Below are 72,089 nucleotides of genomic sequence, written 5' to 3' on the forward strand. Positions count from 1 at the left end.
CACCATTCCTTTGAAACCAAACCAAAAGCCCTTCAAACAAAAAATGAGGAGAATCAATCCTATGCTTCTCCCTTTGATTGAAAAGGAAGTGAAAAGAATGTTTGAAGCAGGTATCGTAGCACCCATCAGATTCTCTGAATGGGTGTCCAATCTTGTTCCCACAAGAAAAAGGACAGGTGAGATTAGGCTATGTGTAGACCTAAGAAATTTAAATCAAGTCTCCCTAAAAGACCACTACCCCTTGCCAAAAATGGACCACATTCTACAAAGAGTAGTGGGGTCATCTATAATATCTTTGCTAGATGGCTTTTCAGGTTTCAATCAAATACTGGTTCACCCGGATGATCAAGACAAGACAGCCTTTACCACTCCGTGGGGAACATTTAAGTATGTAAAGATGCCTTTCGGACTTAAAAACGCTGGTTCTACCTTTCAAAGGGCAATGGATATTGCATTTTCCAAGGAAATACATGATTTCCTAGTTGTCTTCCTTGATGACTTAACCCCTTTCTCCAAATCTGATCAAGAGCACCTCAAACACCTAAGGAAAATATTCATGACATGTGGGAAATATGGCATTTCCTTGAACCCCAAGAAATCCCTCTTTGGCCTTGAAGAAGGCAAACTCCTTGGCCATATCATCTCAAAAGATGGTACCAGAATAGATCCGGAAAGGATCCAAGCCATCCTCCAAATCCCATATCCAAGAAACATAAAAGAGTTGCAAACATTCCTTGGAAAAATCAAATCCTTAAGAAGATTTATTCCAAATCTAACCGAGCTAATAAGACTGTTAAGCAACATGTTGAAAAAGGATGCTAAGGTAAAATGGTCTCTTGAGACCAAGCAAGCCTTTGAGAGTATCAAAACTGCCTTAACCCAAGCCCCTATCATCACCAGTCCACAATTTGACAAAGATTTCATCATATTTTCATTTGCATCTGAGCACACCATAGCTGTTGTCCTTTTGCAAAAGGATGATCAGGGAGCTGAAAATCCAATTGCATTTTTCAGCCGAGCCTTAAGAGATGCCCCTTTGAAATACCAAATCATGGAGAAGTAGGCCTATGTCCTTGTTAAAGCAATCAAAGATTTCCGAGTTTACATTTTATATTCACATGTGATTGCCTATGTCCCAAATGCTGTTGTAAAAGACATATTAACCCAAGAGGGGTTAGAGGGCAAAAGAGACAAGTGGATTGCTAACATCCTTGAGTATGACATAGAAATTAAACTAACCAAGCTCATAAAGGGATAAGTTTTAGCCAAACTGATGTCCGAAACAAACTTTCAAGCCTTAGACATCAACCAACTGGACAATGAACAGGAGTTGGAGACTCCACATATCAGTGAAACCTTTTTGCAATCCCCATGGTATCCTGATATATGCTTTTTATTGTTAAACCTATTTGCTCCCCCAGGATTGTCCAAAACCGAGAAAATATTTTTAAAAATGAAGGCTTCAAAGTTTTGTGTCATAGATGGTGCATTATTTTGGAAAAATCATGTAGGTATATTGCTTAATTGTTTAACCATGAATGAAACTAATAATTTCATGAAAGAATTCGATGCAGGGGACTGTGGAGGACATCTATATTGGAAATCCACTGCTGATAAAATTTTAAGGGCTTGTTTCTATTGGCCCTCTTTATTTGCAAATATAAAGAAGATTGCTATCTCATGTCATAAATTCCAAATCTTTGAGGGCAAAAGAAAATTCTTACCCTTGCCCCTTAAGCCCATCTCAACCGAGAAACCTTTTCAACAATGGGGTCTTGACTTCATTGGAGAAATCCACCCCTCTTCCTCAGGCCAACACAAGTGGATTTTAACATCCACCGATTATTTCACTAAATGGATTGAAGCCATCCCATGTAGATAGGCCAATGACTCCATTGTTATCCAATTCCTTGAGTGCAATATCCTTTCTAGATTTGGCTACCCTGAGAAGATCATCACTGACAACACCGCTGCTTTCAAATCCAAAAAGATGATCAATTTTTGCCATAAATTTCACATTACCTTGGGCCACTCCATAGCCTATTACCCCCAAGGTAATGGCTTGGCCGAGTCATCTAACAAGAGCTTGATTAATATTATCAAGAAGGTCTTGGAAGAAAACAAGAAGAACTAGCATAAAAAGCTCACAAATGCCCTATGGGCAGACAAACTTTCAACAAAGAAATCCATTGGGATGAGCCCTTATGAGCTGGTGTATGACATGGAGGCCAGATTTCCTTCATCCTTGGGCATCCCTACTATCAAACTGTTACAGGAGATTCAGGCTGAACCAAATGACATTCAACGAAGAATCAATTAGACCATTCATCTTCAGCAAACAAAAGAGCAAGTCTATGACAGAGCTCAAATTTTGCAAAGAGAAGCTCAAAAATATGTTTGATAAGAGAGCTAAGGCAAAATATTTCTGGGTTGGCAACAAAGTTCTAAGGTGGGATTCACGAAGAGAAGACAAGGGCAAACATGAAAAATTTGATTTTTTTATGGAAAGGGCCATTTGTTATTTCTGTTGTTCAGGGAAATAACACATATTTCCTCAAATATGTAGAGGGCAGCACTGCTGAAGAAGGCCCTGTTAATGACCGAATGTTAAAACATTACCATGATCCCTTTTAAGGGATACAATGCAGCTCTATATATATCTCTTTGAACATTGATATTTATAGATATTAGCACTTTGTTTTTTATTTTTTTATAAGCAGTCTGAGTGTTAGAGGAGCAGCAGCAAAGTTTTTGAACACACAACCAATGCAAGTACTCCATTTTTAAGGCTCTGTCTCTACATTAGTCTCAGCAAAACAGCAGGAGTAGCACTGTCATATCACAACAATTCATGATAAAAAGAAACCGGTTGCAGTTTGCAGTATCCAGTCAAACAGTATCAATAAGAGGGGATCATTGTTTAGTCTCACATCAGCAACTGTTTCTAGACCAAAAGCTAAGGGAAATACATCAGTTTTGATCCATATTTTGGATCTCATTCAAAGGCAACGCTCAAGCAATATGGTATATAATATCAAGCACGCATAAGAAATCAGGAAGTATTATGTATTTCACAATATTTCAATGAAGGAGATGGCTGCTCCTATTTCAGAGTTTCACATTTTTAGCAGCCAGCACAAGGAAATTTTCCAATCCACAGCAACAATAGAAGATCAAGTCAGTCTGACCTGCTGTTCTTGGCTTTTCGCAAGGACAAGCCATCCCCAAGTGGAGCCACTATTAGCCTCCTATTGCAATAGGTGTTCATCTTTCATGATTGACATTTTCACATGCCAAATATGTCATACTTTGCATACTGCAATGCTCCATATTTCCAGAAAGAGGCCAAAGAAGAGGTCATGAAAGTCTGCCAGTCTAAATGCCACTACTGTATCCCAATTTTGATGAGTTAACCATTTTTGAAGAAGTTTCTATTAAGGGAAGTCCAAAGAGCCTAATCTTGGTTTCCCTAGGTTTCAATTTCTTGTTTAGAATATAGAGAATCATTATCTATCCAAACAGTTTAATCTTCGCAGATTTGTAGATAGGTAGAGAAACAAAGGAGCCCAACTGCTTAATTTGGGCCCTTGGAAGAAATAAGTGTAGATTAGATAGGAGGACAGAAAAAAGAAAAAGGATAATCAGGGTCTGCAAGTCGAAGTGCACCCATGCAAAAAAGAAGAAAAAATTCTAGGTAAGTAGGCTGGGTAGGTAGTTTTGTGGTTGCAGAATCAAGATGGGTGATCCATTTCATCTTTTCAAAGTGTTATATCTATCTAGATCGCAAGGTAAGGCAATTCCCATTTGGAGGAGCTCAAGCGAGGCATGTCTAACTCCCCCTTCTTCTCATTCCCCAAATCACTCACTAACATTCCCTTGAGGACCTTGGGATCTACCCAACTAGTCCTGTTATAACTTTATCTTTGTAATAGCACCAAGTCAAGCCTTGACTTTCTTCTATGAAAATAAACCACATTTCTTGTGTAAAATCATGTCTCCACAGTCCATTCACCTTCAATGTCCAAGTTTTAGCTCACAAGCTTAGCCTCCCCCCTACACTTCACTTCATTTTCATATTAACCCCTAACTCTATTATCTAGCTCCCTATATCATTTCCCATCCCCTATTATACAAAAAAGCTATAAAACTCCTCAAAAATATTGAATAACCCCTCCCTTTGGCACTATAGCCATATTTCCTAAGTCCGGGGAATGTTGAGTTCATCTAGGGCTTGGCGTTAGCCCTTCTGCGTCCAAACCTAGGATTAATTTAACCCCTGTTAAATTAATAGCCAACCCCTGTTTAGCGTTTATTTAAACACTACCTGCGCATACCCATAAACCCACATTTCTAATGTTTAACATCCCCCCACCTTATGAAAAAACAAATAGAAACAGAGCGGGCCTCGCCCCTAACCTTCCACCGTGTTATCAGTGCCGCCGACCGTCAGATATGGCACGCCCAAGATCTACGGTGGGCGAGCCTTTTTCTACCCCGACATGCCGAGGGTTAGCACCCGAGAGATGGGCGGTTTTCCCGTCATACTCCCACGACGCGTCACCCTCTCGGCTATGGCGGAGCCCCCTCCTCTGAAACCGCCTGCGCCCAAAAGCGGTGCGCCTGAAACTGCCTTCCCCCCTCCTACATCAGCAATACGTCACACTGATGTCATCATCCTGCGTCGGCCTCCTGCCACCATGTCCTTGCCACGTAGCCACGTCATCTCCTCCAACGTACCACCACGTCACCTGACCGTACTGCTGACATCACTCTGCTGATATCACTCTGCTAACATCACCCTGCCACGTCACCGTCGTACTGGGACCCACTACTGACGTCATGCTAACATCATGCTGAAGTCATCGTCAAAAAGTGCGAAGGGTGCAAATCGCAGCCTAGAGAGCCCAGAATCAAAATCTGAGGCAGTTTTTGATGCGCGATTAGCACTTAGCGCTAATCACACATCGGTAAGGGAAATCGGCCAAAATCGGAAGCCCTTTCATGGCTTGGCCTCTACCAGGCCCGAAAGGTGCAAAACAACAAGAATTTCTTCGCGCAGCATTCAGAAAGGGGCAAAGACAGTTTGTAAAGTAGTAGAGGGCCGAACAACAACCATGAAAGGTCGATGCAGGAGTTTAAAGAGTATCAGAAGTGAGAATGGTGCATGTTCAGTGCCAAAGCATATCAAGGAAGCGACAAAGAGTATCATTCAAAGTCATTAATGGAAATTTTTATTTCCCAATGCAGGAGAACATTGAATGCCCTCCAACAAAGTCAAGAAAATGGTGGAGCTTTAATCAAGGCTCTCCCATCACAGTTAATGCACCTCAGAACTACTCAGGAGCATGGATCAAAACCCAAAGCACAGTTATGGCTAAGTGATCAGCACAGGGCCATAAAGATAACACATTAATTCCTTTTGATACAGCTGCCCCTAGCGTAGCTCGAAGATATTTTTCCGCATTTATTTCAGACATATGTTAGGCTAAAGACACTTATTACAACAGATCTATCTGAGATCTGATTTTTGTAGATATTTTATCTATAAAACCACCCTAATTCACTTATTAAAGGGTTGGTTGGTTGTATAGCTCCAAGGGAGACTCACTCTGCATACCTATTGTTTTACTTAATCAAAGACTGCTGAAAAGCTTGGAGGAATGATTGTGTGCTGTGTATTAATGTTTTGAAGAATTGAATGTGGAATTCTTGTGCTGTAACATGACTTAATAAGTGCTTCTTATCTCTGTTTCAATTTCATTTATGTCTTTATCATACCTGTATCACCATCTAAATAGCAGAAAGAAAGGTTAGCTTAGAACTTTTTTAACTGCACTCTATGCTCAATTTCTGTTGTTTCTTTATGTTTTCATCTGAATTAGTAATGAATATGAATTCCCCGTGGCTCATATTTCCCATAATTCACTCATGTTTGACAATTATCTAGGGATTCTTCACTTCTCCTAGATAGAGTTCATTCACCTTCCCTCTGCTAGGCGGAACGAGAGATTCTTAACTGCCTCTCATTCCTAGCCCTCATTCCACCCTTTTAGCTTGAACCATTGTTTCATGTGCAACTATCTTGCTCCATATTCCCTCTTGTGACCAAGAAAACGCACCAGCAGTCTTACTCCTTGACTCCACCCCCAATGGTTCTAAAACTTTCATATTATCCCTGCCTCTCCACTTGAAAGCACCATCCTTCCCACCAAAACTCAAACAAAACCCCTTGGACTCAATAACTAGCCTAAAATCATCATCAACAAAGCTAAATTCTAAAGAGAGAGCCCTCTCTGACTGCTGGTGGGCTAGCACCTGTAGTCCAAAGATTGGTTTGTGGATACCTCGGCCATATCCCTTAAGGAGCCAAGGACAACCTGGGTGATAACACAGGGGAAGAATAAGAAGAGGAACCCATTCCTATTGAACCAATGGTTGAAAACTAAAATGATAGAGGGAATAAAGAGAGTGTTGAGGGTACCTTCCCCATCAAGTAAACCAATGGGGACACTAAGATGAAAAGTATAAGCCTCTTTGCCCTACCTCATTTCCATGGCCTCACCATAGAGGACCCTGACAGTTTCCTGTTGGAGTTTGATGTTATATGCTGAACCTATGACTATACAAATGATGAGAAAAAGTTAAAACTATTTCCCTCTACCCTCAAGGATTCAACATTGCATTGGTTCATGGGTTTACTTGGAGATAGCATCACAACTTGGGCTCAGATGCAGCAAGCCTTTAACAACAAATATCAAGATTATTTTTTGTCAAAGGATACTAAAGAAGAAATTTTCAGGATGACCATAGGCAATGGTGAATCCTTAGAGAATTACGAAGAAAGATTCCATCTCAGTTACAAAAGTTTTAGGTGCACACTTGACCATAAGTCACTAAAGCTGGTCTTTCTTAGGGGAGTAAGAGAAGATCTTCTGGATACATTACATTTGTTAGCAGGAGGAGATATCTACCGATTACCCTATGAGGATATCAAGACTATCTTTAGAAACCATTATAGGGTAGCCAGGAAAAAGGGTAGGGCTAGTCAACCTATGGCTAGTACATCATCTTCCAACTCATCCATCAAGGGTGAAATTGAAAACATGCTAGAAGATTTCAAAAGTGAGATGTTGCAAACCCTTGCCTTGCAAATAGACACCATGAACATTAAGAGGAAGTAGAGAAAGCCTTGGCCATTTTTTGTCCTCGATGCACCAGAAAGCATCCTAGGAATGAATGTCCATTGAACTCTATTGAAATTTGCTCGACCTATGAAGAAAGCCACTCCACAGACAAGTGCCCTTCTTTACCCAGACTCTAATTTGTATATCAAGGAGTTGAAGGGGTCACTGAGCAGCTTTGCTACATTAATCAAGGCAAACCTCATGGGGCTAAATCATACTAGCAAGGAATCCAAGGGTCATCCCATGCATATTACAACCCCAAACAAACCATAACCATACCTTCTTGTGGACCCACTCCTCATCATTCCTGGTCTAAATGCCCTCCTTGGTCCTATGCATCTCAGTCTCACTCCCAGCTATCCAGCCAGTAATTTTAACCTTATGCTCTACCACAACCTCAATGGAATACACTACTCCAGGGGTGGAGGCCCTAATACGAAAATGCTCCAGCTCTATTGCCTCCACCACTGCCCAACCACAGCTCCTACACTCTGCCCCACCCAAGAAACCCCAGATACCTGCCCAGCCAAATCTAAACTTGAACAACAGGTAGGCTCAACAAGTATATAGTGGAGAGACATCATATATAGATTATGTTGTGGAAATCAAAGAGATTAACGTGAGATTTGGGAGAGTTCTCCTAGATAACCAACCTTCACGTCCAACTAGGGAGGTTGAGGTAGAAAGAGAGGAAAGAAACCTTAAAGGAAATCCACCCTTTCCGAAGAGATTAGCTCAACCACTCTAGCCTACCCCAAAAGAGACTAAACTTCTAGGAGAATTGAAAAATCTATGTGTAAAGATCCCAATTATGCAGGAAATAAAAGATGTTCCCATTTACAATAAGTTGATTGAGGAGAAGTGCTGCAAGCCTCTAGGGAGTCAAAAAGGCGATGCCCCTATCATTAATGTCATTGGGCAACTGTTCGACTTAATGTTGGGAAGATAATTAGTCCAAACTATTTAGACCCTAGAAGCCCTTTAGTATATGTGCACATCAATGGCACCATTGTCCCACACACTCTGATCAACCTTGGGGAAACCATTAATGTGATGACCAAGGACACAGTGCTCAAGCTCAACCTACAAGGTTCATTGAGGAAGACCACAACAGTTCTGCAACCTGCAGACAATTCCACAGTAACCCCTGAGGGAATTGTGGAGGATGTGATGGTGTCCATTGACTCTTGGGAGTAACCTATAGATTTTCTAGTTCTCTAGCCTAAGGATAAGCTTACAGGTTACCCTCTCATCCTTGGGAGGCCATGGTTGGCCACTATCGATGCTTACATTATCTACCGAGCTAGGAATATGACCATCAAGAATGAGCATATGTTCAAGCAGTTAGTCCTATACCTCCTGCTCAACCTTCTCTAGAGCATGACTTACGTTTATGGTTGGAGGAGGAGAAAGAAGATGAAGTTTATTCTACCCGACTTTATGCTTTAGAAGCAACCATGGGAGGATGACAACAAGATGAGAATGACTTAATTGAACACCTACTTCAAAGTCCAACTCCCAGTTCATTACCCTTAGAAGAAGCAGTAAAGGGAACCTAGAAAAATCATCCAATTGACTTATGCTTGGTCGATTCCAACCCACTTCGTGTCAAAACAATAGAATTCAGCCCAGATAGGACCTTGAAACTCAATCCATCTCTTTTTGCTCTCGATGAGGAGAAGCTATGCAACATGTTAAAGGAAAATCTAGAAGCCTTCGCTTGGAGTTGTAAGGAAATGAAGGGAGTACACCCTTTAGTGTGTAATCACCATTTAGTGTGTAATCACCACATATACATCAAAGAAGGTTGTAAGCCAGTCTGGAAACCACAAAGGAGGATGAATCCAGCTCTTAAAGATACAGTCAAATAAGAACTGCAAAAATTGCTAGATTTAAGATTCATTTACCCTATCTTCGATAATGAGTGGGTCTCTCCTTTGGTGTTAGTTCCCAAGAAAAATGGTAAGTGGGGAATTTGTGTCGATTACAGGGAGTTGAACAAAGCCACAAAGAAGGATCATTTTCCTCTACTCTTCATTGACCAAGTGATAGATGGCCTCGTAGGGAAAAGGTTTTTCTCTTTCCTAGACAGATTCAGTGGGTACAACAAAATCCAGTTCTTCCCAGAAGACCATGATAAGACCACATGCACTTGTCCTTGGGGTACTTTTGCCTATAGGGTCCTTCCTTTTGGCCTATGCAATTCTCTTGCCACTTTCCAGAGAGCAGTCTTGAGTATTTTCGCTGAATTAGTCCATGTCATGGTGGAGATTTATATGGATGACTTTACACCTTATGGCTGTGATTTTGAAGAAGCCCTGTCTAACCTAGGAAAAGTACTGCAAAAATGCATTGAAATGAACCTATCTCTCAGTCCTAAGAAATGTGAATTCTTAATGACTACAAGGACCATGCTAGGTCATTCAATATCTCAGCAAGGAGTGCATGTGGAATGAAACAAAATAGCTATGATCCAAAGGATCCCACCTCGTCAAAAGCAGAGAGATGTCAGAAGTTTACTAGGGTTAGCTGGATACTACCGAAGGTTCATAAAGGACTTCAGCAAGTTGGCCCCTCCTTTATTTGGTTTGTTGGCCAAAGACTCTGAGTTTATATGGTCAAAAAGATTTCAAGAGGCCTTAGACATCCTAAAGGACAACTTAACCACTGCATTGATTCTCCAAGGCCCAAATTGGGCCCTCCACTTTCATAATCACGTTGATGCCTCACAAAAAGACATTGGAGCAGCCCTAGGTTAAATATATGAAAAATTGATTTTATCAGTAAGAATTTATCAAGGTCTGAACTAAATTATACTGTGACCGAAAATGAACTCCTGGCTATTGTGCATTCATTAAACAAATTCAGGCATTCTATTATAGGCTATCAAACATTTGTGCATATTGATCATGCTGCAATCAAGTATTTAATGAACAAAGCATATGCGAATGCTCGAATTATAAGATGGTTACTTTTATTACAATAGTTTGATCTAACCATTGTTGATAAGCCTGGTAAGGAAAATGTTGTTGCAGACTTTTTGTCTGGAGTAAATCAACCTATAGGTGAAGAAGGGACGGTGGATGACGAGTTACTGAATGAGCACTTATTTGCTATTTCAGTTCTCTCTCTGTGGTTTGTTGATATGGCAAACTATTTTGGTATCAGCTCAGTTCCCACCAAACTTGTCCTCCAAAGAAGAGAGCAATATAGTCAAGAAAAGCGCCCCCTTCATTTTTATTGGGGGCAATATTTTCAAACTTGGCCCAGATCAAATCTTGAGAAGGTGTGTCAGGGAGGAGGAAGACTTTGACATCCTTCTAACCTGTCATGATGGGCCTTGTGGAGGACATTTTGTAGCAAAGAGGGCAACATTCAAAGTTTTATAAGTAGGCTATTATTGGCCCACTCTTCAGCAAGATGTGAAAAAATACGCTATTCAGTGTGATCAGTGCCAGAGGATGGGAATGCCTACTCCAAGAGATGAAATGCCTTTGTAGCCTCAAGTGACTTTCAAGCCATTTGACAAGTGGGGCATGGATTTCATTGGACCTATTGACCCTCCTTCAAAGCAAAAACAATACATTATTGTGCGTATTGATTATTTGACTAAGTGGGCTGAAACCAAGGCAATTAAGACAACAAGAGAAGAGAAGGTGGCTGAGTTCCTAAGGGAGAATGTATTCTACAAATTTGGGTACCCTAGAGAGTTGGTGACAAAGCAAGGCGGCCATTTTACCTCCAACATGATTGAATACTTGCTCAACCATCACAAGATCATGTTGAAAATAGCAACACGAAATGCTAAATATAGAAGTGCTAAATTTAGTACTGCTATAAATAGCATTTCGGGATACCTTCCTATTTTAGTTAGTTCTTGAACTAAAGTGGAGAAGTAAAAAATTTGAATTTGATCTTAGCAGTTGTTTGTAAAATAATTAATTAATTAACCATGAGTTAACTAGTTGTAGAAAATAAAACATGAAGTATATGTGGGGACATGCAATAGTTTCTCCATTGAGATTGGAATTTATCCATGAGTTAAAGAGATAAGGATGAGTTGTATATTGTGTTGTAATTAGTTGACTTAGTTAACTAAGTCAAGTCCAGTTAGATTAATTCAAACAGTTTGTTGAATTAATTTTGAGTTCGGTTATTTAATGCATGCATGCATGTAACTGTTGCAGTTCGAATAATTCAATATTCTTTGATAAATAAATCATTCATGTCAGTTCAGACAAAGACCGAGTTAAGATCATATGGAGGGACAATGTACTATCAGTTGTAGGAATATTCCATTGTGAATATCTCTTGCATGCAGAAGGAATTCATTCCTTGGAGATTGTTCAATTACTTTTTCACTTTAGTGAGTGTGATGAGGCCAATTCACACATGTGACATCATTGGACACCGAGAAAAATTGTGAAAGGAAATAGGAGGCTTGGAGGGCTTGAGGAGGACATCTGTTGTGTCTATTCAATCTGTGAGCTGTACTGTTTGATTGCAAAGAGAGTGGGCTAGCTTGACAGCTAATTCCTTTTGTAACTTGAATAGATTTCCACTTGTATGGTAATACAGAGATTGGGGTTTTAGGCTGAGGCTTTCCCTAAGTTATTTCTTCTGTGTTATGTGTGATTGATTTCTCATTCTCAGTTATATGTGTTCTCATTGATCTTGCTCATATTTGATTAAGCTTCCGCAAAGTTTGTTGTAGAAGTAGATAATATATTTTTTTTTAGTATATTGCATAATCTGTTGATCTATATTGATAATTTCTACATGGTATTAGAGAAAAGGTGATCAAAGGAGAATAACGTTATACAAGAAGGGATAAGTTCAAAGTTTGAGGTTCCTAAATATAGAAATAAAGTTCTTATGACATCTCAATTTCACGAATGGCATTCAATGGTTTAAGACTCAAATATGCTCTTGATGGCAGTTCAAATTCTATAGCCTCAAAGGATCGCATGGAAGTAGTATTAGAGGATAACGATCTAAAGGACTTCATTAATTAAGAAGTACCCAAGCCAACTGATGCTACTGAATTAGCGGAATGGAAGAAATGTGTGGCTAGAGCAAGGAGAATCCTTCTAGAGGGAGACCACATAGTCTCGAGTCTCCATGGGAAGGAGACACATTTTTCAATGCGGAAAACATTGAAATATTTATATAAGAATAGTAGTGATCAGAGGAAGATGGCGCTGAAAGACAAGCTTTGGAAAATCAAGTGTGAAAAGGGTGACACGATCTCTACATAATTGAACAAGCTCACCACCTGCAGGGATGAGCTTGGAAGTGTAGGGATCACGACCACTGATGATGACATGGTGAGTCTTGTAGTACTCGATCTTCCTAAGAGCTGGCATAGATACCAAGACTCGGTTAATGGAAGAGAAAACCTATTAGATTGGGAACGACTTTGGTCGGATCTGATGTAGGACAAAACAAGAAGAAGCACCAGAGATGGATCCTCATCTAAGCAAGATGATGAGGAAAATCTAGCCTTAGCGAGTAAGGTGAGGAAAGGGAAAGGGAAGATGTACCATCCCAAATCCGGTTCTTCCCATGGTGGGAAGAAGTTAGACAAATCGAAAGTGTGATGCTTTCATTGCCATGGTGGGACATTATGCTACGATTTGTCCACAAAAGAAATCCTAGAAGGGATCCTCGAAGGGATCTGATGGTGAGGCACTAGCCTCACAGTTTGAGTTGGATTTCTCTCTTATTGCATGCATGGTTTCATCGATGGTGGGATGTGTGTGGTACCTGGATAGTGGAGATTCATTCCACATGTTAGGTGACAAGAATCTTTTCAGTACCTTGGAGGAGAAGGATCTCCAGATGCGGATCGAGATGGGTGATGATGGAAAGTACTGTGTTTCAAGTGAAGGTACGGTTGTGTTTTAGAAGGAGCATGGAGATCCCCTTACCTTGACTAATGTAAAGTATGTACCAGGTTTGAAGAAGAATCTTGTGTCTGTCGCTATGCTAGAAGATAAAGGCTTTGATGTAGTCTTTAGTAAAGGAAAGGCATTCTTGAGGCATGTTGGTACTGGACAGACAAAGCAAATTGGGATTCGAGTAAATAATCTCTACAAGCTAGAGGTAGACGATTGTGTTGCATTGAGTTCCAAAGTTGAGATGGTGCAGAGCCAAGATGTTGGTGAGCTATGGCATATAAGATTGGGCCACTTGCACCATATAGCCCTGAAGATCATGCAGCAGATTTCTACCAGGCTACCCGAGGGAAAACTAGAGTAAAGGAATACATGCAAAGGTTGTACCTTGGGTAAGTATGTGAAATATTCCTTTCCAAATCGAGACAATAGAGCTAGAGCAATCCTAGAGCGAGTTCACTCAGATTTTTGTGGACCTTTCTCTATAGCCTTCACCACTAAACAAAGGTATCATGTTATTTTATTGGTGATTTTTCTCGTAGATGATAGATCTACTTTATGCAAAAGAAAGATCAAACCTTCTTGAGGTTTTGTGAGTTTAAAGCCTTGGCAGAGAAAGAATCTGGAAAGAAAATAAAAGCCTTGTGTAGTGACAATGGTGGATAGTATGTCTCCCAACATTTTAAAGACTTCTCCGTTGTAGAAGGAATTAAATGAGAATTGATGGCACCCCATAACCCATAGCAAAATGTGGTGGCCGAAAGGAAGAATAGATCGATTGTGGGAGCATCTCAAGCGAGGTTACATGACCAAATCCTACCACTACATTTGTTGGCTGAGGCATGCAATACAACAATATACATGCAGAACAGAAGCCTGCACTGTATACTGGGGATGAAGAAACCTATGAAGGTCTTTTCCAGGAAGCGACCATATGTGAGTCACTTCTAAACATTTGGATCATCAGTTTACTGTCATGTGACCAAAGATGCTTGGAAGAAGCTAGATCCAATAGCTGAGTTGGGAATAGTTGTGGGGTACACAGATACACCACACAACTATCAGGTGTACTTGCCTACCAGTCAGATTACAGTGGTATGCATGGATCTGAAGTTGGACAAGTAGAAAGCCATGCGATTATCACATGAGAGGGAGCTCAAGTTGCATGCAGAGGAGGAATTTTCAATTCCTAAGGAGGAGGAGCCTCAGATTGATGTGGAGCATCCGCATGTAGAGGATAGAGTAGTGGATACATCCACTCATGCTGAGACTTATAGAGATGGGTGTAAATTCTCAAGGAAAGCTGATAGGTTGATGCTGGATGCGTGAGAGAATGTGGGACAGCCATCTTCTCAGCGCAGACAGAGGAGGTCACCCGAGTGGTACACTGGGTACATGGCCCTAGTTGGGGAGTGTGTAGATATCGAACCTTCTTCATTTGAGGAGGTAGTGCAACAACCAGTCTGGTTTGATCCAAAGGTAGAGGAGTACGACTCTATCATTCGAAATACTGTGTGGCATGTTGTCTGAAGAGTCAGGACCTCAGGGCAAGTTAGTAGTGAATTCCAAATGGCTTTACAAGGTAAAGTAGGTAGTTGATGGTAGTGTTGAGAAACATAAGGCAAGGTTTTTTGCCCAAGGTTTCTCAGAGGTCAAGCGGATCGACTACGATGAGACCTTTGCTCCTGTAGCAAGGTACTCATCTATCAGATTGATGTTGGCACTATCAGCTCAGATGGGTTACAAGATCCATCAGATGGATGTGCAAACAAAATTCCTCAATGGGAAGATTCAGGAGGAGGTGGACATTGAGTAGCCAGAGGGTTTCAAGACCTTTGACCATGAGTAGCATGTGTGCTAACTCAAGAGGGCTTTTCATGGGCTGAAGCAAGCACCCCATGCTTGGTACACCAGGATCGACATCTATTTCACTCAGTTGGGCTTCAGCAAGAGAGACGCTAATGTGAACCTTTACCACATCATGGTAGAAGGTAAACCATTGATCATTATTCTTTATGTCGATGATCTGATTTTGATAGGTGATGATCAGCTGATACAGTCTTACAAGTTGGACCTTTCAAGAGAGTTCGAAATGAAAGACATGGGTCTTATGTACTACTTTCTAGGCATGGAGGTGTGGCAGAAAGATGGTGAAGTATTTGTGTCTCAAGGCAAGTATGCCAATGAGATACTTAGGTGCTTTCACATGGAGAAGTGCAAACCCATGCTGACTCCTCTAGTTGGGAATTGGAGGAAGGAGGATGCTACTTCAGGTGAGGTAGTAGATGCTACTGTTTATCGGCAGCTGGTGGGTTCACTTATGTATTTGGTGAACACACGACCTGACTTATGCTTTGTGATGAACCAGATGAGTCAAGCTATAGTTCAACCTACCAAGCTATTTTGGAAGGCAGCGAAGAATGTGCTGAGATGCCTCAGAGGCACATCTCAATTCGGATTGTGGTACAGATGGACAGAGGGAGTGAAGCTTCAGGGCTTCATAGATGCGGATTGGGCAGGGAGTCCATTAGACTAGAAGAGAATTCTGGGGGAATCTTCAACCTTGTTTCAACTGCAGTTTCCTAGTACAACCAAAAACATAGATCAGTTGCACTTAGCTCAGCAGAGGCTAAATACATGGTTGCTAGTCAGGCTGCATGTGAGGCCATTTGGATGCAGATTATTCTAGTGGGACTGTTTGGTTAGAGGATGGATCCAACCGTGATCTATTGCGATAATCAGAATTGTATCAAACTCTATGAGAATCCAATTTTTCATGACAGGTCCAAGCATATTGATATCTGTTATCACCATCTTCGAGACTGCGTGGTCAAGAGGATCATGTTGTTGCTGTATGTTTCGACCGAGGAAGAAGATGCGGATATTTTGACGAAGGTATTGTCAAAATGCAAGTTCAAGTTCCACAGAGACAGGATTGGGGTTAATAATAATCCCTTTCTTGTTGAGAGGGATTGTTGAAAATAACAACAAGAAATGCTAAATTTAGTACTACTATAAAAAGCATTTCAGGATACCTTCCTATTTTAAATAGTCCCTGAACTAAAATAGAGAAGTAAATATTCGAATTTGATCTTAGCAGTTGTTTGTAAAATAATTAATTAATTCACAATGAGTTAATTAGTTGTAGAAAATCAAACATGAAGTCTATGTGGTGACATGTAATAGTTTCTCCATTCATTGAGGAATTTATCCATCAATTAAAGAGATAAGGATGAGTTGCAATATTCAGTTGTAATTAGTTGGCTCAGTTAACTGAGTCAAGTCTAGTTATATTAATTCAAACAATTTGTTGAATTAATTGTGAGTTCAATTAGTTAATACATACATGCATGTAATTGCTGCACTTCAGATAACTGAATATTCTCTCATAAATAACTCATGTGTGTTACTTCAGATAGAGACCCAGTTGAGATCAGATGGAGGGACAATGTACTATCAGTTGCAGGAATATTCCATTGTGAATATCTCTTGCATGTAGAAGGAATTCATTCCTTGGAGATTGCACAGTTACTTCTTCAGTTTAGTGAGTGTGATGAGGCCAATTCACACATGTGACATCATTGGACCCCAAGAAAAAAATGCACAAGGAAATAGGAGTCTTGGAGAGCTTGAGGAGGACATATGTTGTGTCTATTCAGTCTGTGAGCTATATTGTTTAATTGCAGAGAGAGAAGGATAGCTTGAGAGTTGATTCTTTTTGTAACTTGAACAAATTTCGACTTGTATGATAATACAGACATTGGGGTTTTAGGATGAGGCTTTCCCCGAGTTATTTCCTATGTGTTATGTGTGAATGATTTCTCATTCTCAGTTATATGTGTTCTCATTTATCTTGCTCATATTCGATTAAGCTTCCACAAAGTTTTTTGTAGAAGTAGATCTTGTATTTTCTTTACTATATTGCATAATCTTTTGATATACAGTGATAACTTCTACAGATCAAGCATAGGACCTCCACTCCCTATCATCCACAAGCTAATGGGCAAGTGGAGGTGACCAACAGAGCACTAGAGGGCATCTTGACCAAAGTGGTGAGCAACAACAGGAAGGATTGGGTAGAAAGACTAGTTGAGGCCACTTGGACCTATAATATCACATGGAATACCACCACTCGATTCACACCCTGTGAGCTAGTATATGGGAGAAAGGCCTTGTTTTCCATTGAATTTGAATATAACACATTAAGGATGGCAGCCCAACTAGGTATGGATCTTAGCAGTGCACAAAAAGAGAGATTTTTTTAGTTGAATGGTTTGGATGAATTAAGAATGCAGGCCCTCCTACATATATAGGTAGCTCAACTTCAGAGCAATATTTAGAATGAAAAAATATCAAGGAGAAGCAATTTCAAGAAGGCAATTGGGCGTTGTTATATGATTCTAGGTATAAAGACTTCAAGGGAAAGTGAAGGACAAGATGGCTCAGACCTTATTTTGTGGAAAGGTCCCATGATAACGGTCCAATGAAAATTAGAACCATAGATGAAGAAGCCATTCATTTGCTTATTAATGGACACCGATTGAAAATTTACAAGATACCTTTATCAAGACAAGAGTTCATTGAGGACATCAATAAAACAATTATGATTTTGGAGCAAGTTCCGACTCCTCCCTCATCAAATCACTAAGAAAAAGAAAAAAGAATAAGGAGTTAGGAGAAAACCTCCATGAGGGGTCTGAGTCCCGTCATCGGTTGAAAACCTCTTGAGGCAGCTGAGTGGTGTCAAAAGAAAAATAAGAAGAAGAAGAAAAAGAGAATAAGAAAGATCCTTAGGTGAAAACCTTTCTTGAGGTGCCCAGGACAAACAGCTAGGGTGAAAACCTCTTAGACGCAGCCTAGTTGTTTTCATATATATATATATATATATATATATATATATATATATATATATATATATATATATATATATATATATCTATAGATATATATATATATATATATATATATATATATATATATATATATATATATATATATATATATATATATATATATATATATATATATATTGAAAAGCAACTAGGCTATGTCTGAGAAACAAGGGCAGTCAAGGAGAAAAAGAGGATCCCAAGGACACCCTTGCTACTCACATATTAATTTTTTCATTCATTTCCATACATACCTCCATCATTTCTTTCATTTTTTCACTCCATTGCTTCAGTTTATAAAAAGACTGTGTCTTCTGCAGGATCCCCTAAAAACCTAGAGAATGATCCTGTAGGAATTACAGTACCAAGAAATCCAATAGGAAGTAATCCGAAGGTAAATTATGGAATTTTTAGGCCCCTAAAATTCACCCTCTTCATGATCTATCAACACACCTTGTCCACCATCATCATCCCTACACTCACCATTCAAAAAAAAAATAGTTTGAAGAGTCTTTTTCCAGTATTCAAAGAAAGGAAATAGAGAGGAATAAAGAGCATCACCTGAATAGTCTTTGCTCTCCACACTCCAACTCCTTTCCATCCATGTCACCATCCTCATAGCCCCAACAAGAAAAATTATTAAAGAGTTTTAAGGGAGAAGAAGCTACAGGACATTTTGTAGGAAATCCTATAGCAACCTATCCCATAGAATACCAATCACACCAGCAACAAGTCTTCGCCATGATGATATAGGAGCTTCAAAGTAGCAACATAATATATTCAACCACAGGTACCTGCAAAAACAAAGAAGCCATTAGCATAAAGAAAGAGGAGGAAGAAGAATGGAATGCAACTAATATACAAAGTAGCCCCTCTGGTCTTCGACAATTGCAACAAAACATTGGAACCACATGTAAGTATCTCACTCGCTCTCTCATATGCATCATGTAGTCAAAAAAATCTAAGGGTTATGAGATAGTTGGTTTATAATTGAAAAGGTGGCCAGTTAACTTGGCCACCTTCATTTAGTCACACATGCACAACCAGGTGTCCTCTGACACGTGGTTGAAGTCGACTCAAAGATAGAGAGGGAGTAGGAAAAGAAGTGGTTAAACTATGAATCCATAAGGTTGGAGCTGATTATGAGGAGTGGGAAATTATGAGGTGGTAGTGGGGAAAAATGGTCCAAAAATAGAAATGTACCTTTGCTTCCAGCACACCACCTCACCCCAAATCACCATAAGAGGAAATAAAACATCATTCCCATGCATTCATGCCTTTCATCTCCTCGAAACTCCCTCACTCAAATCGCTCTCATACTCTGGAAACCCACTGGAAGAAATACTCCATTGTTTCACTACAAAGGAATTCCTACAGGACTGCACAGGAATTCCTATAGGATACACAAAGACTGTCTATAGGATTGGCAGAGAAGAGCTTATAAGGGATATCACAGCAGATTGTCCATTGCAAGTAATCTAAAGAGGTAGGCTATGTAATTACATCCTTCTTTGCAAGTAAATGAACCAAGAGTCCTCTAAGTTTGAGTGAATTTAGCAACCATGTGAAGGAAATTACATACATAGTCACCTCTATTTTGGTTCTACATTTGAAAAATTGTTTCAACCCTCTCATTTTCTCCTCAAGCTTCACCAGCAATATGATAGGAGGGTTTAATAGGACAGAGCCCACCAACACTGTGAGAATCCAACAACACCACCAAGTGCTTGAAATATTCACGAGAGATAATTGGATGGGGTTTTTTGAAAAAATTAGAGGGTATGATGATGAGGTGGCTCAAGAATTTTCTCTCTCCCTCACTCCACTCACCAGAATCCATGGCACTATTGTAATAAGGGGCCTCACTATAGATCTCACCCCTAAGCTCATTAGAAGAGTGACCACACTCCCCCTAGGAAACACATGGAGAAAAGAAGACAAAGGAGATAGCGAGGTTTCCAAAAGAAAATTCTTTTTAGAAGGTGAGGAACCCATTGAGGACAAAAATGGAGTAAGGAGGGAAAGTCTTCCATATCCATGGAATGAGGTAGGCTACCAACTGATCAAATACATCTCATGTGAGGGTAAGTATAATGGGGTCTATGGCTATCATTTTAGGATGTTTGAAGACTTAATATTTGGAGTAGAAACACCCCCTCACCAAAGGCTATACCATACTTCCTGCTTCAATCACTCATAGACTCAAGCATCAAAGTGAAGAGGGAAATTCCCAACAGTTAGCTCACCATGGGTTGATTAGGATCCTCATAGAAGATGCCCTCCAAAGCCTAAGAACTCCTATAACATGGTCAATTTTGAGAGACATGCCAGTAGAGGATGACATAAAAGCACTCACTTATGATGCTAGTCCTTCTGTTAGTGAAGAGAAAATAAAATAGGAAGAGGAAGATACAGAAGGATATAAGGATGAGATGGATGGAGAAGGATTTGACACAGAGGAATATGATGAAGATGAAGAAGAAGAGGGAGAAGAGGGAGAAGAGAAGGAGGTTGATGAATAAATAGAGGAAATTAAGGAGGAAACTGATAGAGATGATGAGGATCTACAAGAAGAGGAAGACAAGAAGGACATAGAGGAAGAAGGAAATGGAATAGAGGCAACAAAAAACAAGGATTAGTCACCTAGGGTGTCTCCAGAAGCCACTGAGAGAGAGATAGCAGTTTCCTTCACTTCTCTTAGCATCCCAATCAAGCAAAAAGGAAAATGGCCAAGGCAGAACCCATTATATTTCAGGACAACAAAGAGCACAAGAATAAGATAGGGGAAGCCACAAACATCAACCAAGATTCCTACTATGATTGAATACTCCCCTACACAAAAATACAAAATGCCTTCCCCTAAGTCCCCTATCACCCATGTGAGGAGGTCTACTAGTAGACCAACTTCCTCCAAGGGAAAGGTAATCCTACATGACACATAAAAAAATCTACAAGAAGCACAAACAGTCCTACATGATACTCTACTAAATCTACAGGAGCCATAGAGATTTGAAAGGAAGGTAGGGGAGCAACAAGAAACTAAACAGGAGGAGCCAGATACAAAATAACCCAGCTCCCAACCTAACTTGCACTCCTATTACCAATTTGTTGAATGAGGCAGGGTCATACCTCAAAAAATTTCCATCCCACTCTTCTTTAAGCTTGAAAAGGAGAGGGCCCAAACTCACCAATGGATGCAGATCACCAAATCAAAGGGGGTGGAAGACATTGGGCACATGGAAGAGAATGTCAAGGAGATGGGCAGAGAACTAAGTGGCTTGAGGGACAGAGAAGCTATAATGAGAAATCAAGTAGAGACAAAAAATTCATGGTTGAGGGGACATCTACAAGAAATGGAGAATCAATTGGCATGTATGGCGAGTCTCTCCTTGGAAGCAATCCAGTGTAGGATGCCAGCTAAATCCTATGCTCTATACCTCAAAGAAAAATGGTTGCAATTTTAGATTAAGACTCTAACACAGAGAGGAGCCATGCCATTTTAGGATTACAGGTAGTTTATTGATCTTTGTGATCAAAGTACACTAGAGGATACGACCAAAATTGTTGAGTTTTATTTACACAACATGGCCCTCATAGAGATGGATGTATGGGACCCTGATGCCAAGCTATAATATCTAATGGCTTTGGCATCATGGATGAACCATGAGGAGTCAATATCTATAGAGATGAAAAGGATATTGGCAAGAGAGAAAACTGAACCTCTCCTGATCAGAGCTGAAAAATCGAATCCCATGGCCCTCATCAGTACCCATCATTTGATTGTGCATGATCCTCAGTTGGCACCTAGATATCTTGCCACCCAAGAGCAAGAAATTTCACATTTTGAGGACATGTTCAGGTTGTTGGAGATGATAGCATACATGCTTACCTGAGGAGATGGAACACCCTGCCATATAGCTTAAAGATAAGAGAATATCACTCTCATCAAAGGTTGAGAGAGGCACTCAATAGGCAACCTATGTATAAGAAATCTATGCAAATGTTGAAGGTCAATTGGATAGGCCTAAAACTCAATCCACCACTACTCTTAGGGATGATAAAAGGGAGAAAAGAAGAAGAATAAAAGAGGCAGTGGGAAGACGTAGAAAAGAAAGTAGGCTTCTATGAACAAGAAGAGGAGACCACAGCGAAGACATGGGATGCCAGAGAGGCCACCAAAGCCATAAAGGATATGGATATTAACTAAGTTGCTCAGTGGAGGAGTAACACTTTCAGTAGGGGGTGATGATGAGCCTCATAATTGAGTAATTATATGGGCCTTAATTCACTACCTAGCTTAGTCAAACCAAATATTCTCATAACTTATTGCATGCTTTTGATTATATTTTGTTTATGAGGTGAGTTAGAGTTGGATACTATGCTTTGTGGTCTAATATGCATTGAATGCAGGATTAAAGGAAAAAATCAAGGAATTTTGGCAAAACCAAGGTCAAAACTCGAATGGGATAAGGGAGAGGGATTATAGGAAATAAATCCTTCTCATTTATTACCCCTCCATTCGAATATTCCTCCATAAGCTCGAAGTGCAAACAACAAGATCATGAGGACTACAAGGAAACCGAGCAAGTGAGAGGAAAAGCACCAGTTTATCTCGAGTTTGGGAGCCGAACCTCCCTAATTTTAAGGAACTTTTTGGGTACTTTAGATGTATAAGGAGAGAGGCCTAGGACCTCAATAGAATTCAGATTTTAAATTATAAAACTCTACTCTACTTTCGAGCTGCAAGACTTCTGACAGTTCTTTTGATGTAAGTTGTTGCTTTGGTAATAAGAATGAGTTTTGTTTTGAGCCAACACTGAGTTAACTCAGAGGGATGAAACTCTTGGGTTAGGGACCAACCCTAGCAGCCAAGGCTCCTCTTGATTGTACATGTATGTTTAGTGTAGTTTCATAGCTTAATTGTTCATTTTCTTATTAGATGCATTTCCATTATAGGTAGTGTAGATTAGATTGGTTGCGTGATAGTTTAATTTCATTTGTACGTTATTTAAAGTAGTAGGTTTCAAGGAGAAAAAGGATCACCACAAGGTTGTTAGTAGGTGTCTCAGCCTCACTTCCTCCCTCTAGGACCATGACTTGAGGAAGGGACCCTTAAGTAGCCTCAAAAATTCAAATTTCTATTTCTTTTATGAGCTTTGGAGTTTGTTGTCTTTAATTTAGTATTTGGTTAATGTTGCAAGGTAGATTTAATTGTCATCTTTTCCATGTCCCATTTCTACAGTATATCTCACTCATGCTTTCATTCCCTTGAACAACCTTTTTCATCCATAATATAGGTAGTTGATTCATTAGTTCTGCTTTTCTATGTTATGAAAATGTATCTTGTTGCATAGCTTTTTGGAAGACACACATGTTTTATGCAGAGCAGGTGCTTCAAGAGGAGACTAAGACTTCATAGTCAGCAACTACCCTCCACTTCATCCACCTTAGCCATCTCTTATTTTCACTATCACCCTCACTAGTTTTTCATCATTTTGTATTCAAATTCTCCCAAACACATTGAGCGAATCTAGCCATCTATCATTTTGGATATTGACTCCTGAGTGATCCTAAACCTTATAACATTCCATTCCACCCATAACACAACTTTCCTAAGCCTCCCTTCACTTCCAACACCTCACATTTAGCTCTCAATGGCATCTTGTAGGTTTCCTGTAATTCCTATAGGATCATCGTGTAGGTTTCTAGTACATCCTGTACGTTTTCCTGAAACAAACTATTTTATGGCCAAATTTATGGCCAAATTGATGGAAAACCTCTAGGAAGTCACAAGAATCCTCCTAGGGACCCTCCACACCATCCAACCACTTCATAAAGCTTCTATCCATCCTCAAAAACCCTTAATCCACCTGTCACATCCATAAGAATAATTCGTTTGCATACTTGATTTTGCATAAAAATACCATAAAAGTGAAAAAAGATTTAGTTTAGTTTCTTTACTTTCACATTAGTATTGTTTGATGCCTTTTACTTCTGCAACTTAGATAGTAGCATTTGTTTTATGTTTATTTAGCATTTCTGCTTAGCATAGCTTCTTAAATGGTTAATTAGGGTATGGTGTGGTTTAGCATTGCATGTTGACCTTCTTCATTATTGCAGTAGAGTAATTATCTTAGAGTAGATTTACATTTCTTCCATCAAAGAATCAAGCTTCTTTTGACTCCATAGAAGTTTGTCTTGGAACCCCATTGGTCTCTCACAAGCTGAATAGTGACAACAGGCAGAACTGCCACTTTTACTTGTGCATCCAACATTGTCACCTTGAAGTTTGTACGAACCTCGGGTTGGTAGGTAAAGATGGTAGCCCAGGATTTGTAGGATCATTGCTGCAATACTTGCGCTCATCACAAACCCAAAATTTTTTCCATGCTTAAGTCACCTACTCGACGAAGGACCCCGAAAATGAGGGATTGTGATTAGCGACAGTGAACAGTTTTGAACATCCAAAACCTGTAGTGAAAAATGCCTCAGTCGTAATTATCTAGTTGAGGAAGATGAAAATGGAGAAGCTAGATTAGTTGGGAATAGTGTTTCTATAGCCAACTAACTTCATAGAGAACAAAATAACAAAGTTTTGTGTAACGAGTGTTAAAGGAAATCTATATATGAGGGTTGAATAGTGTTTTCCTAACAAACTTCATAAAAAACACCAAAGTTTCCCAAAGTTTTTAGAGAGAACACCAAAGTTCTGTGTAGCAAGGGTTAAAGGAAATCTATATGAGTTCGAGAAGTTCGTGAAGCAAGTGTTAAAGCAAATATGCATGTGAGTTTGGGGAAACAAATGTTAAGGGAAATCTATATAAGCGTTGGGCAATAAGAGGTGCCATTAATGTTGACAATATGGCTAACAATTTTTTTTGTTAGAAACTTTAATGAAAAACAAAGCATCAAATCATGTATTTACTGTATCGGAAGATTAAACAAAAGTAATTAATCTTTTATTCACACTGCCATAAAAATAAAAATAAAATATAATCTCAATAGATATTTTCATACAACCAGATAGCACTCTGAGGAAGGTCTTCACGAGAGTTCATAGGAAGAAGGTCGATACACTAAGGGTGGATAACAGTGTCTAAATCGATATAATTTCCATGACCTTCTTAAGTATGCCTAGCATGATTTAAAGCACAATGAAGAATTTGTATTTGGTTCTAGGGCCGCAGCCCTGTTGCTTCGGTTCGTCGTCGCTGTGACTGGTGTTTTGGTTGTCGCTGTCGGTGTCGCTTTCTCTGTTGTGAAGGGAGTTGAGGGGACTTGGGTGTGGTAGCTCCATTGTCTTGTTTCCAGTTTTTTGGCCCTCTTTTCTCCTATAGGGTTGGAGTAAGGTGGATTCGTAGTTGTCTTGTTCCTGATTTCGTGCATCTTTTTTCTGCTGCAGCAGAGTTGCGGTTGCAAATCTAATCTTCTGCCTTATTTCTCTTCGGCTGGGTCTCGGCTCCCATGCCATGTTTCGGCACTCTCTGCTGTCTCACGTTGTGGGGTTATCAAAGGCAACAACCAACTTCATAGATGAACCACCTATTCAATCTTCTGTGGCTAGATCTAGATCTAATCTTCTGCCTTATTTCTCTAGCGCTGGGTTCTAATCTTCTATGGCTAGATCTAGATCTAATCCTCTACCTTATTTTTCTACTGCAGGGGTCTAGATCTAATCTTCTACAGCTAGATCTAGATCTAATCTTCTGCCTTATTTCTCTGTGGCTAGGTTCTACGAGAAAGTAAAATATGGTTCCCAGCTTTGCGAAAATAGTTGCTAACTCAGTTCCGTCCACTTCTGGAGGGCAAGCTCCTGCCCATATCATTAGTGAAGGCCATGCTCCCACTATCCAGGTGGTCTGAGCCTACTCGATGAGGCTTTAAAGTTTTCTGAAAGTTCCTTAATCTGCCGGTTTAATGGTTTTTGGCCACGGTTGATAGCTCTCCACAATTGGATCTCGAAGGTATGGAAGTCTGTCATTCCTGACGAAATTAATATCTACCCCTGTGCTAGTTGCTTCTTTATAGTAGATTTTTAAAATCCTCAAAGCAGACAATGTATTCTAGATTCTGAGCCTTGGTTTTGGGAAAACTCAAGCCTATTCATAAAGCCATGGAGCCCATCATTCGATCCCTCAACAACCATCATAACCTCAGCACCCGTTTGGGTGAGATTTCTAAGCCTACCCTTGCATCTCTGGAATCTCTTCTCACTAAAAGCCATTGGAAATGCAATTTGTAAATTTTACTGCAGGTGCCCAGAAATAGAGGAATATGCCAGAACCACCTATGCAAGAATTTGTGTGGAAATAGACTTCAACGTCGGATTCCCAGTGGAAATAAACCTAACAAGTAAAGACTATGTGTGGAACCAGAAACTCGATTATAAAAGTGTCATCTTCCAATGTCAATCCTGCTTTTAGATAGGCCATCTAGTAAAAAATTGCCCAAAAGTCTCCCAGAAAAATTCTGCTAGAAAAAACCACCATAGGTCTACATGTTGGGAAGGAGCACAAAAAGAACACTACACTGTCATCAAAGAAGACTACTATAGAGAAAACTCTGAATCACAAGAAATAGGGAAAGAAAGAAACAACTCTGAAGACAAGCAGGTAGAAAGCCCTACCCAACAACTAAAAAGTGAACTCGACAACCCCTCAAGCATCAACAGTTATGAGGATTTGAATACCGCACAAAATAAATCTTCATTTAATAGTAAAGTAGATCTCCTAGACCAAACTTCTTCTCTAACTATGTTCAAAAGGACAAACACAATAGATCGCAAAGCTAAGACACCAATGTCCCAAGAACCAGAAGAGATGAAGGAGATGCAAGATAAAGGGGGTTGGAAGACCATAGAGAAAAAAAAGAAAGCTACACCACCAATCTTGCCAAGAAAGACAAGGAGCTAGACAATTAAACAATAAGAAAATTATAGGTCCAATGGACCAATTTGGTCTCAGTGGATGGTAACCACCACCACCACCACCACCACCACCACCATCATCATCATCATCATCATCATATATACACGCGAAAAATGAACCTTTGCAAATAACTTGAAAGCAGTATATATATTAAAAATAAATAAATAAATAAACAAATTATTGACTAGATATGTTACATAATATCTAACTAGTAGAAATATTTACAACATCAAATGAAGTATTTTTAGATTTAGATCTCTTGTGTGTTATTTTTGTTAAAAGATATTTCCTTTTGATATGAGAAATTGGCAAGAGTATATATTCTTTCAAAATAATTTATTTTTAAATAAAATAGTTAAAGTCTAACTGGTACAAATATTTAAGGCATCAAATGAATTTATTTTTAGCTTCAAATATTTTGTCAATTATTTTTGTTAAGTGAAAGATCTTTTCACACTATGATAATTTGGAAAGAGTATATATTCCTTATACTTATATTTATATTTATATTTATATATTTATATATATATATATATTTTATGAGTATATATTAAAATTAAAAATGTAATTTTATAATGAAGTTTTACAAATTACCAAAGGGGCGCCTCTTCAAAACCTTGCAAAGCGTCTAATCATACTTAAAAAAAAAACTGAAAAGTCTAAATCAATTAGAAAATCCAACATCTCAACAAATATTCTTATGGTTGCTTTCACATGCTATCATAGTACTATTTAAGGCAGCAAATGAACGCACACCTTTCTACACTATGAGAAATGAATTATCTCTTCTGTGCTATTTTTATTAAAATAATAAGTTTTTCTCATGCACACTTTTCTTCACCTTTATACATTATGAGAAATTGAACATAGTATATATACCTTAAAAAAAAACTCAAATGAAATATTTTTTTGACAATATAAGTTATCATTTCAATAATTATAAAGATAATTTATATTTTAAAATCGTATGAATAAGATACTCTTCGAACTTTGTCTATTTATAAGGTTGTCAAAGTTCAGAATGTTTCAAATTAGATTAATTGTGAAGCTATTAACCTAGTCATATATTTAAAAAAAAATGATAAAGTGACCCAAAAAAAATATTGTTTTCCCTATTTTAAGTTTAATATTTTGAAAAGGCAGTGCAACATATATCTCAATAGAAAAAATCTTTATGGAATGATGAGAGTAGGAGTACATCTTGTAGTTGACATACCTTAGATACTAAGATTATGACATACCTTAGATAGGAAGATTATTGACCTAAAGTTTAAAGCCACTTCTCAAGATTAATAATTTGATAGCTTGCGATAATTTTATAGTTGGAAGTGAATATTTAAAAAAAAAATATTTATATTTTTAAATAATTAGAAGTGGACCTCTTAAAAAAAAAATCATTTAAACTTAAGGTTTTTAAATAGGCTAGATCACAGAAAAAAAATACCATTGGAAAAACCATGAGCTATCAAAACATGGTCCCTCAAAATTGCTAATGCTAAATTTGACTATTTTACCTTAATTTTATTTTATTTATTAGCATATCATTTTTATTTTTTAATCTAATTTCATTTTCATTTTTATTTTTATTTTTATTTTTAGGAACTAGTCAAATTGTTAAGATAACATAACATAATAGGACAAGGAATTACAACATATCTTCCATATTACCGCTCGATAATTGTTAGGTAGACAGGAAGGATTTAACCTCCATGGAATGTTTTAAAATATTCTTAGTAGGAGACACATAGAGTCACATATCAAATATTGATCTTTATTTGAGAAGTAGTTATTCCCTTTGTGTCCTTTTAATTAAATAAATTAACTAATGCAACCATATAAATTAAATGGTGAGAGACTTCCATCTATGATAAACATTAAAATGTTTATTCCATGATGCATCTTACATTTCCTATATATGTGTGTGTGTGTTAGCATGTTTGTTGAACACACAAATATTTTTATATATTAAAAACATGTAACAATATTCTTAACCATGGATATTCAACTCACTTTACCATGGGAATTCTAAACTTGTAAATAGTTTCTTTTATAATACTATATACCAAATGCCCAATCTAATACATGTTGATATCATATTTTCTTTAATTAATTGATTTGTAATAAATTAATTAAAAGAGTTTAGACATAAATTTTAAACCTTGATCAATGGATACTACTGAGAATATTTTTGCATATGGTATTGAGATTATATCTCTACCATCCACCAAATAATTATCAAGTTATATCTCTATCGTTCAAAAAATAATTAGTAATAATAAAATTAAAATTCTTGAAGAAAATAGACATGTAATTAAGAAAAATTGTAATAAGAACATGATTTATGGTTTTGCGGGCATGTGGTATTAGTAAGTCATGGTATTGGTCCATGGTATTGTAGAAAAATCTGTTTACACATTAATAATCTCGGGAAGACGAGGTGAATATCCTCGATTAAAAATCCATTATATGTTTTTTTAAACATATGTATGTTTGACTCATAGATTAATTCTTCTTATACTTAATACTAATAAAATTATAATTTAGTTAATTAAAAAAGTCATAGTAAGATATGTATCACCAAGTAAGTATTTTGATGTTGATCAACAAGTATCACTCATATAATTTATATGGCCATGCTAGTGGCTATGCTAGTTATATTGAAAAGTGAAAACCCTCTATATTCACAGTTACAAAATTAATTATGAATACTTCAATTAAAATTATAAAAACTCTATGTGGGAAGGGGAAGTATTTTAATATTAACAAAATCACATAAATTAAATGGTTGGTAAACGTTGATAGACATCAATCCAAACTAACCATCAAAACACTTAATTTATGATACACGTCACAATACTAAATTTAAAAATCATCAAAATTAACTAAATTCTAACTTTATTTTAAAATAGTGTTCGTATTATTTATAAACCAGCCTACATCCATCTTAACCCCGGATCTATAAGAATAGAGAGGGATCCAATCTCCAATCTCTCAAAGTGCAAGCCTATTTTTTGAGTGTGAAACTTGAGGAAAAGATTTCACCTCAAGAGATTTGATCCCTCTCGATGCTTCATAGATTTGGGGTTAAGATGGATCTAGGTTGATTATATAATAATATATAATATTTATATTTCTATCTATATGTCTTTTTCTTATTCCCTCTGCCTTTCTCACTGCCAAATATACACATTCTCTCGCTATATCTATCTATCTCTTCCTCTCTCTCTCTTCCCTCCTGCTCTCCTCTCTCACTCCCTCTCCATTGCTCCCTTTCACTCCCTCTCTCTCTCCACCTTTGTCCTTCTATGTATTTCTTATTCTCTCCCTCTCTCTCCCCATCCAACTCAAACTCTCTTTCTTGAGTCCTCTCTGTCCCTTTCTCCCCCTCCTACCTCTATCTCTCCTCCCATCTCTCTCTCTCTCTCTGCCCTTCAACTTTATCACTATCTTCCCCCCTCTCCCCCACTCTCTCTCCCATCTATTTTTGTGTGTCTCTCTCTCTTCCCTCAAACTTTGTAACTATCCCCCTCCCTATCCTCTCCATATTTGTGTCTCCATCTCTTTATTCCCCTTCTCTCCCTATCTCTCTCCTCTCATCATCTTTGTCTTCTCCCCTCTCCTCTCTACCTCACTCTCTCTCCATCTCTCCCTTTTCATTCTCCTTCTCTCTCCACCTCTATCTCTCTATGTACTCTCCTCTCTACCTCACTCTCTCTCCATCTCTCCCTTTTCATTCTCCTTCTCTCTCCACCTCTATCTCTCTATGTACTCTCCTCTCTACCTCACTCTCTCTCCATCTCTCCCTTTTCATTCTCCTTCTCTCTCCACCTCTATCTCTCTATGTACTCGTTCTTTCCTCCCTCCCTCTCTCACCCCCCTTCCTCTCTTAGATTTGATCGCATTGTATTGTGTTTAGGAAAGTATCTAAATTAAAAAAAGAAAAGTTAATTGGATGTAAAATATTGAACCCATATTTTGGATCAATCATGTCAACTAAAATATAATAATGAAATACTTAAAAAAATCATGCACTCTCTTTCCTGGATTATCGTTAGTCACTTTGCTTTGTCTCATCACTTAGATCCTTGGTCAGGATGGATCTATATTGATTTTTAATAATATTATTTATATTATATAAATTTCATGTCTTTATATATAAAATTATTCTCATTTTTAACGGTATTAAAACCTTAATTTATTTTCTATGGGAATATTTTTAGTAGTCGTGAGTATACAAGCTTTAGATATATCTGAAAATTAATTATAACTTTTACGTTTTTAGATCAATTAAAAAAATGTTATACAATTAAATTAAAATAAAATATTTTTATTGTGAAATAAGTTATTGTTTTTGGGCATGTGGTATGGATAAGCCTAGTATTGGCGCATGGTATTGCAACAAATATTGTTATGAAATATTTTGATTGTGAAATAAGTTATGAGTTTTGGGCATGTGTTATTCATAACTCATGGTATTGGCCGATGGTATTGCAAGAAGACCTATTTACAATTTAAGAATATTCATGGTAAAATAAGGGTGAATATCCATGGTTAAGAATATTTTCATAATGTTATAGAATATTTTAATTATGAAATAAGTTATATTATTTGGGCATGTGGTATTGATAAATCATGGTATTAGCCCATGGTATTGTAACAAAGTATATTTTGTAGTTAATAATATCCATGGTAAAGTGGAAGTGAATATCCATTTTTAAGAATATTTTCATACTAATATAAAATATGACAATTGTGAAATAGCTTATGTGTTGTGGTCATGTGGTATTGATAAGCGATGGTATTGGCCCATGGTATTGTAACAAAGCCTATTTGTTACAAGTTAATAATATCCACGGTAAAGTGGGGATGAATAGCCATGGGTAAAAAAATAGTTTGGTTGTGAAATAGGTTATGGTTTTTGGGCACGTGGTATTGATAAGACATGGTATTGACCCATGATATTGTAATAAATCCTATTCAAAAGTTAATAACAAAAATAAGATAAAACGAATTGAATTTATTATTTTTAATTCTTTAATTTTTCTATTATTAATTGAGCACATTTACACTCATCCTTGATACTAGGTTTATATTACTTTTAAATTTTTATTTATTATTTTTAGCTTCTTGTTTATTACTTTATAGCCAACATTTAAATGTTCACAATTATCCTCGATATCGCTTTTAACTTTTATTTTATTTTATTTTAATTGCCCTGAAATTTAAACTTTTTTACATACTTACATTACGTATACACATCTAACTAACCTATACTCAGTAAAAAAATATTATATGAGTTCAAGACATATATATTAAGAAAATTATGTAACAAGATTCTAAACTATGCAGATTCTTCCCCACTTTATCAAGAACAAATTTTGTCACAATACTATGACTTATTAATACCACATTCCCAAAAAGCCATAACTCATTTGTAATGCATCTCACAGTCATACGTTCTTTTTTGTAACATGTAACATGCCACATCAAAGCAAAACAATTATATTCATAAGTTATCATTCCCTTTTAACCTTACACATAAACTACTTATCCTCTCTATTATTTCTTGTTACCTCAGATGACCTCATATGTCTGTTAGCTCATATGAGCTCATAGGTCTATTGTGATCTTAATAAACATTTTGAAATGACCTCATAGGTTTGTTGTGATCTTAAGAAATATTTTTAAAAAGATTGATGGGGTAATGGAAACGTATCAAAATTGTAGCATGCATATATAAATTCATAATGATTATTTTTTGATGATCCTTACAAGTATTGAATTGTACTCTATTTATTAACAACATTGATGTGGACCACTCAATCAAGGCAACATCAGCTTAAGTAATATATTTATTTTCGTATGTTTAGCTCTTGTTATGCTACCCTCAATGCCATTCAACTTTAGAGATTTTGGAATTATATTAATAGTGGGTCCCAGTGTGATAAGTGGACAATCTCTAGGCACAAGCACATCTCATCCACATGAATAAATGGAGAGGAAGGATTCAAATTTATTTTTATGGTCTCTCCGCGGTGGCTAGGGTAACCACCCCAAACCGTCCTTTGACGTAGACATCATTTGCACTCGAATTTTTGGTGTCGAAGCTCTTTTATACGTATTAGTGATGGATATTTTATTTTCCTGGTTTCCCTAATGCTTTAATCACCAAGTTCTTTGGAAAACCTTGTTAGGTTTAGATGATCACTCATTCTTTGGTTATCATGGCATTTTAGAAATTGTTTACCAATCAACATATAAGTTTTGTGACAATTATGGAGGCTTGCATAGGTTTTTACTTTTCCTTGTAAGTTCTTAATTTGTGGCACGAAGCTTCCTTCTTTAGAGTGTGCTAACATTCTTTTAAATTTTTGGCTTTTTCATAGATATAGGGTTTTTCAAAAGGGGTTCAACGTTCTTCCTCAAAGCTGAAGAAATTCGTATTTTCTTTGTGAGGGATTGAAAAACCCTAGTCTACAAATGTTTTCCTCAATTTCTTCAGCTAGAGTGTTGAAGGTTTGGGTTCATAGCTATAGACGTTTTTGGAAGATGTGAGGTTCTAGACATGTATTTCTTCTTCGACCTTCTCAGTTTTCCTTAACGCTAAGTGAACCAATTTAAAATTCAATTATCATTGTTTGTAACTAACAAGTTTACCCTTACTCTATTCTTCTAGGGTTGGGGTTTCAATAGTTTATTTGTTGTTCTCCACCCTAATTGATGTGCCATACAAATGATAATCTTATATTCTTGGGTTTTCTTACAGAGTATTCCATCTTTTATATTTTCTTTTCTTTTCAAGGTTATCTGAACCGACAAATATGGCGTTGTGTCATAGGGTCAAGGCTTCTAGCCATTGTAAATTTTTTCTCATGTCAATTTTTTTGAGCACCCTTTATTCGTGTTTCTACATAAATCCACTAAATCACTTTCCTTTCTATAATTATTCATAGTTTAATATTTTCGATTCTGTTACTAAGAGATAAATACGTAACTTATCTAAAGCTTCAGGATTTTAGTTTCTAAATGCTTTGATCTACTCAATCATTTATTCATTTTTGTCTTAGTTTTCTATTATAGGACCTACCTCAAAACAAAGAAATTAGGCTGGACTTGGCCAAAATATTTTGTTATACCCATGCATGCATAGAATAATGGTTTGGATATATTGTCACTAGACTTTAATATATCTCCATGTTAAATATTTCCTTAATTGGATGTTCAAGTATTTTATGACCATTAATTATAGATATTAAGTCTATTTGAAGCTAGACATACACTAATATTGTCGTTGTTTGTAATGTACAATAGTACCGGTGCCTTTATATGCAAAACTAGAATTGTGAAATTTCATTTACATGTTTTCTTATATGATAATGGATTAAATTCTCTCTCTTTCTTTTTCCATAACATAATATCTTATTTGTAGACTTGAAGTTTTTTTGAAGTGTTGTGCAACTTGATTTAATCACATTTTTTACATTTCACTTTTAATATTTGTGTGTATTGCTTCTAGTATTTAACACATTTGCAATCTATACTTTCACACACACAAACACAGACACATATACGTGAAAATAAAGATTGAACATTTTGTCAAAGAATAAAAGAAATAGACACAAAGATTACAAGAGAAATGTTATAAATGAATTTACAACAAGTTGTGCAACACATTCACAAGAAATTATCAATCTAGAAATAACACATTGTGCTATCAGGAAAAGAGTGTTAATCCATGACCATGCTAACACTACTACATATGTTTATTTTTTACATAAATATATACATACACTTTTTAGAAAAAACATATTACAAGAAGTCACCTATTTAACCCATAATTTCCTGTACAATGTTATTTCTATAGAGCCAATTATAATGGAGTTAAAAAAATTATTTGAAACTGGAAAAAACATATCAGAAGAAGTCACCTATTTAACCCATAATTTCTTGTACAATGTTATTTATATAGAACCAATTATAATGGAGTTAAAAAATTTATTTGAAACTAGAAACTCACACTCACACTAAATAGATACTTGCAATCACTTCTATCTCCTACTTACAAACCTAATAAGTCTTGGAATTGATATTCTCAAAACAACATACCAGATAACATAATTACTTATTTGAATATTTGAGAACAAAATAAGAGCTACCACATTGTTCCCAATCAATGAGTTATTTTCACATCAATTCTCCCCGAGATTTAGACTCCTTCTCTATTAGGAAACAAATCAATAAATTTCATAGTTTCACCTCCTCAAACCCTAGCAACATTTTGCTCAATATATATTTAAATCTTTAAGTATGCAGGTTGATGAACCTCATTTTTACATATTTCACTCCTCCCTTGTAATCTTGTTTTCTAAATCATCTTCCACCCATAAAATTTCTCTCCAACCATTATAATTATGGTGGTAGGGAAATCATCCCTTGCAAGATCGAGGATTTTTCTTTTCTTGTATCACTATCTTTTCTTGGACCATAATTGATTTTAATTGTTTCTTAACAATTGGGAGCCTAGTTACTCACGTGTTGAATCCTATTATGTTTTAAAATAAACAAATAAGTGAAATAATATTTATTCATAACAATATATTAATATTTACATTTTTTAGCCAACTTTAGTCATTCCTTCACAACCAATACTTCCACAATATTTACAAGTAAATATAAATAATAATATTTTCAAAATAAATTACACCAGAGGTGTGCCATCTCCCCCCCTTGATTTAAAAATCATCCTTAGTGTTTCTCCCAACTTTATCACTTCTAAAAAGTGAAGGAAATGTTTCTCACATTTTGCTTCGTTTCCTAGTTAGCCTCCTCATGTCTAAAAATATTTCATAGCAATTTAACCTACTGATGGTTTGATTGAAGAGTAAAGCTCACTCTTGTCAAAATTAACATTCAATTCCATGTTGTCTTCACGCATTCTAAGAAAATTCTATCAAGTTTCATTAATTCACCCAACAAGGGTTAGGAATATTAATATAAGCGCAACATCAATAGTAATTAAAATCAATATATTATCTTGTATAATCACATAATGGATATTGCAATTGACATGGAATCTATTAAAGGACTTCCTTGTGAAATCTCAAAACATGAGAATTACCAATTCCATTTTGATATATTGGCCATAATATTTCTAAGGATTACTTACCTACCATGCCACTCAAGATAACTCGCAACTAATGATCTACCATATGAGGCAACATGATTATGATTTTATCATCATTTCAATTCCCTTTTGTTTAGGTGGACTCAACAATTTCCATTTTAGTTATTCTATCATTTTCTTCTATTTTCTTTCCACCATTTCTTTCATGCATAAGATTTGATCAAGGTTTTACATATTGGGTTAAGTTTTATTATTCATCTCTTATTCCAAAGCTCTTTTTCTTTCTTTCCTTTTTCCTTTTTTTTCTTCCACATACCCCACAAACCATCAAGACCAAACCACCAAAAAGAAATAAAAAAAGAAACCACCAAAAAAATTCAAAGTTAAAAACAGGAAACAATATTTCCATGCCGAAAGTCAACAAAAGACAACAAGAAAATTCCAACAACAAAGTCATCCAAAACATACTCCCCGAGAAGCACCTCATCCATAAATTTCTCACAACTCTCTTCCTCGAGTTTTCACTCCTCTCTACATTTCACATTACTGGTTAAGGTGTTTGGAGATTATATGTGTTTTTGTTTTGTGCAACAAGCATGTGGTCGTTCCCCCTCGTACTCATGTGCATATTAGTTGTCTTAGCATACATAATGTTATTATAGTTGTCTTAAAAAATATCATTTCCTCCTTTAATCTTCTAAGCACACATTACAATCAAAGAGTCATAATCAATGTTTTAAGAATACTTATCTCGAGAACCATTGATAGATAGCACACTTATGCTTAGTGCACTTACTATGTTGGCACAACATGCATGTACATAAGAATATGTGTCCCTTGTTTTAATTTCCCATTAGCACCCTTTTTTTTATAATCTTGTTTTCATAAGGTTACATACAAAAATTTCATTTTATCCCTAGCCAATTGTCCACGTGCTCTTGGTCACATATTTACCATTATCCATTATTCATCATGTAACTCATGTTAGTACAACAAACTCCTCACCTTGCAAAATCTAGTCTAAGAGAACCCCCCACATAGTTATGACTCCATCGCTTCGTCATAATTTTTTTTAATTTTATTAGGTTGCTCTAGGGTGTTTAGTCAACATCCTCATAGTTTTCCATGCTGCACCAGCTTAAATAAAACTTATATATAGAAGTTATAGTGAATGACCATTACATCCAAAACAAATTTCTTATTATTTTTGGTTCTAGAAAGACTTAATTCTTTTCTATGGTCATAATGTTATAAAATAGGACAATGATTAAAATCTTTAATGAATCTAAAATAACAGTTTGTAAACCAATAAAAATCTGATGCCCATTTCATCGTTCATGTATACACCAATCAAGGGTTGTTTGAACCTTTTTAGGGTCCATAACACTTCCTTCCTAGGAAATTTACATATTTTTATGATTGACTTACATCTCAATTAATGCACTCTCACTAAATTTTGTGTAAAACCAATATTTTTTTGAGTATTTGCAAGACCAATCCTAAGTGCTCCCATTCTTATTTCATGTCTTTGAGAAGCCAAGATTCCTTTTACCAAGATTACATTATCCTATTATTTTCAAGTAAAAATTGTCCAATGCTTTATTCACTTTGTTATTTTCAAAACTAATGTAACAACCGTGGTTAAAAATCCATGTAATAAAGATAATGAAGGAAAAATAATAACCAACACCATGGAACACGTATTTGAAGATGAATGTTGTTAAAAAACATAGTGATGGAGATCACTTGTGATTAATTAATGACTATGGAAATTAGCAATGGCTATGGAAATTGGCAATGGCTATGGAAATTGGCAATGGCTATGGAAATTGGCAAATGCAGTGGCAAAGGATTTGAAAAGGCAAGGAGGAATTGATTAGCATTTTATTTATGAAAATAATGGAAAACATCAAAGAACGAAGGTGAAAGGTCACAAGTCACATGTGAGGAGGAAAATGAAAGAAAATAATGGAAAATGAAGAAAATAGAGGCATCATTGATAAAAAAAGCTTCCGAAGATAAGTTCATAGATTTTTGTGAGTTTTAGCCAAGTGATCGATGAATTGAAACAATTGGTGTATAATGAATTTATCTCCTCAGCAATTGTTACCATCCCCCATGGCAAGGTGTCACATTCACCATGTAGTTGTACTTCATGTTCTGGTCTCTCGGGTTTATCAATCTAATGTAGTTTACATAATACCTAGTTTGTGTCCCATCTTAATTTTATGTTTGCATTGCAAGGTTCCCTTAATATATTATCTCATTTTGACAAAGTAATCCACCTGCGTTTATTTGCAGAATGCAAATCCATAGTCCCCGCTCCAACCCCAATTCAATTCCATTACATATTATTGAGTTTCTCATCATTCATATGATGGTCTAAGTTTTTCTAGATGACTATCATAGGGTTCTCTTATTTTATAGTCATGGAGGAGTCTTAATCTATTAATGGTTTGTTGTGGCATGTTATGAGATTTATATAAGCCTATAAGCCTACAAACTTCTATGTATTTTGAGGTTGGTTTTGAGTCAATTTAATATTTGAAAACTAGTCTCAAGGACTATATCAAGGTTGAAAGGAATGATCAGAGTACAACATAGTGTACATAAGTCTCACACACAATTTCGACTACTAACAAAAAAAACTACTCATTTAATAATAAAATAATATGCAGCTACATCTGCCTTGCAACACTCACTTGAATACCTTGCAACTACTGATGTGTTACAACCTTGATTATACATATAGAATATTCTTTTTTTCAATTTATACAAAAACCGAGTCGGTTAATTTTCCCTCTCGACGGTGAATAGGTTGAGATGGTGATGGCTCTTTGAAATTTCAAGAGATCATGGAGGTGGAACTTCGTCGACACAGGACAAGCCATGGAGGTGAGGCAGTGTTTAGTCATTAATCTGTCAGGTGGGTATAATTATTTCCAACACTCCCCCTTAATTACGACCGACAACTCAACCTTGACCCAACATAACTTAAACACACCTACTTGTCTAAGTCTCAGCTAGGCTTACAATGATTCAAAAACTTTGACATCAACTCTTTTGCTCGATTTATTTTTCCTTTTCTTCCAGATCTTGTATCCTCTAAACTGCTTCATCTTTGTCTTTTTGGTGTAGGTTCCAAATTTCAGTTTCTTCATTTGTTGTTGTAGCTCTACCATTGTTATATCTTTATTTATCATAAAAACATAGAAAATCATTTCAGACTATCCATGGATGTCTTCTATGTCTTCAAAAATTTGTTCATATGTGGACTGTTACCACATGTCATATTCTATATTTTTCTCTACATCATCAATCTTCTGATTATCAATTTGATGCAACATAAGTTCATAATAGAATTTTATCTCTTCATGGCTCCAATACATCAAAAATTCATTTCCATTTTTAATATCATCCATACTGTCTTCAAATTGATAGCGACAACGTCTATGCAGGCATCATCAATACATGATTTTTCAAGCCATGCCTTAAGGAACTTTAATTCTTCTTCATAATCATTTTGTGTACCTTCACACTGGAAATCAATGTTAGAATTAAAAATATTTGAAAAACCACATTGGTTATGTTCTTTCTCTGGATTTTCCTCTCCCTTTGTTTTCTCATTGTGGGTTACCTTCCTTGTTTTTGACTCTATTACTACCTCTATCTCTGTCTCTCTCTTTGTCTCTTCCACTTGGCTTTTAGACACAAATGGGATTCTCTCACCAAATAAAAATGTATCCATAAGATATTTATGGTGCATCATCTGCAACTACTCGTCATGAGTTAATTTTTCTTCATCAAATTTAACATTAGTAATTTCAATTGTTGGATCCACTAAACTAGATGCTTCTCCATTGGAAACATTATCTATGTCAAAATCAACGTCTGTTGATAACACACCATCAACATTGTGATCCACTTTCGAGTGACATTCATAAAATCCTTCATTTGTCTATAGATTCACTACTACAGATCCATGTTCATTCTCATCTTCAAGCACTACTATAACAGGTTGAAAAACAATACTTTCTTCGACTTGATTACTCCCCCTTGCACCAAATTCTGCTTTGAGGATCTTCCATGATTCACTAGAAGTTATAACTTTTTCTACCTTGCACAAAAATTTCTCATCCAATCCTTGTTTCAAAAAATTTAATGCTAAACCATCACATGCTTCATCGTATGGTTTATTAGACCAATCCTTAATTAAGTATTTAACTTGAATAAAAGTAATCATTCTAATAACCCACAAATCAAAATATTTATGAGTAAACATAGGTGGTGGTAGCAGATCAAAGCTACACCAATCACCTTGGATTTTTTCTTTATCTTTTGCTATAATTCTCAACCTATTTTCTTTTCCCACTTGTTTAATGAAAACAATACAGGCTCCACACTATAACTTCCAAACTCAAAACTTCTCTGCCTTTGCCTTCTTTCTCCAACAAAAAATTTGATGTTGGTTGCTTCTGGCACCTTTTTGGCTGCTCGAGCACCATTGACGAGTCACAATTCTTGGAGTACACTACAACACACACTTTTAGAAAACAGAGAAACAAAGAAAAAACACACTTTCAGATAGCAAGTAATTCCTCCTAGTTGTGAAGGTAAGACCAATACTAAAAATGAGACAGCTCAACTGAGAATGAATAGTTGAACTCAACATTTTTTATGATAGAAGAAACCTTCACCTCATTTGCAAGTTTTAATGCCAATCCTCATTAGCACTCCTTTAAACTCTGCATTGCAACAATAACCTTATAACGAGCTTCGAATCCAAGACTCGAAAAATGATTCAAACAACTATAAGACTAAAAAATGAGAACAAAAATGTTGCTATGACCAACTCTCAGATTTAGTTATTCTCCCCCATTTTCCAAGCATTTTGTTGATATAAATTCTAAGATTACCTTCTTGGGAAATCCGATAAGAAATTCGGGCTTTATCGATCTCAATGATGCACAAGTCACTCGGACCATCCAAATTCAACAACATAAGAAAAACAGTAATATGTGGCTTCTTTAAACAATAGAGGTTGCTTGCAACTACCTCAAAAAAAAGAAACATACATGGATTCCTTAAAGAAGAATGAACATAATAGTTGTTATGTAAAAAGTCACAACAAGATTTTTTTAAACAAAGTTGGGTTTACAAACCCTTGATTTGGTCTCTCTTTCTCAATCTGTTTTTTTTCTAAAAGATGAATTCAACTTTTTGTCTCTGATATACGTAGCTCAAGTGATGTCGGCTCGAATGAAAACACTCCACAAAACACACAGTTTACGGCTTCAAAGTCTATAGTAGATATAAACAGTCTTGGATAGCAGCAGACAAAAAATTAAACACTATTTAGCACGTTTTTTCGTCCGTGCACATAGAGGTAAAGGTACCCCGCATAAAACCATTTTATAGCAACTCATTTCAATCCACTTGATAAAAACTTAGGCTTAATGACATGACATTTAGCAATAACATGTTCTTCTCACACCCATCTTCAAGTTTGATAATAGTAGCTCTTTTTTCCTCATACACTATAACTTTTTGACAAAGATTATGGGTAGTGTGACTTCAAAAACCTTCCACTCACTCAACACTCTTCTATCCCCTCGCAGGTTCAAGACAATATTACTCACACTAAATGCTCAATAATAGTTGAAGGATAGGACAATAGGCACCGATAACTTTAATTCCTTCTACCTATGATACCAATTGAAAGGAACTACCCAGCGCTCATAAGTCTCACACACAGCTTCAGCTACTAACAAAAATAACTACTCATTTAATAATACAACACTATGTAGCTACATCTACCTTGCAACACTCACTAGAATACCTTGCAACTACTGTCGTGTTACAACCTTGACTATGCATACAGACTATGCTTCATCTCAATTTATCCGAAAACTGAGTCAGTTAATTTCCCCTTTCAACGTTGAATAGGTTGAAGTGGTGATCTCTCTTTGAAAGTTGAACAGATCATGGTAATGGCCCTTCTTCCATGCAGGAAAAGTCATGGTGGTGAGGTGGTGAGGTGATGTTCATGATCAATCTATCAAGCGGGGATAATTATTTCCAACAAAGACTTGGAATGGAAAATACGGCTGGATGCAAGAGCGAACCGATATTCTGAGATAATTATTATCTGACATTGGATAAACTATTTGTGATATTAACAAAAATTGTTACCAATGATGATGGAAGCTTCACTCTGTGTTTGTGGATTTACCTGCTCAAAAAGGGGGCAATGTTGTTTGCCAAGTAAATGGTCAATTTTACAGCCCGCTCCCTGCATATCTAGAAGAGATTTACTAAATAGTGATGTTAAAGTCAATTTAAGTAGTTCGGTCAGAGTTATGTTTTGGTTCAGGGACAATTTTTTTTCTCCATTTTGTTTTGTTTGTTGTTAACTAATCCTTCAAGATTGTTATTGTGTATTGTATAATATGTAATTAGGTTTACATTCCATTTTTATGGTCAATAAGTTACACGGACACAATTTTCTCGTACATAGACTTCACATCTATAAATAAGTAATTTTATCATTAATATGATGCTTTTTCCTTGTGATCTTTCATTATGTTCTTTCAATGTGGAGTTTCATGTATAAAAAGTAATTTTATCATTAATATGATGCTCTTTCATTGTGATCTTTCATTTTGTTCTTTCATTGTGGAGTTTATTCATAAGAATACAATTTTTTTTACTCAAAAGGATACATTTGAATGATACAAGTTTTTTACAGAAACATTTATGAATAATACAAAAAAGTTTACTGAAATTTCTTACTGAAGTATTTGTGAAGGATACTTAAAATGAAGTATGTATATTTTGGTGGCTTGAATAAAACTTCTAATTGAAGAGTGGTCAATTTTCTGGCAAGGATATATATTTTTTGGTGGCTGAAATTGTAATTGAAGAGTGGTCAATTTTCTGGCGAGGATGTATATTTTTGGTGGTTTGAATTAAATTGTTAATTAAAGAGTGGTCAATTTTCTGGTGATTTGAAATACGTACTTTTCTGAGGAGGCCATTGGTACAATAAAATTTTAGTTTTGAAGGCTAATAACATTTGAACCTAGCTCTTCGATAGGCTATTTTTGAAACTTACCAGTAAACCACAAAGCCAACTTTGTTAAAAGAATAGGAGAAAAAAATTTATATCTTTTTAGAACTATTGCATATATTTTGAATTTGAAAAGATTTGAAGAATATTTGGCTACATAAAAATTATGGTTGCAATAGTTTCCATATTTGGAGTTGTTCTTAATGGAAAGGAAAATTATCAAGAGTGGTTTACAAAGCTTAAAAGTGCTCTTGTTTTTAACGATTTGTGGGAAGTTTCTAAAGGCAAGAAGGATAGTGATGGAAAATAAATTGCACCAGAGCCACTTGATAATGAGAAGCAACATGAAATTTGGGAGACAAAAGACAACAAGCCATATGCATTAATAACTGCATCAGTGACAAAAGAGATAAGAAGATATATCGTTTCTTGTGGTACTGCATTCAAAGCACTAAAGAAGTTGAAAGAATTATATGATTCACACTTAGAACTCGAAATTATTCAGTTATTGCTAAAATTGTTTAATTTGGAGATTAAGGATAATGATCCTTTGAAGAGTGCCTCTGAACTAAAAGCCATTTTTCATGATATAGAAGCCACTGGAATTTAAGTAGATTGACAACTTACAACTTTTATATAAGTCCTTCACCCTATCTATTCAAACTATTTGGAATCTCTCCAAGCTAGTGGGCCACTAAAAGACATCACATTTGATAAACTAGTAAGAAAAATATCTGAGAGAGAAAAATACTTTGGGGAAAAAAGAGACTCCACCTAAATCTAATGTAGAAACTTTGTGCCTTGCACAAAAGGATCAATAGTCTCAAGCTGAAACTTCTAGAAGTGATAAAGGTAGTAGAGGTCATGGTAGGAGAAATTATAGAGATAGAGGGGGCAAAAATAATTAGGGAGACAACCAACAAAATGATAGACAAGAAAGAAATTTTAATGATAGAGAAACTGTCAAATGTTTTAGATGTGGAAAAATTGGTCATACTTATTGTTATCACTCAGGTTGTTCCCTTTGACTCCCAAGCGAATACGGCCAAGGTAATCACTAACCAATCTTTTAGCTGCAGGTCCTAGCTGACCTGTAACGAGAGAGGGCTCTCTCTTTATGACTTAACTTTGTCTTTTGTTATGTTAGGCTAGATATAAAGTGCAAGGTTTTGTTTTGATTTTGGTTGGATGGTGATTTCAGGCAGATCTGGGATGCATTCTCAGAACAGTCTAAACTATTGGGCAATGGAGTCAATGGTGGTGTACTGTTGAAAGTGTTTCATGGAAAAATGTAATGCTACAGAGCCAAATAGGCATCTATGGAACAATCCTTGAAATCTGAGATATGATGGCATGAAATCAGGGAATGAAAGGCAGTAAAGGATCTTTCACTATGCTGATAGAGGGAAAGTGTGAGAATATTATCTAGGAGCAATTAAGAATTCATATTTATGACCAATTCCGAAGAAAACATAATTAGAAATAAGGATTGAGCAGAGGGTGTATTTAAACAAGTCCTGAGCTATTCTTCTTCTCTGTTTCTAAGATTATGAAACATATATGGGAATTTTGTAAAAAAAGAAAAGACAAAACATGGTTTAGGGAAACTTATTGTTCCATTAAATGACACAAGAATTCTGCAGCATAACAGAGTTGATTACTTTCACATCTAGACAGTGCAGAGACCATGAACTTCACCGGCCATTTTTATTATAAAGTCTGAGAATTTACAGTGCAGTGTCTTATAAATAAAATCACCAACGACCAACCCCAAATATGGTCTGTGGGGAGGTATATACACAAAAAATGAATTACAAAATATCTAGCTGATGAGTTAATAACTCATAACTTCTTTACCAACTCTTGAGGAAGAATAGATGAAAGAGTAAATGATACAGTAGATATTTAGGGTATAAGCTATCTCTTCTGTCAGAGAATTTAGACTTTTGGGATCAACTGAGTCGCTGAGCCTGTGACTTTAATTTGCGTTTTTTGGGCCTACTGCCCTGGTGCTTTGCTGAGTCACTGCTTTGTTATCCTGCTCTCGGTATGCATACTTGGCCTTCTTATAAAATTGTCGTAGTCATATCTTTACTCCCTCTGTCTGCTGTGTTTTCTTTAGCTTTCTGTTTCCAGTGTTGCCTCTTGCGAATTTTTGGGTTTTGCAGGTAGCCGAGCAATAGGTAGCTCTCCTTTTTGAGTAATTTTTCTTAGCGATGCGTGATTAGCGCTAAAACTGCATCTGTTTCTCGTTTCGAAAACTACCTCTGTTTCTCGTTTCGAAAACTGCCTCTATTTCTCGTTTCAGGCATTTTTTGATGCAATTCTCACCCTTTGCGCCTTTTCTGTGATGACATTAGCATGATGTCATTGGCAGGTCTCAGGTATGGCAGAGTGACATGGCAGTGATGTCAGCGGAGGATAGGTGGTTGATGACATGGTAGTACGACAGGGTGACGTGGTAGTGACGCCAATGAGACGACGTGGCACAGGATAGAAGGCGGTTTGCAGTTTTATCGGACCGCCTCCTGTACGGGGCGGTATGTGTCAGAGCCCTCCTGATGCAATAAAAGGTGGACACGCATCCTTTGTACGATGGAAAAACTGCCGTGTTATCGGACGCTAACTCCCGTGCGTCGGGGGCGCCCCGAAATCGGTGAGAGCCGTTGGATGGGGAGGGCCCGATCCGACGGTGGACAGAACTGTGAGCTGCGGGTATGATAATGTACGGGGACCCGCTATATTATATTGATTTAATTATGCGGCAGGGGGTTCAAAAACTTTGGAAAGACGGCTATAAGTGTTAATTGCACTGGAGAGGAGTTTAATGTTTAATAAACATTTAAACACCAAACTTTAAAATATGAACGTGAAGGGTGTAGTAACAAATTTTAATGAATGAAGAGGTGGGCAGCGGTTGTTAGTTTAACCAGAGGTTAAACTAACTCCAGGTTAAGACGCGTAAGGGTTCATAATAGTCCCAGATGGACTATTATTTCCCAAGACTACATTATAAGGCTATAGTGCCATGGGGTGGGAATGTTTATTATTTTTTGGAATTTTGTATAGTTGTTTGTAGCAATAGGGATAGGAACATAGGCTAGGGAGCTATATAAATAGAATTAGAAGTTAATATGAGTTTGCGAGGTGAAAGAGTAGGGTAGAGGTTAAGTTTATGGACTGAAACTTAGACATAAGAAGTGAATGGAATGTGGAGAAATGATTTTTACACAAAAAATGTCGCTTCTTTTCATTGAAGAAAGTTAAAGCTTGACTTAGTATTTTACAAAAATGAAGTGATAACAGGACTGGTTGGGCAGATCCCAAGGTCCTCAAGGGGATGTTAGTGAGTGATTTATGGGGGAATAGAAGGCGAATTAGACATTCTTCCACAGTTCTGCCATCAAAACAGCTGCTTTGCCACTTCTATCATTGATGAGAGGAGCTCTGATTGACAATACATGAGGTGATCAAAACCTTGCTTCTGCAACCTTAACTACCTACCCTACCTAATAAACGTAAGATTTTTTCATCCTTTTGATTGGGTGCACCTAGAATTGCAGACCCTGATTATCTTCTTTTCTTTTGACTGCCCTCCTATCTAAATGTACCCTTATCTCTTCCAAGGACCCAGATTAAGCAGTTGGGCTCCTTCATTTCTCTACCTAGCTACTCATTTGCCAAGCTTAAGCTGTTTGGACAGGCACTTTTTCTCTATTCTACAACAACAATTTAAACATGGCATGGTCCAGTTTGCACTGTTGGGCCACCCATCAAGTGTGAAAACAACAATACTTTCACATTGTGGACTTGCAAATAAGATAGTAGTGGCATTTTGAATGGCCACTTTCTTGGTCTTTCTTTGGGGTTCATTTCTATTGTTTTTTCTGACCAATTCATTCTCTTGCCTTTTGATCATTTTTTTAAGGCATACCCTCTTTACATTTTTTAATTTTGTCTGTCTCTTTTGAAATATGGAACCTTTGCAGCATGGAAAGGATGAACATATTTGGCACCTCCCAATCAATCATGAAAAATGATACCTATTGGTATAGGAGCCTAACACTTCTACTAACTGTAAAATCCCTTGGGAGAAAGTTAGTGAAAGGAGAGAACAATTAAATGAAAAGAAAGATCAACCATCACTAGACAGGGGAAAATCATTAGAGTCTACACATTACATTGTTGCTCACTATAATTTTAATATGAATGATGATTTCAACACTGCAGTTTCTTCATGGCGAGATACTTGGATTTTGGATTCAGAAGCCACTTGTCACATGACATTTAGGCAAGATTCTTTTGAAACTTTCAGTGATGATATTGATAGTGTTATTTAATTTTCTGACAAGTCTCAAATTAAACCATCTAGTATTGGGTATATTGATTTGAAGGTAACAAATTTTGCATATTACGTTCTAAAGATGTACTTTATATTCCATAGTTTCAGCGAAATTTGATATTTCTTATCCATATTCAACAACACGGGCATTTTATTCATATATTTGATGGCATCATTGATATAAGGTGAACATCTGATCATGCAGTTGTTATGAACGGTGTGGAAGAAGGTACACTTTTAAAATTAAATGGTACTTCACCTACTAATTCTCGTGAAAGTTCTGTTCTTTTGGCATAAAAAAGTGATATCTTGTCTCTCAGCTTGTTGTGGCATGCTCGATTTGGTCACATCAATTATGGCAGCATAAAAATTATGAAAAAGCAAGGTATTAAAGGTCTTCTGATAGTTGCAAGAAATATTACACCTTGTGATGCTAGTATTTTAGGAAAGCATAGTAAACAACCTTTTCATAGTCCTTCTTTCCGATCTTCACAAAAATTATGTCTCATATATTCATATTTATGTGGACCTATGCCTGTTGCAACTACAAATGGAAATAAATATGTGCTAACATTTATTGATGATTACTCAAGAATATGTTGGGTGTATTTGTTGAAGAATAAGTCACATGTGTTCGATGTTTTTAAAAATAATTATTGGATGATTAAAAATTAAACTCAACAGAATATAGGCATTCTCAGAACTGATAATGGTGGTGAGTATACTTCTCACGCTTTTGAACAATACTTGAAGGAAAATGGAATCAAATATCAAACTACCATACCTTATAATCCACAACAAAATGGCATCGCAGAATGTATGAATAGAAATTTGCTTAATATGGTTAGACCTACGATGTTCTTTAAGAATGCTAAGTTGATGTTTTGGGGAGAAGCAATTCTTTGTGCAACTTATATTCATAATCATTGTCCTTCCTTTTTCATCAATAATAACTCTCCTTATGAAATGTGGTATACTCATCTTCCTGTTGTTCAACATTTTAGAGTCTTTGGTTCTATATGTTATGCATTAATTCCTAAACATTAGTGCAACAAGTTGGGTGCTAGGAGTCGCAAATGTATTTTCTTGGGATATTCTGTTACTTCCAAAGATTTAGATTGCATGATGAGGAGAGTAAGAAGGTCATTCATTACAAAGATGTTAGTTTCCTTGAATCAGATAAAAGTAATTCCACTGTTGATAAGAAACTCACTCATTTGGAGAAATTTTCATCTAAGAAGTTCTATTTTGAATCTGATAATGTTGTTCCACACACTGAAGGGGGGTTCCCATTTTGGATCAGTCTGTGGTTCTTCCATATTTGACTCGTGAGACTGTTATTTCTGAAGAAAATTTGGATGATAGTTCCTCCAAGACCAGAAATTTCTCTTTAAGAGCTTGTTCTTGAGCTTGTGCTTCAAGATGAGCAACCATCACAACCACTTCAACAACCTTTACGAAGATCTACATGTGCTCGAAAATTTCCAAGCAAGTATGATGATTTTGAAATAGGAGTGTCTTCTAAAGGTTATTCAGGTAATGTTTCTCATGACTGTGAATTCAATCATTGTACAATTAGTGAACCTAATTGTTTTCATGAAATTTCTAATTGTGATGAATGGAAGGATGCAATATAAGAGGAATATGATGCACTTATTAAGAATAGAACTTGGAGGTTAGTGGATCCTCCTGCAGGTGTCAAACCCATTGGTTGCAAATGGGTGTATAAGATCAAATATAAAGCATATGGTTCACTTGATAAATACAAGGCAAGCCTTGTAGCCAAAGGCTACACTCATAAGGAAGGCATTGACTACACAGAGACATTTTCTCCTACAACAAAATGGCACACAATTAGAACAATGTTTTCTCTTGTAGCTCAGAATAGCTGGAAGATACACCATATGGATGTTAAAACAACTTTTTGAATGGTGATTTAAAGGAGGATGTTTATATATATCAACCTGAAGGTTTTGTTCTTAAAGGAAAAGAGCAAAGGTATGCAAATTGGTTAAGGCTTTATATGGACTGAAAAAATCATCTCATGCATGGTATGAAAAGTTAACTGAACACCTTCTCAAGTTGAATTATAAGTTATTTAATTTGGATGATGCAACTCTTTTTCTTAAGAAAAATGGAAAGTCAGTTGTATATTTGGTTATGTATGTAGATGATTTGGTGATCATTGAAAACAATGATGACTATATAGTGTCTGTTAAAAGAGAATTATTGAAAGTTTTTGACATGGTAGATTTGGGTTTATTACATTATTTTTAGGGATTGAAATTGATCAGAAACCCAAATATATTTCCATTTCTCAAAAAAAGTATATTGGATGGCTATTAGATAGATTTGGGATGCAGGATTGTAATCATGTCGCTACTCCTATGGGGCATAATTTTAAGCTTACTTCCATTGAAGGAAGTATGTTTGAAGATCCAACAAAGTACAAGCAACTTGTTGGAAGTTTAAATTTTCTAACTATTACTAAAGCTGACATAAATTTTGTTGTAGCAATACTTTCCAGGTTCATGCATAAGCCATGTGAAGGTCATTGGAATGCATCAAAGAGAGTGCTCAAGTATTTCAAAGGCACTCAAACATATGGCATCAAATATTCCAAAGTTGCATATTTCCATATCACCGACTATTCAGATTCTGATTTTTATGGAGACAAGGACAATGGAGTCTCTACTTCTGGTTATTTTATGAGTCTTGGATCAGCAGCCATGAGTTGGAGATCACTCAAGCAATATGTTCCTATTGATTCTACCACCGAAGCTGAATATGTTGTTGTAGCTCAAGCTACAAAAGAAATCGTTTGCCTTTGCAAAATACTTGAAGACTTGTAGGAGAAACAAAAGGCTTCAACTCCACTACTTGTTGATAAATCTTCTCCAATTCAGTTGGCCAAGAGTCCCAAGTTTCATGATCAAAGCAAGCATATTAACACCAAATATCGCTTGATGTAGAGGCCAAAGCTATTCATTTGACACGTTGTCCTAATTCAGAGAAGATCATAGACATATTTACAAATCCACTAGGACATGAAAATTTTGAAAAATTGAGAATGTTACTCGGCATGTCAGATGTCCCTTCAGATTAAGGGGGGAATGTTAATCAATCCTTCGGGATTGTTATTATATATCGTATAATAGGTAATTAGTTTTACATTCCATTTTTACAGTTAGTAAGTTACTGAGACACAATTGTCTCGTACCTAGATTTCACATGTATAAATAAGTAATTTTTACATTAATATGATGCTCTTTCCTTGTGCTCTTTTAGAATGTTTTTTCATTGTGGAGTTTATTTGAGCTTGTACACTGCTATTATTTTGAAAATCATTTGTTTTTGCTCAATATGAAATGGTTGATATGCTACATCTAGATATAAATGTTAGGGAACAAAATGGGCGTTTTATCTAAAATCATTTGAAGGCTTCCTGTGAATAGCAGAGCGTCCTATCAAACTTGAATGCAACAACTCAAGAAGTTAATGATTTTGATGAGGAAAAATCTCTGATGTTGAAGCCATTGCGTCCCGCAGAGTAACTTCAAGTTTGCAATATTCCAATCTGACACATGGATCTGTATTGACAAAGACATGGAATATATTTAGATGAAGGATGTCGCGATAGAAGTGGTTTCAATATTCAGATTGTGGTGGCCTATCCAATATTCAACTATAGAAACTCCAAAGGCAAAGTTCATCTGCAGGTTGATTGTGCACACGAAGCTGGGTTCTTTCACTAAAATTTTGTATAACATAAATTCATGTTTAACATATAGGAAAACCACAAAGAGAAAATACTAGGGACACATTTATTGTGTTGGTCTTGGCACAAAGCAGCTTTGAAGTTGCAGTTTTGTCAAAGAAAATACAAGAATAAGACAATACAATGATAACATGTAAAAATCCAGGTACCATAAGAGGAGATGGTTGTCATAGAGATTAAAAAAATTAGCAATTGTATTGATACGTGTGAAGAACCCCTAAAAGAAAAGGGGAATGTGGAAGGTAATAATCAAGTAAGCTTGAAGTGAATTTTCATAGCCATCTAGCAACACCCCATCTCTACACTACTTAGTCATTGAAGAAGATTCCACCGAGTGTTTAGAATCCGGCGGGCGCAACACCCACAAGAAGGGTTTCTTGCTTGCCTCCAGTCATAGTGCTAGTTCTGTGAGGGTTTCCCACTTGCGTCCAGTCACAGTGCCAGTTCTGTTAGCTGCGTCCAAGAAATACATGACTCTTATCCGAACGAGATGTAGATGGACATATCATGGCATTTTCTAGCCCAACCACTCCACATTTTTTAAAAGACACAAAATCTTTGTTGCAACCGAGGAAATATCACAAGGACACAAATTCATAATGGAGAAGCCAAAAGCCCAAAAATATTCCCTTTTTCTTATTCAAGAGAATGAGGAACCATCCATACAATATCCTCCAAGTTATTGAAAATTTCATAATTGAATTGCGAAAGACTAAAGTTACAAAGTTTAACTAAACCTGTTTCACGTTCCTCTGGATTCTAAACCTTTCAAGGAGGCCAAAACTTTGAGCCATTCATTTAAAAAACATATGCCGATAAATAAAAATTTCAAAAAAATGATTTGAGAGCAGAATAAACTATGGTGTATACGTAAAATTCCATCTTGGCATATAATAGAATATTGGCCTTGCTTCTAACTGCCTTAACCAACCATCCAACTTTTCAGCATCCATAGCCCAAATGACTATACGAATTGACCAGTCCTTCCATGTGGAATGAACTAAGCATTTACATGACCAATCATCTTTCGATGATTGAATGAGATTTCTTACCAATCATAGAATGAAGAAAGAAACAAGTTGAGACATCGTCTAGTTAAGAACTGAGTCAGAAAGAGTAGTTTTAGTGAAAGTGATGGGACAATACTAAAGGAGGGAAGGTGGGAAGGTCTAATCTGTTTGCACATTGTAGCCAAATCTTGTATTTCTACACATAGTAGCCATGTGGACATTAAGGGCACACTCGCAAAACTAGTCATCAAAAGCAATATTGGAAAATTAACTGCTTTGAAATTGTTGCTTCAGTTAGGTCACCCTTTTATCTCACTTTTCGGTTTTTTGGTTTTTGGGATGTTGTTCTGTGGATAGAAAAGGGAGGATAAGATATCATAAGAAGGAATGAAGGTCTATCATAAAAAAATGCATATTCATGTAGAAATTGTAATCTTCCTACTAGAATCAACACCAACCAAATTATATACTTCTATAGCTAAAGGTTGTATAGTACTCCTCCATTAAATAAAGTATTGATTCCTCTTCTTGGTATTGTTTTTCCATGTTTAATCCAATTCCATGTGTGTTTGAATCCAATTGATAATTTTTGTATACTAATGGTTCTTCCCTCTCTATTAACCATTCTATTAATGTTGTATTAGCAATATTCTTATGGTTTCTTGTTCTAGTTCTTTTCTTGGGTAGATTTTCCTAGAAACAAACATTTGATTACTACTAACAAATGGGTATTCTCATATCAAGTTATATGATTTCCTTCTACACGAACAAATCCCATTTCCAAGAAATAAAAACCTACCATCATAACATATAATAGAATTTCACAAGTTGTTCGAGGAGAAAACTTACTTCCTTCTTTGTAAACCAGCAATCTTGAGCTTGGCATTGAGGTGATCGGTCAATTTTGGTCAACTCCTAGGTCCTCTTCTTCTCCTTCGTCCTCCTCTTTGGACAAATATTTCTAGGAGTAGGAAGAGTAGGCATTGAAAAGTTATTATCAATGGGAGTGACATCCCAAGGCTGCGCAAAGAGAATGCCAGAGATTAACCTATGTTGATTATTACTTGTAAAGGTAGGATTTTCTTCGTTCCAATTGGAAGTCGAACTTTGGCTCAAATTCCACAACAAAAATGCTCATTTCCCCACTAGTACAACCTAACTTGGGCTTTTTTATTGATCATCTTTGACCACATTAAAAACAATTCTTGAAATTTGTGAATTCTTATATATCAGGCATTAGCATGGAATGAAATGTGGTTCTTGTACAAAGGTTTATGAGTTATATGCTACCATAATTTTACTCTTTGGTCACATTTTAAAGTTATGCCCTATAGCAAGAACCATATTAGAAGGTCATAGTTGCACAGATTGGGAAATTGGCAATCACTCGATAGTCTCTAAATAATATTCAAAAGAAGAGAAGGAAAATTGTCTCGCAAGTAAGGCTTCTCAAAAAATAATACTTTGGGAGGTTCGGCATGGGCATAGATTCATGGCTTTGAATGTAAATATATTCTCAACATAAACTTCAACATGTTTGAATACTTGCATCCAAGAAGATCTGACTATATTCATGTTTTACCAGGGACATTTTGAATCCAACTCCTCTTAACCTTTTTTAGAGAAGTATCAATGGGCTTCGTGGCTATGAAGTTTCTGCATCATCTGGTCTTTGTGGGTTACACTATAAACATGCCCACCATCTGTGGTCAAGCAAGAAGACAAGCACATTGTTGTCAAGCAAGACGACAAACCCAAATTTTTTTCCATGGTTAAGTCACCTACTCGACAAAGGACGACGAAAATGAGGGATTGTGATTGGCTACAATGAACAGTTTTGAACATCCAAAACCCACGGTAAAAAATGCCTGCGGCATAATGGTCTAGTTGAAGAAGGCGAAAATGGAGAAGCTGGATTGGTTAGGAATAGTGTTTCTGTAGCCAACTAACTTCATAGAGAACACTGAAGTTCCGTGTAACCATTGTTAAAGGAAATCTGCATATGAGGGATGAATAGTATTTGCCTAACCAACTTCATAACAAAAACACCGAAGTTTTCATAGAGAACACCAAAGTTCAGTGTAACAAGTGTGAACACCGAAGTTCTATGTAACAAGGGTTATGAGTTAGGGAAGTTGGTGAAACAAGAGTTAAAGGAAATCTGTATGTGAGTTCAGTGAAACAAGTGTTACAACAAATCTGTATGTGAGTTAGGCAATAAGAGGTGCCACTAATGTTGACAACAGGGCTAAATTTCCTTTTTTGTAAGAAACTTTAATGAAAAACAGAACATCAAATCTAAACAAAGGTAATTAATCTTTTATTCACAGTGCCATAAAAACAAAAATAAAATATAATCTCAAGCGATATTGTCGTACAACCAGATGGCACTCTGAGGAAGGTCTTCACGAGAGTTCCAAGGAGGAAGGTTGATACACTAAGGGTGGATAACAGTGTCTTTAATTAACAAATAATCATCCGAATCGATATCATTTCCATGACCTTATTAAGTCCTAGCACGATTAAAGCAAAATAAGCTTTTTAAGTACCTTTTATAACCATCTACTTTCTTAATTAATTTTTATTATTTTATTTTATTTTAGTTTCTATTTATTTATTTATTTATTTTAATTTTCTCATTCTATTATATTTATTAATTCTAACTAACTTTTTTCTTAACAACCTATTAATATTACTTGATATATTTATATATACATATAATTTATAAGAAAGGTCCTTTATGTAACTAATTTCCATTTAAATACTAAATAACTTATAATTTTAATTATTTAATAATACTTTTTTTAAAAACTATTAACACCTATTAAAATTATTTTATATATTTATATATATTTTAAGGGATTGGTCACTGAATATAACTAATTTCCATTAAATTATTAAAAAATTTGACCCCAGTCTAAAAATTCAAAATTAGTCGTTGGTCAAGTTAGTTGTTGGAGGCTCTGCTTAGACTATTTAAGATGCTAAGCTAGATCTATTCCTTCAACTTGTCCTGACGATGAACCACACTAGTTGATTTGAAATGCGTCGACATATGGTATTTCATGTGATTTTCGCTGAAAAATCTCTCATAAACTTGATATGGATCACAGAAGCCTCAACTTTACAATATATATATATATATATATATATATATATATATATATATATATATATATATATATATATATATTTTCAAGAGAAAAAGACACCCTTGCTAATAACTTGAAAGCAATATATATATTAAAGAAATAAAAAAAAAAAACAAATTATTGAAGAGATATGCTACATAATGTCTAACTAATACAAATATTTAAGGTATCAAATGAACTTTGTTTAGATTCAAATCTCTTTTGTGTTATTTTTGTTAAGGGATATTTCCTTTTCATACTGTGAGAACTTGGCCAAAGTATATATTCAATTATTTTTAAGTAAAATAGTTATTTTCTAACTAGTACAATATTTAAGGCATCAAATGAATTTATTTTTAGCTTCAAATATTTTCTGGATTATTCTTGTTAAGTGGTAGATCTTTTTCACACTATGATAATTTGGACAGAGTATATATTCCTTAAAAAACAATTACATATTTTATTTTTATGAATATATTTTCAACTAAAAATGTAATTTTATAATGAACTTTTATAAATTATGAAAGGGGTGCCTCTTCAAAACCTTTGAAAATTGTGAAATCATATTTCCTTTAAACCATTTGATTATTTAAATACACGAGAAAGCTGAAAAGTCTAAATCAATTAGACAATCAAACATCTTAACAAACATTCTTATGGATGCTTTCACATGCTACCATAGTAGTATTTAAGGCAGTAAATGAATTATGTCTTCTATGTTATTTTTATTAACATCATAGGTTTCTCTCATGCACACCTTTCTATACTATGAGAAATGAATTATCTCTTCTATGTTATTTTTATTAAAATCATAAGTTTCTCTCATGCACACTTTTCGACACCTTTCTACACTATGAGAACTTGAACATAGTATATATTCCTTAAAAAAAACATAAATAAAATAATTTTTTTAATGAATAAGATACTCTTTAACCTTTGTCCATTTATAAGGTTGTCAAAGTCCAAAAATTTTCAAATTATATTAATTTTGAAGCCATAAACCTAGTAATATATTTAAAAAAAGGATAGAGAGGCAAAAATGTGGTTTTCCCTATCTTTACTCTAATGTTTTGAAAAGGGATTGCAACACATATCTCAATAGAATAAATCTTTATGGAATGATGTGAGTAGGAGTAGATCTACTTGTCGACATACATTAGATACTAAGATGATGACATACCTTAGATAAGAAGATTATTGACCTAAATTTTAAAGCCATTCCTCAATATTAATAACTTAATTGTTGAAGTTTCTAAGTCTACCAGTTAGAAACCCTCCATGCACTTTATTTGATTTATTCCTACATACTTGTTCTATTACTTAACAAGTTATTTAGAATGTAAATACTAAAAAATGAACACTTGTGCATGCTCAACATATTATAGATCAACAACTCAAGGAAACAAAAACAATCACACCAAATTACACCATTATTTTTGGACGAATGTCCCCGGAAAAACACAATGTAAAATTAGTGTAGCTATCTTAGGGTTTTCTTATTAAGCAATATCATAGTACAATCTAGGTGTCAAATATGGCCTACCCAATAGAAAATTTCCTTAGCAGTAATACCTCTCAGTTTGAGACAGTTTTCCGAGCTAAAATCCCAGATAATCCTTCCAGCAGCCCCTCAGCTCCAATCTACACCAAAGACCCTAGTGTTTGCCTTTTTGGACTGCATGAGCCCCTCTCTTGCTAGCACTGGCCTTGTGTCACCCTGAACGAGTTTGCGTTAGCCTTAGGAGGCCATGCGTCAACCTTTTCGCCCTCTGTGTCAGCAACGCTGACCTCTCTAAATCTTTGTGCGGCTCCTGGCTACCTCTGTGTGGCCCTCTGTGAGCCCTGGCTGCTATTGCGTCACTCTCTTTAGCTCCTACACTGATCTCTCGACACAATCTCTCCCTCTCTTTCTCTTTGTACTCAATGCCCCTTAGCTGTAACTCCAATCACTGATTCTATCTCTCTTAGCAAACCCCGCTCTAGAGAAAAGAATGGCAGATCACTCGGATGTGCTCTCTAAGTGATCCCGAAGCCTTCTCTTATACTTTTCTTATTGACATATCAATGGCCGAGATTAAGTCCCTAATAAATGGCTAATATTAGATCTGGCTTCATCCATGTCTTTTCGACCATTCTAACACAATTTCATATTAATACACATTAATATTTTATTTTCCCTAAGTTTAGACTTAGGGACTCGACTAAAAATATTAATTATTTTAGTATCTCCTGAATTGTTTAGATTCTTCCCAAATTCTTTTTGGGTATTGGAGATCTCTTGTGCCCCAACCTATCTACCAAATTTCGTGGCTAGAGCACATCCGATGCTAACCTAAATCAACACTCCCTCTTAGCGAGGACTGTGCTCTAGCAATGCTCCTCACTGAGTATTACTTTGATCATCCGACATCGGTCCCTATGCTGATGCTAGGCTTGCTTCCCACCATCCTCTGCACTGTTGTATCTTGTACTACTGCCCATGGTTCTGCCACTGCCACTGCTGCATCTGTATGATAACGCCCTCTGCATCTATGTTGTTGTTTGTCCTTTCTCCCAGTACTGCATCCGCACTATACCTCCTCTCATCATGTTGCATCGTGCTGCCCACTGATGCACTGCAACTCAGTTAATGAAAAGTAAGTAACTGATCTCCCAACTATGACCTCTTTGTTGGGCTAGAGACCCTTCTGATGCTGAGGCTCCCTCAGCTGCTAACAAGTGCTCCCTCTCTAACCTCGCCTCTGCTGCAACAACTCCCTGCATCTCACACCATTGCACACCTCTTTGTGCCATCCTGTACTAGTGCAACACTCTCGTGCCTCTCGCACTGCTACACCCTGGTAGCCTCACGCTGTCTTGGGACTCCTGCACTGTAGCTCTCTCTGTTGTTTCATCCGCATCCATCTCTACTCGACTCAGTCAGTCCTGCTACTCATCTTTGAGGCTCTCGTAGCAAGCTCTAATCCAAGAGGCTGTCTACCTCAAGGATCCTCCCCCTCATCGCCTGTAATCTACTTGACTACAACTCGATGTCTCCCAACTTTCACTCAAGTGATGGGTGTGCACTCATGGCACAATCATCATCTGTCAACACTTCCTTCTCTGACCTTGTTGGCACTATCCTAGTCTTAGAAGACTCTCCCTTAATCTTCTTCCTTAGACATTGGGTTGCATAATGACCCAACTCCCCAATGTGGAAGAACTTGATCTTGGAGAGATCCATCTTCTTTTCCTACTTTCCCTCAGATGCTAGGGCAACATCTTCCTCCTCCTGCCTGACTGATTCCCTTACTGTTGCTACCTGTCTTTGACTATTGTTTGATATCTTCTTCTCAAAGAGCAACCCACATCTCATCCCAAGGTGGAAGTGTCCCTCTACCTACTATACTCTTGACAAATACCTCTGAGTCTTCTTAGATAGCATTTAGGGTTGTCCTCACCATCAATTCCTGATCCAATGTAGCTTCTATAGTATTCAACTAATCTTGGATCTCATTCAGTCTTTCGAGGAAGGTGTTAATTGGTTGTCCCTTATTCATCTAGTATGACCTCATCTCTAGTAACATTATTCTCTGCACAAAAGTTTGCTGGTGCAATTTCTTGAGGGCCTTCCACATCTCATATCTCGTTTCCTTCTCAGAAATTTTTGGTACTACATGGTCATTGATCTCGTCAAGGATGATGCTCTTGGCCCTCACCATTGCATCCTCATACTTGTTGTTATCATTTTGGTCAACTGGGATAGATATAACCTTTAAGGAAAAGATATTGACACTATTTCTATCAAGTACATATAAGATTTTGGCCTTCCAAACTATGAACTTCGATACTCCATCTTGTCTGTCCTAGTCTCTTACTTCGTGTAGTGCGATGATGCTCTTATACTTCCCTCTTGGAAGTCCTTGATCTGACTCCCTCCAAGTCTCGATTTCTCTCCTGGAAATCCCTCTATCAATGTCGAGATGCTCCTTACTCTGATCATTTATGCAACCACACCATTGATCTGAGTTTCTCAGCTAGAAACCCTTAGTAGCAAATCCCTCCTCTTGGCCTTTCCCTGCCAAGTACTGTTCTGAGTATAGTACCTCACTAGCTCCACTCTGCAATGTTCCCACAACCTTCTAAACCCAAAAAACTTGAAGGTGAGATGTCCTAGGCTTTGCACAATCCCAACACTAGCAACCTAGCCTCATCAGCCAACTCTGTCAACCCTCCTATCTTGTGTGTGGATCTCCATGAGGCTCCCTTTGCTTTCCTTAGCCTTTGTGATGCCTCTTCCTAGCTCACCCTTGATGATGTAGGCACTGTGTCACCCTTCCCTTGTTGCTACTCTTGTAGAAACAACTTTTGTCACCTCGGGACAACTGTTTTCTGCTGCTATGTCTCCACTTGGCTGATGTCCTCGGTCCTTCTATGATCTGAAATCATACTCTAATACCATGCTGAAGTTTCTAAGTCTACTAGTTGTAAACCCTCCATGCACTTTATTTGATTTATTCCTACCTACTTGTTCTATTACTTGACATGTTATTTACAATGTAAATACTGAAAAATAAACACTATTGCATGCTCAACATATTACAGATCAACAATTGAAGGAAACAAAAACAATCACACCAAATGACACCATTATTTTTCGACCAATGTCCCTGGAAAAACTCAATGTGGGAAAATCGGTGGAACTATCTCAGGGTTTTCTTATTAAGCAATATTGGAGTACAATCTGGGTGCCAAATCTGCCCTACCCAATAGAGAATTTTGTTGGTAGTAATACCTCTGAGTTTGAGATATATTTCCCAGTTGAAACCTCGGATAATCCTTCTGGCAGCTCCTCAGCTCCAATTTTCCATAGAATCCCCAGCGTCTACCTTTCTGGACTATGTTAGCCCCTCTCTATCCAGCGCTAGCCCTACATCACCCTGAATGGGTCTGTATTAGCCTTAGAAGGCACTGCATTAGCCTTCTGTCTCTCTGTGTCAACAACGCTAGCCTCTCTGAAGCTCTGCGCAGCTCCCGGCTACCTCTGTGTGGCCCTGCATGAGCCCTGGCTTCTAATGCGCCACTCTCTCTGGCTCTTGCACTGATCTCCGACACTATCTCTGTCTCTCTGTCTCTCCATACTCAATGCCCCTCAACTACAACTCCGATCACTGATTCTATCTCTCTTAGCAAATCCCACTCTAGAGAATAGAATGACCGATCAATTTGGTGTGCTCTCCAAGTGACCCTCAAGCCTCCTCTTATACTTTTCTCATTGACATATCAACAACTGATATTAAGTCTCTAATCAATGGCTAAGATTAGATATGGCCTGATCCATGTCTTTTGGACCATTCTAACACAGTTATATATATATATATATATATATATATATATTTTAAATAAGACTACTCCTATATTGATACAAAATACTTTTACAAAGAGGTAGCAGCCTCAAGAGGTCTAGTTCTGGAAGGCAGCTTACTCACATTACAATTCTGAAAATTGACTCAAGAAAATTAGCAGAAGACCGACTAGAACTCGAACCATGACTGGTACATAGAGACAAGAACCACATTGTCCAAAAAAGTAGACTAACCGGAGTACTGAAACATCTTGATTGAGCTGATACATATAACCCGAACTAAAAACTTAGTCAAAAAACAACTAAACCTTTAGCCTTGAACAGACATGAAAACTGTAACAAAGAACGACAACCTGATTATGCATCTTGAGCGGTGGAAGGCACTTCTTCCACAATCTGACATCCAAAACTAGAGGAATCATCATCGTCTGAGGGATGGCTCTCTTCTCTTGGCAAACCACCTTCAATCAGAACACTCGGATGCGCTAGAGTTGGCTTATCTTGGGAGGCAGAACCACTTGGGACTTTCTTCTGTTGGCTATGATACTGAGAGGTACCTGGCAACTCTTCCACCCTCAGCTCCATAGTCACATTTGGAGTTTCCGACACCAAGCCAATTGTGCCTTCGCTCAGCTGAATAGTAACCGAAGCAATGAAAGAGTAATTTCTAAGAGTGTAGGGGATTTGAAAGTGGGCTGTATGACCATGAGAATGGAGGGAGTTCGACAGTAAGGCCTGGTTCCCCCAACCTCGACCACGACCTCGCCTGGTGGCTGGATGGATTTCTGTGCCGAAACCTGATGAGAAAGAAGAAGTATCCGAGGAAGAGGAAGATGCCTGACGAATGGGTCGACCATGGGAGTCGCCCCTTCTGCAGCCCATTCTTTGGCACAAAATAGGTATGCTGATCAGAACAAAAGGAATAATGCAAATAACAAATCTTTACGGACCAAGAGAGACTGGAAGGGGGAGAGTAATCATGCTCGAAGGAGACCTAAAAAAGCAGGAGGATAAACGACAAATGAAATTGCTAGTAGGACTTTGGAAAACCAGGAATTCTAGCTGAGAATCTACCCCATGTTCCTGAGCGCAATGGGTCCTTGGATTAACCCAAGAGCAGAGCACTGCAGCTATGAGGAGCCCATACATTCGCAGAGGAGGAATAGAGCAGAATTAGAGGAGCACCATGAAATAAGAGCGGAGATGCCAGTATAGAATGTCGTGCTGCATTAATGTAGCAATGAAGAAGCTTGTCGAGAGATTGAAGTCTAGCAGCGAGTGAGGCCAGATGGCATTAAATGTGATCCACGTGCTGGCCCATCCCACCATCTCCATACCCTAACTGTAATGTTCACCCGCATCTGGGAGGGATAGAGTGCAGTATTGTTTAAGTTGCTCATCATTAGAACCACGCAGTGGAGTAGAGAAGAAAGGGAGTTAATGATCAAACCCTTGATTTTCCAATATATCCGCTACCTTGTTAGCTGATCGCGAAACGTGCTAGAAGGTAACGCTGCGAGGAGACTTGAGCCATTCTTCAATTTGCTCCAGTCTACTTAGGAGTCGCCAGCTAGAAGTGATCTTTCCAGCTGATGTGCCTGATTGGATCCGAGTAGCTGCCTCAATTAAGATTTGTGAGTCCCCTTCTACCACCAGAGGGAAAAAAATTTCAGCTACTGCAGTGCGGATGCCCTTCCATAAGCCTTCAAGTTCAACAGCATTGTTGGTATCTCTTCCTAGCGAGCCATGATATATATGCAGAACCGAGCCCTCAGCATTTCTGAAAATGCCTCCATAACCAGCCGGCCCCAGATTGCCCTTGGCAGCACCGTCGAAATTTAGCTTAATAGACTGGGAGGCAGGAGGAGACCAAAATTGGGGGGAATCAGAATGAATGGAGGGATTGAGATTGGTGTGAGCGGAGAAAGTGAGGTTCAGATTCCAATTTTCTAGAATGAGGCATTCCTGAGGAGAGGCTGGCAAATCTGAATTTTGCCAGTGTTTCAGAGCAAGAGTTTCTTGAAGGTTCTGTTTGAGAAGAATCCAAAGGGAGTCCAGGGGCGAATGGAGATTTTTAAAGATCTTGTTGTTTCTCTCCTTCTAGATGATCCAATAGATGAAACCTGGAAGAAGGTTCTAGAGGGAGTTGAGGACTAGACTTTGGAAGGGATGCTGAGGCCAGTTCCTGATTGTATTTGTGATGTCTCCCACTCATCTGCCCATTCTCCTGTTGCACTGTGCAATTCTCTCCCAGAGTTCTACTACTAACGGACAAGTATCCAAAAGATGCAAGATGGTCTCTGAGTGGAGGTTGCAATTGGGACATCTTGAAGGCCCAATAAAACCTCTCTTTTGAAGATTGTCCCAAGTGAGGATCCATTGTTTGCTTAAAAGCCACAGGAAAGTAGAGACTTTTGGCCAGATGCTTGGTTGCCAGACCTTATCCCATAGCTGGTCCTTAATTATCTGCATTGGATGATAGAGAAGTTGGTATGCTTCCTTGGTGGTGAATGTCCCTTTTGGAGTGTATCCCCATCGAATTTTCTCCCTCTGATCCGAGACCTTAATTTTCCTTAGTTTGAGCTCTTGATCAATCTCTTCAAAGGTTTCCTCTTGCCAGTTGGCTTGCCAGGTATCTGCTGATCTCCATAGTTGAAATCCATGAGGGGATTGCTACTGCCAAAATTGATAAACATGGGTTTGATCACTGTGCTGCATGGTAGCCTGCCATTTGGGTTTGTGGAAGAGAGCAGCTAGTTTGGTATGCTGCTGCCAGGAGTCTTCCAAAAATCTTGCTGTGGTGCCTGAATGTATTTCCCAAAATCTATGCGCTTGAATGAAGGCACTGTGATTTCTGGCTGCATTCCAAATTAATGATCCAGGGGTGGTGATGCTTATACGAATGAGATCCTCCAGGGGACTTCTTGGACCATATTTTGCTTGCCAGATGCAAGCCCAAGGAGAGTGCGGATTAGAGACCCATTTCCACCAGATTTGGGCACCCATGGTGTTATTTCTGTGAAGGGGATCCCTTAGACCAATCCCGCTAGCTGACTTCGAAAGACAAACTTTAGTCCATTTGACGAGTGCCCATTTTCTGTTGAGACCTAAGGAGCCCCAAAAGAAATTTCTCTGAGGATTGTGAATTCTCTTAAGAACCCATTTGGGAGCTGCCAATATGGAGAATAAATATAGAGGCATGGCTTGGAGAATGGATTTGATAAGAATGAGCCTGCTGGCAATATTGAGAGAGCGGAAGGTCCAGGAGGAGAGCCTGGTTTCTAGATTGTCAAGGAGGGTTCTCCAGGAGGCATGTTTGATGGCTGAGTCTATCAGGGGAGCTCCAAGGTATTTCGAGGGAAGCACAGCTATAGGATAACCCAAGATCCTGGCTATATTCTTCTGAGTGAGAATGGGGGTGTGGAAGAAGAAGAGTTGGGATTTGGAGGCATTGATGGAGGTGCCTGAAGCTTCTGAGAAGAGATTAAGCAGGGCTAGGAGGGCAGAGGCCTCTTGAACTGACGGATGGCCAAAAAGCATAGTGTCATCAACAAACTGTTGGTGAGAGATGGGAGATTGACCATGAAGAGCAATGCCCTTTAACGAGTGAGAAGAGATAGCAGAATGAAGGAGACGACTGAGACCTTCGGCCATGAGTACAAAAAGGAACGGAGAGAGAGGGTCACCTTGACGAATACCTCGGGAAGGTTGAAAAGGCGAGGAAGGAGAGCCATTCAGAAGGATGGAGTAACAGGGGGAGGTAATAAGATTCATGAGCCAACGTGTCCATGTAGCGCTGAAGCCAAAAGCTAAAAGCATTTGATTAATATAGGTCCAACTGAGTTTATCAAAATCTTTAGAAAGGTCTAGCTTCAGAATCATACCTGTCTTTTTAAGAACCTTGAGAGAATGAATCACTTCATGTGAAAGAATGATACCATCCAGAATCTGGCACCCTTCTACATAGCATGTCTGCTCTGGAGAGATGAGGAGAGGGAGAAGAGGTTTGAGCCTATTTGCCAAGATTTTTGAAATGAGTTTGTAGATTACATTACATAGAGCGATGGGCATGTATTTTTCCGGAGTGCTGGATTCTTCCACCTTAGGAAATAGTGCTATGAAGGTCGTATTGAGGGAGGGGAGGATCCAGTGCATCGATCTTGCTTCTTCCACAAGTTCCCAAACCTCTGTTTTGATGTGCTCCCAGAAGGCGTGGAAAAAATTGGCTATAAAGCCATCAGGTCCCGGCGCTTTGCCATCCTTCAGTTGGGCCAACACATCCTCCACTTCCTGCATAGATATTGGCTAGAGTAACATATTGTTGTGGTCCTCCGTGATAATATTTGGAATATGTTGCGGGATAGAACGTATTGCATGAGTTCTATAGCCTGGAGACTCTCTAAGAATGTCTTGAAAGTACTCTTTGAATTTCTATTCCATTTCTTCATGCGCTTCCAGACGCTCTCCTTGCCTATTGTTGATTAAGGCAATGTAATTGTGCATTCTCCTTTGAACTGTGGTCCTGTGAAAGAATTTGGTATTTTTCTCTCCATCCTTGAGCCATCTGACTCTCGAATTTTGACGCCACAGTGTCTCTTCTTGTTTCCGACATGTTTCAATCTTGGTTAGGAGTAACTTCTCCTGTTGCGCATAGTCTTCAATTCTTCCTTCAGAGATGATGCATTGTTGCAATGTGTTCATTTGCTTCTCCAACATTTTCTGATGATCGAAAATATTTCCAAACTGTGAGCGATTCCAAGATTTGAGCACTTGTTTGAGATGTTTTAACTTTTCCTGGAACTGGAACATCTTGGCTCTTGCTAGAGGATTGAAAGATTTCCATGCATCGATCACAACATCTTTGAACTTGGGATGTGAAAACCAAAATGATTCAAAGCGAAAGGGTCTATTACTCCTAGCACCGAGATGCGACCATTGTAACATTATGGGCCAGTGATCAGAACCCACTTGAGGCATGATGGAGGCATGAAAGTCCCCTCCCATATGAATAGCATTGTCCGACATGAGAAATCGATCGAGTCTGGAGGCTATCTGTTGTGAACCCCTTCTTTTACTGGTCCATGTATATGTGCCATTGGAAGTCTGTAGGTCCATTAACTAGTTTCTGTAAATGAAGCACCTGCCAGAGTTGAACTTTGAAATGGTATCAAGCAGATCCAATCTTTTTTGTAATTCTTGTGGAAAATACACATTGGATAGATGTCCATGGATATTGGTCCTGATTAGGTATAAGGTAGTCTGAATGAAGAAGTGAGAGGCATGGAAGTCATGAAGGTGGAGCACCTGAGGATTCCATATGATTGCAAGCCCTCCAAAAGCTCCAGAAGCATCCACCGAGATTGAACGGCACCTCGGCCAGGCTTTATTTAGTATTTTTTCCAGAACTGTACTATTGCATTTTGTTTCTTGAATGTAAATTAATGAAGACTTGCCTTGCTTGATCATGTTTTTAATCATTCTATGTTTTGCAGGGCCATTAAGCCCCCACACATTCCATGAGACTAGCTTCATGGGGAACAATGGGGTAGAGTTTTGAAAACTTGGTCAGCTTGGGGAATCTTCCAAAGTCCACCAGCATTTCTCTAGTAATCATAGTCCTCTACAGATCTATTTTGCGTCCGCGTTTCTTCATCTCCTTTAGAATTTTTTTCCGTCCCAAGGACTGCTTTCCTGAATACCGAGATATTTTTTGTGATGTGCTCTGGTTAAAACTTCTTCGAGTCTTTTAATTTCCCGAGGGGGTATAGCACCAAATTCCTTCTGTCTGCACGCTACCTCTAGCCTGAGAATGTCTAGACCGGCCAGATCTACACTTTCTAGTTCCTCCTCCATGTGTATTGGTGTATTATGTTCTTCCTCCTTTGATTGATGTTGCATGCTTAGAGCTAGAGCTGCATCTATCTCCATGTTGGAAGATTGTAGGGCTATATCTTTATCTTTATTTGCAGATGAGGTGGAGACGGGGATGATGATGGGTTCAAAGGCCGGGAGGGGATCTAAAGATTTGGGTGTAGGAGGGCCAGACGAAGGAGATGGATCTAAGGGGGGGATTGAGAGGTTGCCCTCCATGTTATTTTCAGAAGTTAAGATTTCAAAACTGTTCCAAGTTACGGGTTTCTTGAGATTTTCAAGATCAACTGGGGATTTCTTAGCATGCCTTCTTCTACTTGAAACTTTTGTAAAACCCTTAGAATCTTTGCTTGCCTCTGTGACAGGGGTTTTTGATTGCAGATTTAGAGGGAAATACCTGTAGAGATGGCCATGTTCATGGCACTTCCTACAGCAAAAGGGAACATGCTCGTAGTCTATTGTTTGAACCCATTCAAAATCATCATGAAATAATCTTACCGAGTCTGTTAGATCTTTGGTTAGATGCATGTGAACATATATTCTGGCATATGAGGTATATCTTTGGCATTTTGTTTCCTCAGCGACCTTGATGAAGAACCCCAGACTATTACTTATGTCTCTTTGGGCTTCCTCATTCCAGTATTCCAGGGGAAGAGAGTACATTCGGATCCATGCTGGAGCCGAGTTGAAATCTTCCTTATCTGGATTGAACCTCTCAATCCATTCCTGCAGGTACAGGCTGATAGAATTAAAAAAGTACGGGCCACCCTCGAAGATATGCGTTTTGTCCTCCAGACAATTGAAGGTAGCGATGAAGAAGCCTTTAGGTCCAAGCTGTAGGGTAACTTGACCTTTAGGCTTCCACTTGGAGGCAATCCAACCTTGCAAGGCTTTTTCAGTAGGCCAGAATCCAAGAAACTTGCCTATTAGGGCATGAGCCCTCATATATTGGATCTGGCTATTGATTTGATGACTGGGGAGATCTATTTTGATTATTTCAGCAAATTTGGCGATGCATGTTGTAGAGGATACTTTGGGTCTTAACGTCGAGGCATTCTGGTCAGAACCTTTATCTTTGGCAGTCGATGGGCTAGCAGCAAAGTCACCGTCACTATTTACAGCAAGATCAGTGTCATTCTCTGCCAGTGGAGCAGAACCAGGATAGGCCTGACTTCCTGCGCTTGCCGACTTGTCAGGAGAGGGATCAGAGGGGGGAGAGGGGGTCATGCCCGCCCCTTCGGAAAGCGGATTCATGAAGGCAATGTCAGCAAAGACTCTAGTTTTGCGAGACATAGAGCGCCTTGGGGGAGGATACCAGGTATTGTAGGAACCCTAGTTACGTCGTTCGGCCTTGAGCACCATTACCCTTCAGCACAAGCTTCCCATCCTCTATCAACACAGTTTCATATTGATACACATTAATATTTTATTTTACCTAAATTTAGACTTAGGGACTCCATTAAAAATATTAGTTATTTTAATATCTCATGAACTGTTTATATTCTGCCCAAAACCTTTCTCGGTATTGGAGATCTCATGTGCCCCAACCTCTCCACCAAATTTCATGTCTAGAGCACATTCGATGCTACTCCAAATCAACATTAATAGGTTGCAACAATTTTTAGATAATTGGAAGTGGAGTTTTTTGATAGAAAGAAAATTCCATTTAAACTTTTAGATAATTGGAAGTGGACTTCTTTGAAGAAAAAGAAAATTTCATGTAAAATTTAGGTTTTTAAATGGGTTACATCACAGAAAAAAATACTATTGGAAAAACTATGAGAGGTCAAAACTTGGCCCCTCAAAATTGCTAATGCTAAATTTGACTATTTTACCTCAATTTTATTTTATTTATTAACATATTATTTTAAATTTTTAATCTAATTTCATTTTTATTTTTATTTTTAAGATTAGTCGAATTGTTAAGATAACATAACATAATAGGACAAGGCATTACAACATATCTTCCATACTACTACACAATACTTGTTAAGTAGATGGGAAGGATTTAACCTCCATGGAATATGGTAAAATATTCTTAGTAGGAGTCACATAGAGTCACATATCAAAGACTGATATTTATTTGAGAAGTAGTTATTCCCTTTGTGTCCTTTCAATTAAATAGATTAACTAATACAACCATATAAATTAAATGGTGAGAGACATCAATCCATGATAAGCATCAACATTCTTATCTCATGATGCCTCTTACATTTGCTATATATATATATATATATATATATAATAAAATCATAAAAATTGAATAAGTTATAAATTTATTTTGAATTTTTTTATTGTTACTAATTATAAAAAATTTGTTGAACAAACACAAATATTTATATATATTAAAAACATGTGACAATATTATTAACGATGGATATTCAACTCACTTTACCGTGGTAATTCTAATCTTGTAAATTGTTTTTTTTATAATACTATATACCACATGCCCAATCTAATATATGTTGATATCATATTTTCTTTAATTAATCGATTTGTAATAAATTAATTAAAAGAGTTTGGACATAAATTCTAACCCTTGATCAATGGATACTACTGAGAATATTATAGCATATGCTATTGAGATTATATCTCTAACATCCACCAAATAATTATGAAGTTATATCTCTACCATCCAAAAAAATTAGTAATAACAAAACTAAAATCTTGAAGAAAATAGACACGTAATTAAGAAAAAATGTAATAAGAACATGACTTATGGTTTTGTGGGCATGTGGTATTAGTAAGTCATGGTATTGTGGAAAAATCTATTTACACATTAATAATCTCGGGAAAGATGAGGTGGATATCCTTGATTAAAAATCCATTATATGTTTTTTAAACATATATATGTTTACTCATAGATTAATTCTTCTTATACTTAATAATAATAAAATTATAATTTAGTTAATTAAAAAAGAAATCATAGTAAGATATGTATCATGAGGTAAGTATTTTGATGTTGATCAACAATTATGAGTCAAATAATCTATATGGCCATGCTATTGGCTATGCTAGTTAGATTGAAAAGTAAAAACCCTCTATCTTGGTAGCTACAAAAAAACATTCCATGAATATTGTGTAGAGGATAAACCTGTATTATCAACCTATTAATTATGGATACTTAAATTAAAATTATAAATCCCTATTCCATAATAGACATATTGGATCAAATTTCGTGGGAAGGGGAAATATTTTAATATTAATACAATCACATAAATTACATGGTTGGTAAATGTTGATAGACATCAATCCAAGCTAACCATGAAAACACTTAATTTATGATACATGTCACATTACTAAAATTAAAAATCATCAAAATTAACTAAATTCTAACTTTATTTAAAAATAGTATTAGTATTATTTATAAACCAACCTAGATCAATCTTAACCCCAAATGTATAAGCATCGAGACGGATCAATCTCTAATCTCTTGAACGGAAAACCTATTTTCTGAGTGTGAAACTTGAGCAATAGACTGCACCTCGAGAGATTTTATCCCTCTCGACTTGATAGATTTGGGGTTAATATGGATCTAGGTTGATAATATAATACTATATAATATCTATATTTGTATCTATGTGTCTTTTTCTTATTCCCTCAGTCTTTCTTACCCCCCAAATATACACATTCTCTCACTATATTTATATGTCTCTCCCTGTCTCTCTCTTCCCCTTTTCCCTCTTTCTCTCTTCCCATTTTCTCTATCTCTCTCTTCCCTCCTGCTCTTCTCTCTCACTCTCTCTCCATTTCTCCCTTTCTCTCCCTCTCTCTCTCCACCTTTCTCCTTCTATGTATTTCTTCTTCCCTCCCTCTCTCTTCACATACAACTCCAACTCTCTCTCTTGAGTCCTCTGTCTCCCTTCCTCTCCCACCTACCTCTATCTCTCCCCCAATCTCTCTCTCTCTCTCTCTCTCTCTCTCTCTCTCTCTCTCTCTCTCTCTCTCTCTCTCTCTCTCTCTCTCTCTCTATCTCTCTCTTCCCTTTAACTTTATCACTATCTCCCCCCTCTCTCCCATCCATCTTTGTGTGTCTCTCCCTCTTCCCTCCAACTTTGTAACTATCTCCCTCCCTCTCGCCATATCTCTCTCCGCTCCATCTTTGTGTCTTCATCTCTCTCTTCCCGTTCTCTCCCTATCTCTATCCTCTCATATTCTTTGTCTTCCCCCCTCTCATCTCTCCCTCACTCTCTCTCCATCTATCCCTTTTCACTCTCTCTCTCTCTCTCTCTCCCTCTCTCTCTCTCTCCACCTTTATCTCTCTATTTATTTTTTCTTTCCTCCATCCTTCTCTCAGCCCCCCTCCCCCCTCTCTTAAATAAGATCCCATTGTATTGTGTTTAGGAATCCTCTCTCCCTCACTCTCTCTCCATCTCTCCCTTTTCACCCTCTCTCTCTATCTCTCCATGTATATGGTCTTTCCTCCCTCCCTCTCTCACCCGCCCCCCTCCTCTCTTAAATGTGATCCCATTGTATTGTGTTTAAGAAAGTATCTAAATTAAAAAAAAACTTAATTGATTGTAAAATATTGAACCTATATTTTACATCAATCATGTCAACTAAAATACAATAATGAAATACTTGAAAAAATCATGCACTTTATTTCCTCGATTATCATTAGTCACTTTGCTTTCTCTCATCACTTAGATCCTTTGTTAGGATGAATTTATATTGGTTTTTAATAATATTATTTATATTATATAAATTTCACGTCTTTATATATAAAATTGTTCTCATTTTTAACTTTATTAAAACCTTAATTAAATTTCTATGGGAATATTTTTAGTAGTTGTGAGGATACAAGGTTTAGATATATCTCAAAACTGATTATAAATTTTACCTTTCAGATTGAATTAAAAGAATGTTATAAAATTAAATTAGAACAAAATAATTTTATTGTGAAATAAGTTATGGTTTTTGGGCACCTGGTGTTGATAAGCCATAGCATTGGCCCATGGTATTGTAACAAATATCGTTATGAAATATTTTGATTGTGAAATAAGTTATGAGTTTTGGGCATGTGGTATTGATAACTCATGGTACTGGGCCATGGTATTGTAACAAGACCTATTTACAATTTAATAATATTCATGGTAAAATAAGGGTGAATATCCATGGTTAAGAATATTTTCATATTGTTATAGAATATTTTCATTGTGAAATAAGTTATATTATTTGGGCATGTGGTATAATAAATCATGGTATTAGCCCATGGTAGTGTAAGAAAGTATATTTTCAAGTTAATAATATGTATGGTAAAGTGGAAGTAAATATCCATAGTTAAGAATATTTTCATATTGACATAAAATATTTTGATTATGAAATAAATTATGTGTTTTGGGAATGTGGTATTGATAAGCCATGATATTGACCCATGGTGTTATAACAAAGCTTATCTTTTACAAGCCTATTTTTTACAAGTTAATAATATTCACGTTAAAGTGGGGATGAATAGCCATGGTTAATAATCTTGTACTATTATAAAACATTTTGGTTGTGAAATAGGTTATTCTTTTTGGGCAT

The sequence above is a fragment of the Pinus tabuliformis genome, chromosome 5_2 (assembly GCF_031772625.1).
Source record: "Pinus tabuliformis cultivar Carrire ecotype Pingquan chromosome 5_2, CPIR1, whole genome shotgun sequence".
NCBI classification, from domain to species: Eukaryota; Viridiplantae; Streptophyta; class Pinopsida; order Pinales; family Pinaceae; genus Pinus; species Pinus tabuliformis.